Source organism: Gavia stellata, chromosome 3 (genome assembly GCF_030936135.1).
Source record: "Gavia stellata isolate bGavSte3 chromosome 3, bGavSte3.hap2, whole genome shotgun sequence".
In the NCBI taxonomy this organism is placed as follows: domain Eukaryota; kingdom Metazoa; phylum Chordata; class Aves; order Gaviiformes; family Gaviidae; genus Gavia; species Gavia stellata.
Genome location: NC_082596.1, coordinates 1 through 66,966, shown reverse-complemented (window position 1 = coordinate 66,966; position 66,966 = coordinate 1). Strand labels below are relative to the sequence as shown.

Sequence of the window (66,966 nt, the reverse complement as noted above, 5' to 3'; positions counted from 1 at the left end):
AGCAAGGCGGGAAGAGCGGAGCAAAGCCGACTGGTGCTCGTGCACAGAATAATCCCCAATGTAAGTAAGGTTGTGCGGTATTAAAACCTTGAGATGAGAGAGCAGGCAGTCGCTTTCGAGCTGAAGGGATCTCCTGCAAGACGTTGTCGATGCATAGTCCAGAGGAAACGAGTTCATCGTTGGATGTGGATGTTGTTCAGACCTTCGCCCTCCTTACGGCGGGTGAACGCCGTGCAGTCGTCCAGCTGCCTAACTCCAGCGTGGACCTCTCCCGGCTGCCTGCGGGAGGTGGCCTCACAGAGACACGGCGTTGTAGGAAGAGTCTCTCTACATGTACGCTGTCCTTCGCATTGCTGCTGGATCCCGATGAATCCTGAGGTTTTGTCTGTACTCTCCCATCCTTCTGTGCACCTTTCAATGTGCTGCTTCCCCTGGCTGTTCAATGGCCGGTGAACACAAGGAGTCTCCTCCAAACCCGTTAACGCTGGCCCCGAATCCTCCTTCGGATGAGCCACAGACTTGCTCCCAGGCCTGTGCGTGTTGAGTTGGCTCTTCCTCGTAAGCCAGAGGAGGGGCGTGGGGTCGCTCCCACTGCTATTTCCCTTTCGACCTGAGAGCTGCAGTGTGCCCGCACATAAACCCTGCTGTCGTCACGCTGCACGATGCTTTGAATGCCGAGAACCGCCCGTCTTCGTGCCGTGCAGGTCTCAAACTGCGGGCTCTGACTTACCGCGGGGATCGTAAGACTCATCCCGTGCCCTGAGAGCTGGAAAGCCGCCTCCATGGCACTCCCTGAGGGCGAGCGGCTGGCTCAGCACTTACTGCTGACCGGAGAGGTGTGACACGTTTGGTCACTGTTTGCTTTTAACCACCTCAGGCCTCTGCTGATCCACTACATCTCATGTCTTGACATGGTGGTTTTCATTTTAGATGCTCTGTTTGATCTGGTTCCTATCGCTGTGTGCCCCGGGAAAGTGCACCACTTAAATCCGGGGCGTCTCTCTTGGTCTGCGGCACCCCTGCTTGCCTGGCACGGGAAAGCCAGCTGGTCTTTCTTGGCCAAAGCTGTTGCGTGACTCGAGGTGCTTCTTTATGCTGATCTTCTGGCAGTGCTGCAGTCCAGGAGCAAGGCTTTACGGCTGGGAACATAGCTAAGCTTTCCTACCGGCTGTTCGTAGCAAAATAAAAGCTGTCCCCAATTCCAAGGTACGATCCTGCCCACGCTGCTGCAGGGACGTCCTGTTCGGGACAGCGGATTCAAGCCGCTGGCTCCTGACATTGAGCTGCCTTGCTGTGCCAAGGTGATCTGATGAATTTTTTAGCAGAGAACCAAAATAGCTATTAAAGAGCTCTCCTGCAGTTAGACCACCCTCTGTGGAAGCTCTCTGTTCCCGTTCCAGCTCCCATCTAATCCTGTGATCTCTTCTTTAAAAGTGCCTTTATTCTTCCATGCAGCAAATACTTACACAGAACCACCGGGAGCTCTTCCAGGTATTACCGGATTGTCCCAATTATGGGAAACGCAGGTGGTCACCTTTTCTCCTACTTCAGTGTTTATGATTTTCAGCTCCAAGCAGAACTGAGAAAGGGTATTTGGGCAACTTTTCAGAGCGAGCTGCCAACAAGCACGCCGGATCCCGGCACTGCCGTAGTCCCTGCTTTGACAGCGGAAAAAAAATGGCGTTTTCACAAGAAGACAGTTAACGTGGCATAAAACCTTAGCGGGGGTGAGGCATGGGCAGTCCTGACCGTGAGATGGCTGAGATCAATCCTGTGCCACTCGGCGGGACTTGATCTCGCATCACTGCTGCAAAGGAGCGGCTCTCTCTGTGCCCCCGGTCATCCTGCATCGGTGTAACTGCTGCCACATCGCCGTGCCCTTTTTTGCTCAAGAGTGCAGCCTCAGACTCGCAGAAACGATAGGGAGCCCAAAAGTCGTGGTCCAGAACGGGGCACAATCGGGTGTTGCAAGGACAGCGTGCTGTCTGCACGCTCCTCAGCGCGCGTGCTGCGCACGGCTGGCACCTCAGCTTTTAGAAAAGTTTCAGATCGGTGGCTGCCCGTTTTATCCACGTGTCGGTGAGCACAGCGCCGGGCAGAAAGGCTCCCGCTCTCGGGACGGCTTCCTCGCTGGGCAGGAGGCTCGTGCGTTCGGAGGTGGGGATCCAACCTCTCAGAGAGTCTGCAGGGCATCTCCGCGTGTCCCTGCGTAGCACCTGGCATACAGCGAGATGGAATCGTTTTTGGTTATTCTTTAGTGTTCTTTTTAATTTTGAGGGAGCCGAGGGGGCGTATCTGCACCCTGGTCTTGGCTGTGCTGAGCGGTGATCAAGAAGGTGAAGGTAGCGCTGGGGTAAGCCAGGGCACAGTGTGTGCAGTGCAGGCGAGCGTTAAAGGAGAGGCGGTCAAATATTTATCTGAAGGTGAGTAAGAACCAGGGTTTTCTCTAGCTACCGCTCAGCATTACCATCCCTGACTGTCTGAAGTGTCAGGAGATAGCTCCGAAGGAGGAGAGTGAGTGAGATCGCGGATCAGCTCAAAGCTAAGGGCAGCTGTGGGAATTTGAGCAGAATCTCTTACCCTCTGTTCTCCCCGTCCCCCGTGATTTTCTGACTCCTGGGTGCCTCTTCTAATCCGCAGTTTGCTTTGTGTCCTGGACTGACAAACGCTGATAGACAAAGAGGAAAGGGGAGTCAGGCTCACTCACATGCCTCAATTAATTTGCTCCTTGGCAAGACTGATACTAAAATGCAACCATTCCACGTTGCTGTTACCAGCATGGAAATCTTGTGTATCTTAACATCTGTAGGTCTCAGCCGTATGAACTTCAGCTTTCATTTAAGAAACAAAGAATGGAGTTTAGTGGAAGGAGAAAGCCGAAAATCTGGGCTTCTAAAAACCCAAGTGTTGAATGATCCAGAAAAAGAATCCAATGTTTTTACTTTTTAAGTTCCACTATTTCCAAGAAAATGGAATTTTACGGCACAGAAGTCCAATTTTGGGTTTTTTAGTAGTGCTTCAGGTTGGCAACAGTGTATTTCTAGGCATCGTGCTGAGTCCCACATTGCCTTCTTCCCTGGGTGGGTCAGGATTTTGGACTGTTCTGATGTGCCTCCTCCCGCTCCGTCTCCCATACATGGGACGGCGTACGGTACGTGCCTAGCGCTTCACGCCGCAAATGCTGTGATTGTCATTTCAGGCTTCTTCCCCAGCATATAGTGGCTCCAACCTCTATTCCCCGGATTCTTCAGCCAACTCTGGTCCCATTATCTCTGACGTGACCGAGCTAGCCCAGTCCAGCCCTTCAGCATCTCCCAGCGGCAGTCTCGATGAAAGGTATGCTGTTCCTCTCGTAAAATCTGAAGCCATCCGCGTAGGGAGAGCGTGTTTCCCGATGAGCTGAGTAGCCAAACACCATTATAACACCTCTTCTGTTCAGAACCCCCCGTGAGCGACAGCGGGAAGACAGCGCAGCCCTCGGTACGGGGGACGTTCAGGGTGTTCGGCCTCAATCCCACTTGCCTTACCAGGGCTTCGCAGAAAGCTGGACCTGTCCCTCTGGGATAGTCTCGTTCGGGACACTGCCACCTCAGCAGATTTTTGTTTGGTTGGTGTTTGTTCAGCTTTAATCCTGTTTTCCAAACAACACTCACTCCTCTGCCTGCCCCGTCTAGTGTGAACCTGTCTGGGGTGGGTCACAGTTTGGTTTCCGCAAGGAAGCCGTCTTCGTTGGCCCGTCTGCTCCGTCCCGTGAAATTACCCACATCCTGGGAGCGGGCTTAGCTTTGCCCTGCCCTTACAGACTTACTGCACAGAGGAGGAGGTGCAGAAAGCAGCTTCGTTCCCAAGTAACTGCGAATAACAATGACAGCTCTATCCCGAACAGCACGGGTGAAGAGGCTGAGAATCTGTAGCAAATACAGGTCAGCCAGCGCCCGGCAGCAGTCTTTTCAACTCCTTCAGATTTACAGGCCCTAGCAGAGGTGAGAGCTGTCCTCAGACGCCGTAGGTAATACTCAGCCTTGCGCGCCTCTGCCGACGCCATTCTGCAGCAGCGAAGGCCTCTCGCTGCATCCCTCGAGGTGTCCGTTCAGCCCTTATCCCCGGCAGCCCCGCTCCCGCCGAGCACAGCGGCTCTCGGACTTTCCGAGCCTCCCGGGGCAAGAGCAGCCCATCTTTCCTTAGCACCGTGTGGTCTCCCGACTCCTTTTTTCTTCCTCTTTAATAGGTTATTCCTGGCGTTGGCACTTCCCCTGAGGTGCTGAATCACCCACAAATGCCATTTATTGCCTTTAATACCCTCTGCCAGGAACACTCGCTCTTAAATATAGACCATATGTTTGCTTAATGGCCCTTTTCTCTGTCCTTTTGTAGTTGCTGTCCTTTCCAGTAGGACTAACTGTGCCTCTCGCACCCCCAAATCAGCGAGTTTGGGTGGTAAAGGATTTCCGTCTGCAAAATTAGGGCTGACCAAAGGAGCCGTCTTCCCTTCCCATAAAAATAGTACCTCTGAAAATGCCTGGGTGCTTATGTAAAAGGTCGATCCCAGGCTGGGTCCGCACAAGGGAGTCGCTCCGCTGACCTTGTGGGAGCAGTTAAAACACTACAGCCTCTGGTGTGGTAATGATTATGTCACGCATGTCTCAGCAGTGACTTTACAAAGGGTCTGTAGGCTGTGCTACTTCTGTTCTATTTAGACTGTGTCCACATCAAAAGCTGTATTGTTTTAACTGTACTGTTAAGGAAAAATCACACCCTCCTCCCAAAAACCTTACCTATTCAGAGCTGACTGCGTGGCAGGTCCTGGACTGAGCAGCCTCACAAACCTTTAGCCGCAAGAAATACGCTGAGGTTGCAGTAACGGCGCAAGACGCGGATGTGTCAGGGGAGCTGATTAGGATCAGAATCAGAGAAGAAGTGTTTAGGTGGTCGTTCAGCCTCATCTCGGTAGCTGACTCTGGAGGCTTTGCATGTGAAAGGCAACAGCAGTCACGAGGATTTTTTGCCCTGTTGTGTGGAAGCGGATCTTAGAAATCAAGAACGTGTTAGTGTGAGATTTTTACCAGTTCTCTTTCTGTTTCTCTCAGGAGTAGTCCTGTGGTCCGTATCAAAGAAGAACCCCCTAGTCCCACCCGCAGCCCCCAGATAGAGGAGGCCAGCCCAGGGAACCCTCCCGCTGTTGAAACTCCTCTGTCCCCCTCCATGTTCATTGACTCCATCCTGCAGGAGAACGAACCCAGCACTACGACCGCTGCAGCCGGCGACAGCACCACACAGCCTCAGCCCCAGGAAAAGTGCCTCAGCGTTGCCTGCCTCGACAAGTAAGTGCTGTGGCGAGACCAGCCGAGCTCAGGTCTCACCAGCCATCCCACCGCTCTGTACTCTTAAGCTTTCACGGTGCTAGCAGCCAGCGCTTCCAGCCAGCGCTGGAAGCAAACGTGGTCATTCGTCCAAGGAGCTCACCTGTGGCTCTGAGCGCAGCGCTCCCTGCACGTGCCGGGGAAGATATTTTGCTCTCCCATTCCCGTTCTGCTCGGAGCGGCGAGTGTAGCCCGCCACCTGACCCCACGCAGGGAATTAAACCCCCGGTGTGGGGGAGCCAGCGCTCTGCTGCCAGGGGCCACGTGGGATGCCAGAATAAGAATGGGTAAAAATTACTGTGCTGAATAAGGGCTTGTTCAAACCGCCTGCTCCTCCGGCGTAGGGGTGAGTCGCTGTGAGATCAGCTGTGTTTCTTCTCGGGCCCAGCCCATCCTCACGGTATAGAAGCTTCTGCATTGTATTTGCAGTCCAAAGGCAGCTGACAGGCAGACAGCGCAGGCGGCTTCCCCTGTTGCTTGCTAGAAGCTTCAATCCCAGCGGGTTTACCTCTCGGTGAGACTTGGAACCGCTGCGGGCAGCATTTCTCCATGAGCCTGCTCTGACGGTGTGCCCGGTCGCACTGCCCCTGTGCTGTCCTCTGCTTTTGCCTGTCCCCGCTGCCCTCCAAATTCGTAAGGGAGGAAGCTTTGCATTAAACTCTCGTTTGCCCACCTAGTGCTAGTCATGGTGAACATGTTCTGCCACTCAGCCTCTTTACTCGCTAGGACACCGCTCGTGTGAAACTTAGGCTGGACTCGGTGGGCGGCAGGCTGAAAGTTGGCGGGTGGCTTTTTGTGAGGGGTCAGATGTGCAGTCTTACGTCTTTTATCACCACGCAGCGCTCACAGATGCAACTGCAAGTGTTGGGATGAAAAACTAGAAAGTTGTTTGTATCGAACTGCCGAGAACTTCTCCCTTGACCACACTGAGATCTCAGCCGCTCCTCAGATCTCGGCCAGTCCCCGTTCTCCCTGTGTTCTGGGGAAAACAGAGTGTCGGAATTAAGGTCTTCCCTCTGAATGCCAGGACAGACTTTCTGTCCTTAAAGTATAAAAGCAATGCGGAGAAGGGACAATTAGTTTCAGGGTCCTGGCAGGCAGCGGAGAGCTCTTTTAGCCAGAAGGCTGCTGTGGACTCGCGCACCCAAGGTGGTGATAGTGTCACATGCGCACATCAGTGTGAATTCGGTGCTAGCCATCACTTTTCAGAGCTGTAGTGGCATAGCTCGACACGGAGAAGGGACAGAACCCGTGGGAGAAGCCCTCTTCCGTTAACATGACACAGCGAGCAGAGAGATGGCTGAAGGCTGCCCTGCCGCCGCAGCGGCTTCGCTGCCCTCGCGCCTCGGAGACGCGCGGAGTCGGGAGACGCCTGCTCGCTCCTTCCTCTTGGCCTCGGAGGAGATGTTTGTTTGTAGCTTCACCTATTTATAGACCTGTCCAGGGCGCTGCAATCCATCTCGCCGATAGCAGCTGTCCGTAACGGGAGGCAGATTTTATGGTGCAGATCGTCCGAAGCTGAAACTGCCCATTTAAAAGGTAATAAAAATGAAAAAAAAAAGCGCTGCCGAGAGCGCCTCTGAATTACTAAGGACTGTCACAGGCCGTGCAGAAGCAGGCAAAGGACACAGAAAACATTTGCCCCCTGCCCTGTGGAGACCGAGCGCCACGCTTCGCCTTAGAAAGCTTCTTAGGATCATTTAAAAAAAAGGGCTTGTGCTTCCTTTTCTTCTGGTGCTCTTACTCCCACATTTTGCAAGCAGCGCTGTGCTTCTCTCACCTATTTGCCGTTCTTTTAGAGGGCATTCCAGAAGGAAGGAATCTGGCCAGTAAGGATTCCCAGCCATGCAATAGTCCCGTATCCGTCTCTCAGCTCCCGGCCTGTTTGCCACATGAATTTGTACGAGGCGAGCTGTAGCGTGCTGTGGTCGACCCCGCGGGCGCTCAGCGCTAGGCGGAGGGAAACCATTTAACAGAAAACCTGTCCCTGCCCCAGGGAGTTCGAAGGCAAAGCGTAAATAATAAAAGCGACGCCCACCCTCCGCTCTTCTCTGGGTTTGGGCGTAGGAGCTTTGCGCCTCAGCGTCTCCACGTGCGGTGGTGTTCGTTGGGGTTACTGAACTCGTGTATCCTGTTATGTCAGAGGAGTATAAACACAGAGAAGGAGGTCGGTATTCCCAGTGTGCCGAGGCCTCAGCTCCTTTCCCGATGTCACTGGAGCTACCGTGCGTCTGCTTGAGCAGAGCAGCAGAGGAAGGCTCCGGGGAGACCTTACTGCGGTCTTTCGGTACTGAAAGGGGGCTTAGAAGAAAGATGGGGACAGACTTTTCACCAGGGCCTGCAGTGACAGGACAAGGGGCGATGGGTTTAAACTGAAAGGGGGGAGATTGAGGGTACATATAAGGGAGAGATGTTTTACGCTGAGGGTGGTGAGGCACTGGCCCAGGTTGCCCAGAGAGGTGGTGGGTGCCCCATCCCTGGGAACACCCCAGGTCAGGTTGGACGGGGCTCTGAGCAGCCTGGTCCGGTTGGAGATATCCCTGCTCCTGGCAGGGGGTCGGACTGGACCCTTAAAGGTCCCTTCCACCCCAAACCACTCTGTGATTCTATGGTTATAAACCGTCCGGCAGTCGTAGGTGCCCAGTGGGAAGTGGAGTTGGAATTGCACTGCGGTACCCAAGAGGCAGAAAGGATGACTTGCTAATTGAAGTGCTGGCAGTGAGCTGTTGTAAATGGGCACACGCTGCTTGTCACGTCCCCAGGAGTGTGTCAGACCCCGCTCCGGTCTTCTCAGCGCCCCGCGCCCAGGCACGCAGCCTCTCCACGTGCCCCATCCCACGAGCAGAGCTCACCACTCAGTGCTTGCTCCTCGGGCTTTGGGACCGAACAAGCCGCGTGTCCCGGTGCGCTGCGCCAAGGACGTGACACTGCGCAGCGCCCTTTCTCTGAGGCTTCTGTTAAATTCCCAGGAGCTTGCTCATTGTACTGAGGTGCCGGCAATAAGGGAAGTGTTTATTGATGGTAGGTGACTTCACAGTATGACGGGGGTGCCCATTGCCGCTCACTTGAGCCGGGCACTGACAGCCTGCCAAGGAGCCTCAGCAATACCTGGTTTTCATCACATGAAGCGTATTTCAGTTGTTCTTGAATTTATTGGAGAAGAGCAGCCCGTAAGCCTGCAGGTCATGGCATGCAGTGCCTCTTTGTGAGCCACGCGGGCTGTTACTTAATCTACAAGGCATCCTTTGTCCGAGGGAATTTCATTTGAACTGAGAATCACCTTCGTGTGACCAACAGCATTTCAGCAGCAGGTGACAGTACCGAGATTCAGGCAATAAAAGGGAGTGTTTGCATGGAAACGCTTGAGGGTGTTGCCCAAACATTATCCACCATCCACCTGGGGACCCTCGTGAGCCGCTTTACAAGAGCCGAAGCCCACTGCATGCTGAGAAACATCGACACCTACATCAGTAACGTAACGTATATACCCCGTAGAGCAGCAGGCCACTCTCTCTAAGCGAAGCGCTGTGTGCCGGTGTTCTCCCAGAGCTTCGGTGCCCTGTTAGGGGTGACAGCGACTGTGGTCCCCGCGTCAGTGCCGCCCTGCAGAAGTTAACATAAGCAGACCCGCATCGGAAGCAGCTTGTCTTGCTGAGAAACTTCTAACTGAGCTTGGCTGTGCTGTAACGAACCTGTGCTGTCTTCACTTGCTTCTGCAGGACTGTTTGTTTTCGTGTTGGTTTTTTGTTGTTCGTAACAATTCTGCCAGCCTGAAGCTGCTTGCCCGCTTCGAAGGCGCCGCAGAGCCGTGACTGCAGTGCATTCCACGCCGCTTAAAGTGCTGGAGCATGGTCGATTAACTGCTCTCGCCCTTGACCATAACAAGCATTTCATTCCTGAAAGTGCCTGGTTGTGAGTCTTTTGAATCTAGTATCCTCTTCTGTTTGTATTTTTCAGTTTGACTCGCACTTCGCAGATGTCAGAGGTCACTCGTCTTTGCCCCAGTTCTTCCTCTTCCTCACTTCATTGCAGATCACAGCAAGGGTTAGCATTTCCATAGCCGCTGTCCCCAAGCTTTGCAGTTCCGGGCAGGAGAGCAGGGGAACGCTGCACTGAGCAGGGAGCTGTCAGTGCACTGAACTCGGCTCTCCTAACGTTATAAGTAGTATATCGACAAGGAAAAAGCTCGCTCTAAAAATTGGCACTGAGGGGCAGAGTTCTTGGCCAACTCAACACAGCAACGAGAAACGTTGAGTGGCCAGCGGAGGCTGAACCGCTTCTCATCCTTTTAGGTGGTCTTGGCAGGGAAGGGAGGGAAATCTGCTCTGCTGTTGTCCGTGCTGTACCTGGTTTTGATGAATGGAAACTTCAGCCCTGAGAGCTGCTGGTTTGGTATCTCTTGCCAGCACAAAACTCACACACCTCCCTAACAAAGTGTTGCGTTGGAAAGCGGTGGGAGCTCGGGGCTGAGATGGCTTTTCTGATGCGTTTTCCGTTTCTCTGATAATGACAGAACAATGAAACTTCCCACTGCAAACCTGACTGCGCACCAAGACGCTGTTCTAATAAAGCTTTTCCGCAATAAAAAACATCCCAGAGCAGGACAAAAATCCACCTAGGCCAGTATCCTGTCTCCCACGGGAGCCTAGGAAAATCCGCCTGAAGTATTGCCCTTAAATACTTGTAGCCAGCGTACAGAATAATGCAAAAGACAACGCGTGTCTAAATTGGTGCCTCGCCTCCCCCCCCGAGGGTTGTGTCGGGGTGGCCACTGCAGGAGTCCTTGCCGAATGCTCTGGTTGTTGTCTGCAGGCTGGCGGGACCTGGGCCGGCTGTCGGCACCCCGAGCCCGTTTCCCAGGTACAAACGGACGGCAACGTGACGGCCTGGAGAGAGGGCAGGGCCCGGGGGACTGCTTCTTCCCTACGTAAACGTGACAATCGTTGCAAAGCTGCTCTGTCTTCTTGCTCTTAGAAAGCGGAACGTTTGAAAAGGAAAGCAATGCAGGGAAGAAAAAACAGCTCTGCACATCTTCAGTGCTTCAGATTCGGAGGACTGGGGGGTCGCTTGTCGCCTGGACGTGTCTGGTGCCCGGTCAGTTGTTTCTGGGAAGTAGCCAGCAGCCGGTACGCGGTAGGGCGAGGGATCGGAAGGGACGGGCAGCTCTGCTAGGGAGGGGAGCCAGGCTGGTGACGCTGGGAGCTGCTCCCTGCTAAAGCACTGTTTGCCTGACGGAGATCTGAGAACCGTGCGCTGGAGCTCAGGAGCTCCAGCTCCTTCCTGGGAAGGATGTTCTCCTCGCGGCCGTGGATCGCGCTGGCGGCAGCAGTGGTGCCGGGCACTGGCTGGGCTCGCAGGCAGCTGCATTGCCACAACGCACACGCAGGGGCAGCAGCAGGCAGCGCTGGAGGCAGCGCATCGCAGGAGGCTGGCAGGTGGAGTTCTCTCATCAGCGTCCTTATCAAAACGTGCCTTTTCCCCAGTAAAAAGCTGCTGTTCCCGGCTGCCAGCTCAACTGGTTCCCAGCGGAGGGAGAGGCAGGTCGCGTGCTTTCTGCTGCCTCCATCCCTCGCAACGAGGATCGCACGGTTGGGGCTTCCCTGGCAGTGGGTTTGGCACAGCGTGCCCTGGCTCGCTCGCCCAGTGTCCAGGGCCACCGTGGCATCGGTATCAAACCCCTCTTTCTGCTGGGGCAGAGAGGCGTACCCACGGAGAGCGGATCTCTTGAGTAAGAAGGTGCTATTTTTACATAGCCACTTCTCAGACTGTAAAACAGCCCACACAGAGCGAGACCACACCACGCAGGCTGACTTTCATCACTTCATCAGATGGAAACTCAGACGGCGAGGGTCTCGCGAGAGCCCGTGCTCTGCGGGGCCGCCCCGGGAGCCGAGGAAGCGGCGCTGGAGCGAGGCGCGCTGCGTCGCGGGGTTTGTTCTTCTGGCGAGGTGGTTGGCAGCCGGAAGGCAGAGCGAGACCCGGGAAGCTTGCCGCGAAGATGCACTGAGCGTGGGGATGGTCGGTGTGACAGGGGAAGCAGAGCCAGGGCGTGCGCTTAGGACAGGGTTATTCTTTACCTCCAAAATCCTTCCAGTCCCCCTTTCCCTGCACATCCACCTACCTGGGGACCGGCAAAGCTCTTCTCTATCAGCATCACCAGTCCTGTGTCCATCACATTTTCCAGGGATTCTGCCATTAGTTTGCAGGACCTGATGCAGGTGAGGTGGGACACAGCGATTCGGAGTGTCGGAGCTCCCCGTCTCTTCCCCCGGTTGACGCGGCCCGGCGCTGCGGGGGTGGCAGATGCCGCAGCACGTGCTGCTGCTGCTTCCTTCATTCCCAGAAAGCGTGCCCTGCTCTTCCGTGGGCTGCAGGCGTCGGGAAGGCCTTTTGCTGGAGTACCAGCTTTGAAGAGGTGTTGGGCTCTTGTCGTTGGAGATGGTCTCCTTGCCTTCAGAGCCTGGGGGGAACGGGGAGCTCCTGGCCTCCTTCCTCAGCACGCTTGGCTCGGGCTGCTCCTCTGGGGCTGTCGGGCTTTGGGGACACCCGCACAGACCTCACGGAGCCCTCAGCCCCCCGCGTCTCAGTGCCTTGTGCGGACACCTCTGATCTCTCCTGGAGACACTAGTTCCTCTTGCTTCAACCCACAACGCGCTTGGAAAACTAAGGAAAACTGTATTGCTCCAGAGAACCGCGCTCCCTCTTTCCTCCCGGCTCTGTGAGCAGTTTTTGATGGCAAACCTAGCCTGGTGTCGGACATAGCTCAGCACAGCACAGCCTGTGGGGAGAGTTACCTGCCAGCGGTGCTGGGAACCAGACAGCAACTACCGATTTCCAGTTCAACATGGAAAACAGTGGTTCAGGGGCCCCTTCTCTCCTTCTGCAAAGAAACAGGGAGACTTAGAATCATCAAGGTTGGAAAAGATCCTTAAGATCACCGAGTCCAACCGTAAACCCAGCACTGCCGCGTCCGCCACTAAACCACGTCCCTTAGCGCCACGTCTACACGTCTGTTAAATCCCTCCCGGCACGGTGACTTGCTTCGAAGGTCTGGAGTTTGTTAGTAGTCTAATCCCAGTGTCACTTCTGTGTGATCCGGATCATCCCCCTGCTCGGACCCCGTCCCCTCAGGGGTGGAAGGACCAGCTGCTCGCAGGTGGGGTTTCTAACGACGCCTTGGCTGGGACTGGTCCACGCTGCTGGATGTTCCGAACTGAGGGGTTGCTGAAAGTACCTTAAATCCCTCAGAGCATTTCAGGTGCTGTGCAGTGAGGCCTTCGGAAGCCGTGTAAAAGCACAAACTTGGATAAGTAACGTATTTGCAGTACGTTCGCGGATCTTCGTTCTCAGAGTTACGGATCTCTGCAGCTCCCGCTTGCATTCGCGGGAGAGGCGAGGCAGGAATGTGCTCATGGGCTGTGTCTGCAGCCAGCTTTCCTGCGGCCCCAAGCACGGTATTCCCAGAATGAGGATATTTGTTGTTCTGGCAGGATGCTCGTTTCTGCTGCTAGGCTTTCTGAGCTGCAATGTGACCTTGCGGCCTCTTTTCGTTTTCTGCAGCAACGACAAAATAGGCTGGATTTTGTAATCGTCGTGGCGCTGCTGTAGGACGAGAGAATGTAAAAGCTCTGGAGTGGCAAGCCGGGGAGGTTCATGCGAGGTGCGCTGGCCCGTGGGCAGCTGAGCCGGCTGGGGACCTGGGGCTGCCCGTGCCGTGGCTGAGCCCGTACCCCCGCACGGGCTCGGGGCTGGTCCGTCTCCCGAAGGGATCATCGCAGAAATGCTCCTCTGCGGGATGCTGGTGGCAGCGGTAGCTGGGGGGACAAACGCCACAGCAGGTACAGACCCTCCGAGAAAAGAAGTAGCTTCCCGGCGTTTTTCTAATTCACGTGAGACTGAAAACGGCGGCTTCGCTCTTCGCCTTCTGCTTGCGCACGTCTGCCTGTGCCTCTCTGACATCTTCCTCCTCCAGTTCTGGGTCTCCCTGTGCGGGACCTACACCGCCGGTCCCTCGGGAGCACCTTCGGTAGCCAAAAAGAGCCTTTGTAGGACAGAGAACACGGTGGCTCGAACACGAGGCCACGCCAGCACTGCTGACTGTGCAATAAGCTGAACCTGCTACTGCTAACGTTGCCAAATTCGGGGGCTTTTCATGGGTCAGCCCCCGGGCTACTAACAAGCGTGAGTGGTTTTCCACAAATGCCCTTCAGAGACCCTTGTAGGTTTTTGGTAGCACCGCGAGGTTTATGTCATCCGCTTTTCTTCTGTTATTCTGAAGCATCGTGAGCATAAACACCACGAGCACCGCGGAACTAGAGAATAAGAGGGTGTGGGTGTTCCCCACCTCACCGTCACCTCCGCGGCCCTTGCTGTCCTTCTGTGATCCCGACACCATTCTCTGGAGCTGGGTCTCGCAGCCCTCGGTCTAAGTCAGTGAAAAGCAATCTTTGCCAGGATTGCTCGCGCTCTGCCACCCGCTTGGCTCTGCAGCGTTATCCCAGAGGAGGGATCGAGCCGTGTTCTCGGAGCTGGCCTGGTTTCTCTCACGGCCTGGCTTGTGGGGCTGGCACCTCAGTGCCGTCCATCCCAGCACAGCGTCCGCTTTCCAGGTGGCCGCGGAGGGAGCCTGGCTTTGCCAGGATACCAGCTCTCAGGGGCAAAGTTGGCTGAGATGAATTACACTGTTAGTCCTCATCCTGGACTTGCTGTTTGCCAGCGAGGGAGCTGTGATTTACGTGGGAGCTTGGTGCTTCTCCCCCCGTGTCCCGCCGCGTGGATGTACGCTCTCTGGTGCTGCCCGGAGCCGTGCAGGGACGTGCGCAGGTCGGGATGCAGTGGGAAGGTTTGTTTCCCCAGGTACACGGAAGCAGCTTTAGTTCTCTCCGTTGTTACTAGAAACTCCGTCTCCCGATGAACAAATACTGTTTTCCCCGTTGCCAGTCCAGACGCGAAGGTTTTTTTCTGTCCCGCAGCGGTCCCTCTGAAACTGTTCCCCCAAAGCAAGTTGCTGCAGGGAAGAAGGTTTGTTATCCTTCCGTTGTCATGTATCCGCAACCGGGATGTGACAAGCAGAGGCCGTCCTTGCGTTTGGACTGAAAAAGGGTCCAAAGCTACTTACTGTAACGGCGCAGCTGCGCCGAGATCCCTGCCAGCCCACGGCGGCTGGTGGTTACCGAGACCCTAACCACAGAACCTAAACGGCTTGCAGAAATCCTGGGGTTCGTAAGAAATTCGGTGTGTCTCATTCGTCTGGGTTGTGCTCACCCTCAGACCTTTTGGGAGGAAGAGGCGTAGCGGCGTCTCCGGGCTCAGGCCAGAGGACTAGGTGGAGAGAGAGGGGGAGAGCATCGCCGCGGTGCTGCACCAGAACACCTGAGCTCGCCGGCAGCCGGCGCTGGCATCGGTGCCGAGCCAGGAATCCAGCCCCGCTCTCCTGCTCGGGTTGTAGGAGGGCTGGAGTCCTTGGGTGGATAAGGTCCCCTTAGCAGCCCGGAACCTGGGAGAGGCTTCTCCGCACTGATCGCCTGCGCTCCTCTTCCTTTTCCGCAGGAATGAACTCAATGACCACCTGGACACCATCGATTCCAACCTGGATAACCTTCAGACGATGCTGACCACACACGGCTTCAGCGTGGACACAAGCGCGCTGTTAGACGTGAGTACCTCCTCCCTCCTGCCTCTCCCTGCAGGAGCGGGGCCCCAGCTGCGCCGCGCCGTACCATGTGCCCGTGGCTTGCGGTGGCAGATGGACCACGGTAGCTTCAACCATGAATTTCCACAGCGCGCCTGGGTTTGCTTTCTTTCCCTACACTAATCATTCTTTCCTTTGGCAGCTGTTTAGCCCTTCAATGACGGTTACAGACATGAACCTTCCCGACCTGGACAGCAGCCTCGCCAGTGTGAGTAGCTGTTAAAAACCCCTCCATGCGCACACAGCTGCCAGAATGAAGTGTGTCCTGCTGTTCCGCAGCAGCCTCTCCGCGTGATTAAAGGAAGGCTCTGACAGGCTCTGAAGAGTCTCCAGGCCAGCCCCAGCCCGAAGGGAGGGGATGTGGGAGAGAGGAGGAACGCGGAGCCCTGCGCCGGCCTCGGGAGCCGCCGGGGGGAAATAATTCAATTAGCACTGCGGCTTTCTCTGAGCAGCTCATACGGAGAGCAGGGCTACTTCATCATTCATACCCGGTTAATTAGGTGCTGAGACTTCCATCTCTCATGTGAGCTCTGCCCCCTGAACGTGGAAGTGCACTGAAGCCTGGAGAGCTGCATGTGGTTTCCATAAACCCTCCTCTTGACTCTCTTAAATTGTCAGGAGGTTTTCTCAAGGCAAACTCCATCATGTGCCCTGTTATTTATTTTATTTACTTGCGGATCGTCAGCGCTGAACGCCGTGCAAGGCACTAACACAGACTCCTTGCAAGAGCCAGCGTTGCCTGATAAAATGATTTTTTCATTACATAATGATGCTGATAAAATGATTTTTTCATTAGCTAATGATGATTAGTCAAACCCAGCATTTCGTGGCTGCACTGAGAAGGCGCTTGGAGCAGCAGGGTGGAAGTTACGGTCGAAACCGGGGAGTCCCGGACCCTCAGAGTAGCCGGTAGCTCGATGGCTGGAGTGCTCCCGGGCTGGGGCAGAGCCAAGTCCTTCTCCCTGCCCTGGCTCAGAGCAGCGTCCGGAGCCCCGGTGTTGTGCCAGCTCCGTGCACGCTCCAGCTCCGGGGCTGCAGCGCTGGCCTTGCTCTGCCCTGGGACGTGTGTCAGGATTTGCACAAAATGGAACAACTCTGTGAGAAAAACGGAGAGGGAGACCGAGATCGACAACAGCTTGGATGCTGCCGTGGGTGGAGGAGAGGGAGTCTGGTCCAGATCAGACCAAGCAGGGTCTCCTCGTCCGGTGGACAGAGCGAGCAAGAGACCCTCGGCTAGTGTCTAACCCCTTCTCCCCCCCACTTCTTTTTGTTTCTTCATCTGAAAAAGCACAAAGGGATCTTGTGTTTTTTTCCCCGGTGCAGAACAGGAAACATCTTGAAAGTTTTTGCAAAACAGGAAAGCCCAAATTCAGTCTCCTTGCAGGGGACCTCGTGGGGCCACAGGTGACGCAACGTATGCTCCTGGGATGGCTGAGGAGAAGGTGTTGATGCCGGCGTTACGGAGCGGGGAGAGCACGGGCAGCACCGTGCCCCTCTCCAGAGTACACCCTTAGAGACCTTGTGGCTTTTCCCTAAGCAAAACAATGCCCACCAGCTCTTTTGGGGTACACCCTACCCTGCCCTAGAGTGGGGGTACACCTTACCCCGCCTGGGCTGGGGGGTAAAATACGGAACAGGACTTTGCAGTTAGTAATTCTGCAGCATCTCTGGTGCGTGTCTCGCTGGACGTTTCTCTACCTTTCTGCTTCTCCCTGCTGCCCAGCGGCGCGGCGCAGGCACCCCATGGCTCGCCGAGTTCTTGGGATGTTTGCAGGGAAAAAGGGCTGCAGAGGGAAGTGCAAAGGTGCAGAGTCCTGTTTTACACGCGTGCAGGCAAATACCTCCCCCGTAAGGTGTTTAACCGAGTTTCCTACTGACTCGAGGCCTCTGCTGCAGCGGCTGGGGCCGGGGCTGGCTGGGCAGGGGGAGCAGGACGAGGGATTAGCGGGATTTGGGAGAAGAACGTGAACAGCGGAGGCTCGGTAATTCAGGAGTGGATTACTTCACGTCGTTGAGCTGAGAGTTGCACCGCGGAAAATCTGCAAGCAGGGTTTGCTAAAGGAGACTTAACGGGTGTCCTTCGGAATTCACAGCTTAGCTCTTCAGCTCAGGCAGCGTTTGGTTCAGGGTCACTCCCCTATTATTTGTCTCTTCTCTGTAACGTTGGGGGAGTGTTGTGTTGGGCTTTGTCTTCACCCCGCCTTCACACCACAGAAATCCCGGGGCTGGCTGTGGGGTGAGCTGCGGGGTTCCTAAACTGTGGCCAGGCGGCCTGTGAAGACCGGCGTGCTCCCGAGAGCTCTGCTTTCGCTCGGTGCCACTTGCGGAGCGGTAGCCGAAAACGCTGGGTACGCACTTAAATACTTGCTAAGGTGACTCTTCCACGGCAGCAGTTGCTGTAATAAGCAGCCACGGGATTATTAGCTGCAAATCCAGAGAGGGAAAGTGATCCCGTGGGAGAGTCTCTGCTCAAGCGTTATCCTCCCAGTGGCACCGGTGGAGAATCCTGCTCTCGGCTCAGCGCTCTGGGATTAGCAGGCTCAGCGCCGTCTTCCCCGGACGACGTGAGCTCGGAGGGCTGGCAGGGCTTCCCTCCTGGCTGCAGCGAGCGGAGCTTCTCGGGTGGGCAGAGCGGTTTCTCCCGCTTCCAAAGTTTTCCTCCCTTTAACACTCACTTCTCAGCCTTTCCAGCCCAGTCGTGCCTGTGGGACGGGCGCGTGAACGGGATCGTGTCCTCAGCCGCAGCCCGGCTCGCTCTGGCAGCTTGCCGGGACCTGCAGCTCTCAGGTGCTTTCCTTGCAATAAGACTTGCAATAAATAGATAAAATGGCTCATTCCAAACCTGTCCTGAAGGCTTTCCCCGGGATTTTAGATCCCGAGACGCGGAAAAGCTTCACGCTGTGATCAAAGCGAGCATTGCGGAGCGGGACCTTTGCATGTAGGAGAGAGGATCGGTGAAACGGGCTTTGCCCCGGGGCTCGTGCGCTGCCTGAACCGGCCACGTTTGCGACCTGGGAGCTGGAGCGCGCCGCACAGGCTGCGTCTGGGTCCGTGCGGGCTCGCTGACAACCCTGCAAACCTCTGAGGGCGTCTCTCTCTGCCTCAGTGCGGCTTCGAGACTGTAAATCACGGCTTGCTTTGCACGGCGCGTGTGTTGGGTCAGGCCCGAGGCGGGCACAGAGAGGACCCACGCACGTCTGACCCGTGCAGCGCTCGATCCGCTTACCGATCCAACCTTTCTCCCTGCAGATTCAGGATCTCCTTTCATCCCAGGAACAGCAGAAACCGACTGAGACAGAGGCCAGCGCAGCAGACACAGGTACCAGGCGGCCGACTCGGCCTTTAGTGACTCCGCAGCGCGAGAGCTGAGGCTGCGGCAAAATCATTTCTCCTCCCAAAAAGCGTATTTGGCTGAGAGAGATGAGGCTGTTGAGCCTGGAAAAGGGGAATTACGGGGGGGGGACCTTAGTTATGTGTACAGATCCCTGATGGGAGGGAATGAAGCCGAGGGAGCCAGGCTCTCCAGGGACAGGGCAAGAGGCCATTGAAACACACGAAATTCCATCGGAACGCACAAAAACCGCTTTTTTTACCCTGAGGGTGGTCAAGCTCTGGCACAGGCTGCCCGGAGCGGCTGGGGAGCCTCCGCCCTGGGAGGTGCTCAGACGCGGTCCTGGGCAGCCGGCTCCAGCTGAGCCCGCTCGAGCCGGGGCTCGGACCAGACGCGCTCGAGGTCCCTGCCGGCCCCAGCCCTCGCGGGATTTCTGTCCGCGTGGAATCGCGTGGGCTGTCACGGTGCTGCTCTTCCTTCGTGGCAGCAGCCCCAGCACCCAGCCGCGGCTCTGCAGCTCACAGCCTGGTCAGGGCGCTCGCCCTGTGCTGTCAGCGTGTCCACGGAGGCACGGCAAAGCCCCCGGCCCGAGTCCCGGTGTCTCATCGCTTGCGTGGCGAGTAGCGAGGAAGCAGGCGACCTTGGCGGTTTCACGAGCGAAACCTTGTCGCTCTCGTTCCTCTGCCGGGCGTTGGGTTAGCTGTCCCCCCCGCCCTGCTCCCGAAAGACGCGACCCTCCTGCAAACTCTCTCTCTGCAGGGAAGCAGCTGGTGCACTACACGGCTCAGCCCCTCTTCCTGGTGGACTCGAGCGCTGTCGACATGGGGAGCGGAGACCTGCCGATACTCTTCGAGCTGGGGGAAGGGCCGTATTTCACGGCCGGAGACGAGTACTCAGAAGATCCCACCATCTCCCTCTTGTCCGGGACTGAGCAGTCCAAACCCAAGGACCCTGCGATATCCTAAGGCCCCGGGCAGGGTGAAAGGAAGAGGAAGAATGCGCACTAAAGGGAAATCCAGCCGTCAGCCTCCTCGCTTTGCACAGACATTGAAAGCTCTAAACACCCTCTGGTTCATGTTTGCTTCCCCCGGCACTGTGAGGATTTCATTTGTGTGTGTGCTTAATGAGGTGTTTTGAAATCTGCTTTAGATTCTAGCCACCCAGCGCTCCTCCAGTTTGGCGGCCGTCGGGGGGGCCGAGCCGTGCCGGAGCCCCCCTCCGTCGCGTGGTCGTCGCCCGTCCTGCCGCGGAGGCTTGGACGGGCACCGCCGCGGCTCCGGTGAGCGGGCAGGAGAGCCCGGCCGGCCGCAGAACAGCCGGCCGCTACGTGACGCTTGCATTTCGTTCCGCGCCCCTGCCCAGGGCGGCAGCCGGGCCCCCGCGAGACACCGGCGGGGGCACGGCCGTGGGGCGCTCCTCCCGGCCGGGAAGCGGGGCGCTCGCCGGGTGTGCGGAGGGGGTAGCTTTTCTGAGGAAGGGAGTTCCCCCTCCACCCCTGTCCCCTTCCCTCCTCGCCCCCGGAGAGGCGGATGCGATGGTTTTTAAAAGAGAAATAAAAGTTTGCCGATCTGGCGCCGGTGGGTTGGATCCCGTTGTGGTCTCTGCCTTGCGGTCTGATCCCCGAGGGTCTCGGCGTGCGCGCGTGCCCCGGGGCGCCCCGAAGCCCGGCTTTATCTTCTCTTTTTATTTCCTCTCGCTCTGTGTGTTTCTTATGTGTTCCTTTGGTTTTGTTTTCCTTTTGCTTAGCAGTAAAGATTTGTACATTTACACTTCAGATTGTTAATAGTAAAAACTGTATTTTGAATTTTTACATGAGAGAAGAAGAACCCACTTCTATCTATATATATATAAATATCTCTCTATATATACATACAAATATATATAAAACAAATGGTCTGTCACCTGGTGGCTTTTCTATGGTTGAAAGCTTTATTTTTGTCATCCTTTCGGGAAGCGGATGGGATAAAGGCCCAGGAAATGCCCTTCGTGCCCTGCGCTGTGGGGCGAGGATGCCGGTGCCGGTGCCTGCTCCGGTGTCGGCTGTGCGGGAGCCGGAGGTGTCACCACGCTTCTCCGGTGGCAGCCAACACCGTGTGTGTGTTTGATTCCTGTGCTGTGGCTCCCTTCCCTAAATCCCGGGCTGGGCTCCGGGGCTGAGTTTTCCAGGATGTTTCAGAGGAGACGGCAGCGGGGACCGCGCTGACGCGCCGGAGGCGCGGTGGACGCTGTGTACACCTTTAGGGGTGCTTTTTTTGTAAGAACAATAAAAAAATCTTCGTTGTTACGTTCAGAGCGTTCGAACCTCCCTCCGTCCCGCTCTCCTCCGCTCTGGGGCGGTCGCACGTGCTGCTTGCTCACCCCGAAGGCACGGAGGCCTCTCGGCGTTGGGGTTCAACCGCAGCCGGGACTGACGCAGGTTGGATGACGGGAGAAGCTGGTGCCTGCCGCAGCGCCGCCTCTGCCGCGTGAGCTCCGTCTTCCAGGGCAGCATCGACAGCGTCCCGGAGCTGGTCTAGCTGAGATCCGTCGTGGGTTGCTGCCCTTCCCGAGGAGACAAGAGGTTGCGCTGGGCCAACCGGTCACCGTGACCTTGTCCGAAACGCGGTGCCGCGCCTCTGGAGCTCCCCGCCGGGACGGGGGTCAGGCACGCTGGAGCCCCACGAGTGTCGCGCACACCCTGAAACGCACCGTCAGGGACCCGGTGCGGGTGGTGCAGAGCCCCAAGCGCGGCTCGTAGGCGAAGTCCCCGCTGTCCCTCACTCGGCGGTGAGGCACCAAAATGGATTTGGGGCCAGGCTGTCGCTCTGACCCCTCTGCTTCGGGGTCTGAGCCAGGGAGGGGAACACGGTGATGTGGCCTGGGGCCGGCGTGTCTTGATGCACCATCGCGGCGGCTTTGGTCAGGTTTTGGTCAGGTTACGTTCGTGCCGTTGGGCATCTCCTGTCCACATGAACGTGCTGCCTGCCCGGGGCTGTCGCGGTGACCTGCTCTGCCGTTACCTTTTGAGCTGCGGGGCAGGGATGTCCCTGCACGGCAGTGTCCAGCCCGTGGCACGGGGAACATTCGGCACCGGACCCCCTCCCCGCTCGGAGGTGCGTCCCCTGCAAATGGCGGTGGCCTGTCCTGCGCTCAGGCCCACCGCCACCTCTCCGGGGGCAGAGGGGACACCTCCCGCTCCCACAGCCGCCGTGCCAGCCCCCCTTTCCCCCGGACACCCGTCTCCCTCCTTCCCTCCCCACCCTTTATGCCTGATGTTTGCCCTCACTCCTCCTCTCCCTCAGCGCCCAAAATCGCTCCGCTCCCGACTTTCTCCAAGTTCTGCCTTTGGGTTTGGCGTGTCGGTGATTTCCCCAAGGCTGTCCACCCCCCACGACCGAAGTCGTCACCCCCGTGGACGTCTGCTCTGCCAATGCTGGGTTCGTCTTCCGGAGCAAGAGCTGTGCCAGGAGGTGGGAGATGCTACAGCGCGGGGAGGATGTCGCATTGGAGACGAGACGCGCGAGTGCGTTTCCCCAAACTCGTGTGATTTGCGGGTCGCGATGACCAGAACACGACGTCCTTTAATAACGCAGGCACTGGGTTATTAAACTAACGTAGCAGTGTCGGGTTAATGGTTGGATTTGGTGATCTTAAAGGTCTTTTCCAACCTAAATGATTCTGTGATTCCATAATTAAGCAATTAAAAATGGGCTGGGTGACGATGCCCATGCGGAGGCGTGCCCTGCGGGGACGGGGGCTCAGCCCGCGCTACGCAGCATTTCCACGTGCGGTCACACCGATGGACGGACCAGGGGATGGGGACGCGGAGGGAGCCGCGGTGATGGCAGCTGTGCGGTCAGTGGGGTGCCAGGGACGGGGAGCCGGACGGTCCCGCGGGATGAAGGACGGTCTGGGTGCAGGACGGAGCATGAGGCAGGGCCATCCGCGCAAGCCGCTCTGCACGGGCACGTGGCGAGGACGATGGAGCGTCGTGCCCTGCCTTCAGGGTCAATGAGGCAGCTGGAAACGATCCCTTTGCTTGAGAAGGTGTAGGAGCCAACAAAATCACCGCACGCTGCGGGTAATGCGTCCCAGCGAGGGACTGCCCGGTCTGCGCGGGGGCATCGCAAGGGAGGCAGCGCTCACGCCTGCGCCGGGAGGTCGGGGCAGGAACGGTGTCGGGGCTGGAAGCTACAGACAGACAAGTACAACCTGGGAAACCAGGTTTCCAGCGCCGCGGTGTTTGACCCCTGGAGTGATGGATCCACCCTCCCCTGACACCCTCGGCCCAGGCCGGCTGCCTTTCTGGCAGGAGCTTTGGCTTGACGTGGGTTACCGCCCTCGGACGCACTCGCTGCCTATGGGTGCCCAGGGTGCCGGCTCCGTGCTCCCCGTTCTCACCAGACCGGGCATTTTCCGGGTGTCCTGAGTGTCGCTTCAGTGGGACCGGCTCAGGGTGCCCATTGTGGAGCTCCCGGAGCGGCTGCAATGGTGGGGGGACGTGGTGGGGAGTGGGGAGCAGGGGGTGGTCTGTGGACACGACTCAGCAGGACGCGTGGATGGCTGCAGCGCGCGATGCCGTGCACAACGCTTGGCAGTTTGGGGGGTTTCCCCATCTTGTACCTCGGTCAGGGTCCTTCTGTGCAGCCCGGTGGGTGCCCGCGGCCGGGGGGTTTCGTGCACGCTGGAGCCGGCAGTCGGCTGGAGCGGGAGGTGGTGGAGGTGCTGGACTGGCACCCGCCTGGGCAGGATGTGCTCCGGGCTGGGTGCCGGGTGCTGCCGGGGGCAGAGGGCAGTGCCAAGGGGCAGGAAGCCTTTGGGCAGGTCCCAGCGGTGCCCCCGCATTTAGGGGGCAACATCTGGGGTAAAGCTCTTCCCTCCCAGAGCCCTGCTCGCCCTGGGATGGGGAGTCATGGTGATGCCGCCGCGGCTGCATGGTGCGGGGGGTGGCTGGGGGCAGTGGCCCCGCCGCAGCCCCGGGGCTGGGGGTCCCCCGAGTGCTGCAGGAGCCCCTCGCTCCGGGCGAGCCGTAATGATCCAACTAATCGTGTGTGACGCGGGCGGCCAGCTCGCATGATCTCATCCCGGCTAATGAGGTAAATGTCTGGCGGGGCTGAGCACCGCCACTGGAAACTTCCCCCCTAATTCATCACCCGCCGCCGAAGACGCCTGCGTCCCCTTCGCGCCCGCTCCAGCCAGTGGTAACCGGAGCCGCCGAGCACCGCACCGGCAGCGCCGCGGGGACAGAGCCGCTGATGAGGTGCGGGGGGACGGGGCCCCTCGCGCTGCCGCTGTGGGGTCGCCCCGATGAACCGCGCATGGCCCCAGGGCGACGGCGGGGAGAGGGTCCCATAGAGGGGCTGCAACGTGGAAATGGGGCTGGGGGGTACCTGCGGTGGAGGGGCCCCACTGGGCTGCTCAGTAGCACCCCCCCGGGACCCCCGCATGGACTTACAGCCCTGCGGATTGCGGGGTCCCCCAGGTGATTCCCATCGCCGTGGGTAGGATGGCAGCGTTTTCCCGGGGCCGGGAGCGGACCCCAATGGGGAACCCCCAGTTTAGCTCGGAGGAAGTCCAGGAGCTTCTGGGGGGTCCCTTTGCACAGGGGTGGCCCCTCACTAACCTCCATCCCGCCATCCCCAATGTTGGGGGTCATCCCCCCCACCAGGTCCCAACTTGCGAATGCTGGAAAATGGTTGTAGAAAATCCCGGCGGATGGAGCCGAGGCTGGGCTGAGCCCGGCATGGGCGCGGAGGCACGGTGGGGGCTGCATCAGCCAGGTAGTGACCGAGGTGGCATTAAAAAATCATTAAAAAGCTTTTTTGGCCTTTATGTCGCAGGTAACGGAGACACATCTCCTCCGGGGAAGGGCTCCGGAAGGACCGGGAAGGGACCCGGGCAGCGGGGACACGAGACCAGGGAGGGACCTGCCAAGAGCCGGGCTGAGCTCAGCCTCGGCGAGAGCGAAGAGCTGTGTCCCCGGTGTGGGGCGAGGGGACAGGCACGGGCAGTGCGCCGTGGGGCAGCCCCAAGCGCCGCCCTGCCCGCAGCCACCACCGAGGACGAGGTGTGCGGGAAAGGCAAACACACGGCGCTAATTCCTGGTACACTTCATCACCTCCCAGCAAACGGCAGCCTGGGGCCCCGCGCCGGAGGTGGGACCGAGGTGTTTAATAGCCCTCCGTATATTTTTCTTTTTTTTCCCCCCAAATTGCCTCCTAATCGTGTTTTTTGAACCCATGTTAACTTTGGGCATCCGGAGCGGGCGCAGGACAGGGCCGGGCAGCCTCCGGCGCTGCTGCCGGCGGGGAACGGGCATCCGCACTGGAGGGGCCGGGGATTAGCGCCGGGGCAGTGGGGCGGGGGACTCGCGGGGATGGGGTTTGACGCCTTCATTAAAGATGTTGGCAGAAGAGCCCGTTAACGAGCGCCGCTGTTGGCCGCGGCTCCCCGGGTGCGATGCAGCGCTGGCGGCTCGGCACGCAGGGGGCCGGGGTTGGGGGTGTTTGCGCTGGGGAGGTGCTGGGGAGGGGACGGTGGCACTGCCGGGAGCAGGGCTGGCTTCTGGGGACCACGATGGCGAAGTCACAGTGCCATCACCTGAGGGCTGGGGACGGGGACAGAGCCAGCCCCGGTCCCCCAGCGCCGCAGGACGGACTCAGCCAGGTCAAATCACGGGGAGCCCTGCGGTAGCGGAGCCGGTGGCAGCTGGGGCCTCGCCGGGGTTCTGCACCCAGCACCCCACCTCTCCGCTCCCCAAGGTCCCCGGCCAGCCCACGCCGAGCAGCTCTGCTCCGTGCCGGGGGGGGACGGTACCTCCGTCGGCACCCCCACGGCGCTGCCCAGGCGAGGGGCTGCAGCCGCACTGCTCCCACCCCGGGCTGGGCGGTGGGTCCGGCGGCCGTGAGGTGCCAGCACCCCGCTCCACCACACCACGCGGCTGCTGCAGGGACCTTTATTGGGGGGGACACGGAGGGGCGCAGGCGGCCGGGGGCTGCTCTGCTCACAGCCCCCACCACAGGGGCACATGGAGGGGTCCGGCCGCCCCCATGGCCCTGCCCCACTGCGGACCCCGCTCCCCGGGCATCCCGCAGCCCCCGGCCCCCCAGCAAACCCCCAGCGGCGTGGGGGTCTGAGGGGCGCCGTGCACCACGCCAGGGTGCAGGCTGGGCCGTGGGGCTGCGGTGGGGTTGCGGGGGCCACGGCGAGGACTGGCGGGGCGCGGAGAGAGCCGGGGCAGGGAGGACATGGGGAGGCAGCAGGAAAGCTCGGGAGAGGACGGCATCCCGGGAGGCATCTCCGGCGAAGCTCGGCCGTCTCAGATCCCTGGGGAGGGAGAGGCTGCGTCAGCCCCCGCGCACCCGGCGCTTGCCCCATGCGCCCCGTCCCCGCAGCCGGCCCCGGCAGCGCTCCCACCGTCCCACCACGTGCCACCCCCAGCCCCACCATCACCTTGGGACGCCAGGGCCTCCTCCGAGTCCACGTCGCGGTCCACTCCTGCGGGCAAGCGGAGATGCCGGGGCTGGGGGCAGGCACCGGCACGGCCCCCACCCATCCATGATACGGCCCCCTGGATAACGGGGCACCCCCAACTAACGGGGCACCCCTGGGACTGCAAGAAACTGCAGGGGACCAGGACAATCTACCCCCCCGGGAGGCTCGGGATGGCCCCGCACCCCCAGCTCTGGGCCCTGGGCTGGGTGCCGGGCAGGGTGCAGGGAGCCCGGGGGGGACGCTCAGCCGGTCAGGGGGGGACGCGGCACCGGGGCCTCACCCTCCTCCGACTCGTTGGACTGGGCCGGGACATCCACGACGGGACCTGCAGGAGGGCAGAGAGAACGGGGTCGGCACCCGACGGCACAGGAGCGGGGACCCCCGGGCTGCCCGCGGGGCAGAGCGCCGGCACCCACCGCCGCGGGCCTCGCCGGCGAGGGCATCCATGCTGAAGGAGCCGCTGTTGAGGGCATCGAGGCTGGAGGAGTCGCTGCTGAGGGACTCCCGCGTCGAGTCGTCGGCGGGCGACCGCTCCGCGCCCTCGAAGCTGACGGAGGTCAGACCTGCGGGAGAGGTGAGCAGGGCCGGGCTGCGTGTGCCGGGCAGGGGCGCGGGTGCGAGGGGGCCCTGCGCGCGGTGCAGCGCACCCCAGGGAGGGTTCATGCCCGCCGGGCAGGGGTCTGTGCGTGCATTGCGTGGTCCCTGGGCAAGGGGCAAGGGTCTGTGCACACCGGGCAGGGGTCTGTGCACACCGGGCAGGGGTCCGTGCCCATGTTGGAGGGTCCCTGCGTGCAGGGCGGGGGTCCATGCCTGCTGGGCAGGGTCAATGCCCACATGGCACAGCCCCGAGCCAGCGCCCGGCCGTGCCGTCTCACACCGACCCCAGCCCTACCTTTGCCCAGGCGCTGTGCCGAGGTGGTGAGATCACCTGGAAGAGGAGAGGGGGTGTCAGGAGGAGCCGGGGGGCAGAGACCCCGGGATCGCGCCCCCCAGCCATGCCCCAGCCGGGGGTCCGGCCACCCCTCGCCCTCCGTGGGCCCCAGACGCTCGCCGAGGGCTGCCTCCCCGTCTGGCTCCCACGTCCCCGGGCCGACGCTCACTCTCTCCGGAGGCCTCCAGCTTGGCGGGGCTGACGGGCTCTGGAAGAGACGGACAGGGGGACGTGAGCCCCGTGGCACCCACACTCTGGGTCCCACTGCCAGCCCCCCTCCAGGCCTTGGCTGGGGGGGAAACTGAGGCACAGAGCAGGCAGGTCCCAGCTCCCGGCCGGGCGATGCTGGGGGGGCTGTGTGGGGCAGGGCCCCCCCGCTGGGGCAGCCCTGGTCCCCCTACCTGGCGTCTGTCCTTCTGCAGAAAGGGCCACGTCCAGGGTGCTCGCGGGCTCTGTGGGGACACGGGGGGGCAGACACGGGCCGGGGAGCACGTCCCTGACACCACTGCCCCGGGGGATCGGGGACCGGGCCAGGGGTCCCCAGGAGTCCCCCAGCGTGAATGCAGCCTGACCCCCCCTCCCTTCAGCCAGATGGGGATCCCCCACGCTGCCGAGGGGGCTGCACCCGCCTGGACCCCCCCCAGGCACCCGGGGTGCCCCCAGCCCTCTCCCCACAGCCCCCACAGCCCCCTTACCATCGGCCATCACAGCGGCCACGACCAGGACGACCACGGCCAGCGCCGGGGCCCTGCAGAGGAGACGCAGCGTTTGGGGGACCCCTGAACCCCTGAGCACCCCTCACTGCTCCCAGTCCCCCTCCAGGGGCCCCGCAGACCCCCCAGCACCCGCACCAGCCCCTTCCTGGGGACCCCTACCTGGGTCCCCGTCCCCGCGCTGGCGTCACCCCAGCTCCGGGCAGGGCGTGGGGCTGCGGTCCCCGTCCCCGTGCTGGCGTCACCCCAGCTCCGGACAGGGCAGGCTGAGGGGACCCCAACACGAGGTGCCCGGAGGAGGTGGCCCCTCTTACGGAGCACCCCGTGCCGCAGCCCCCGGCCTCGGTGGCCCCCGTGTCCTGGCCTTGTCCCTGCCTGTGACGGAGCCGGGCTGGGGGTGCGGAGGGTGCCGGGGACCCCACAACCAGCCGGGGAGCGTCGGGGCAGCCCAGCAGTGGGGTACGGGGTAGTGGGGACCGCCGCGGGTCGGGTGCACCCCGCAGATGCCCCCCAGAGCTGCGCTGGGACCCCCCAAAGGTTCCAGGAGACGCCGCCCCAGAAGTGCCGGGAGGTGCCCCCCAGGACCCCCCCCCCGGGTCGTGCCCCCCCGGGACCCCCCAGCACCGCCCGGGAGATGCGCACCCGCGAGTGGGCAGCGTGGGGGGTCCCCGTTTCCCCTCGGCCCCCGTGCCCGGGGTGGGGGGGTCCCCGCCGTCCCCGGGGCTCACCTGCGGGGCACGGCCATGGCTGCGGCTGCGGGGGGACGCGGCGCTGCGGGAACGGGTCCGGCGCCGCCCGGGGCCGTTATAGCCGCATGGGGCTGGGGAGGAGCCAGGTGGCACCGGGCCAACCAATCCGCCGCACCGGCACCGGCACTGCGGCTCCGCCGGGCACCGGCACCGGGACCCGCACCGGGACCCGCACCGGGACCCGCACCGGCACTGCGACCCCGCACCGGGACCCGCACTGGGATCCGCACCGGCACTGCGATCCCGCACCGGGACCCGCACTGGGATCCGCACCGGCACTGCGATCCCGCACCGGGACCCGCACCGGGACCCGCACTGGGATCCGCACCGGGACCCGCACCGGCACTGCGACCCCCGCACCGGGACCCGCACCGGGACCCGGCCCCTGCCGCGCTGGGAGCCGGCGCAGCCGCGGGGACCCCCAAACCCGGACCCCCAGCAGCAATTTGGGGACCCCCAGAGCCATGGCCGGGACCCCCCAGCAGCACTTTTGGGACCCCCGAGCCATGGCCGGGACCCCCCAGCACTATTTTGGGGACCCCTGAGCCATGGCCGGGACCCCCAGCAGCAATTTGGGGACCCCTGAGCCACGACTGAGACCCCCCAGCACCGTTTTGGGGACCCCTTAGCCATGGCCGGGACCCCCAGCACCATTTCGGGGACCCCTGGGCTCAGAGCCATGGCCGGGAACTTGAACCCCCCTTCAGGGACCCCCAAGCCCAGCACCACGGCCGGGACCCCCAGCAGCACTTTGGGGACCCCCGAGCCATGGCTGGGACCCCCAGCACCGTTTTGGGGACCCCTGAGCCACGACCGAGACCCCCAGCACTATTTTGGGCACCTCAGAGCCATGGCCAGGACCCCCAGCACCATTTCGGGGACCCCAGAGCCATGGCCGGGACCCCCAGCAGCACTTTTGGGACCCCCGAGCCATGGCCGGGACCCCCAGCAGCACTTTGGGGACCCCTGAGCCATGGCTGGGACCCCCAGCAGCACTTTGGGGGACCCCCAAGCCATGGCCGGGGCCCCCAGGCACTATTTTGGGGACCCCTGAGCCATGGCTGGGACCCCCAGCACCATTTCGGGGACCCCTGAGCCACGGCTGGGACCCCCAGCAGCACTTTGGGGAGCCCCAAGCCATGGCCAGGACCCCCCCAGCACTATTTTGGGGACCCCTGAGCCATGGCTGGGACCTCCAGCACCATTCTGGGGACCCCTGATGGCCGAGACCCCCCAGCACTCTTTCGGGGACCCCCAGACCCAGCACCACAGCTGGTCCCACAGCACAGCTCTGGGAACCCCCAGATCCAGAGCCCCAGCTGTGACCCCTGCGGGGACCCCCGAGCCATGGCCGGGACCCCCAGCACCATTCTGGGGACCCCTGAGCCACGACCGAGACCCCCAGCACTATTTTGGGCACCTCAGAGCCATGGCCGGGACCCCCAGCACTATTTTGGGGACCCCCGAGCCATGGTCGGGACCCCCAGCAGCACTTTGGGGACCCCTGAGCCATGGCTGGGATGCACCGGCATCATTCCGGGGACCCCTGGGCTCAGAGCCATGGCCGGGAAGTTGAACCCCCCTTCAGGGACCCCCAAGCCCAGCACCACGGCCGGGACCCCCAGCACCTCTGCGGGGACCCCAGAGCCAAAGCCATGACCAGGACCCCCAGCACCACTTTGGGGACCCCCAACACCACTTTGGGGACCCCCAGGCCCAGCATCACAGCTGGGACCCCCCAGCACCCCTTTGGGGACCCCCAACACCACTTTGGGGACACCCAGCCCCAAACCCATGCCTGGGTACCATGGCACAGCTCTGAGGACCCCCAAATCTGGAGCCCCAGCTGGGACCCCCCCAGCACCACTTTGGGGGACCCCCAGGCCCAGCATCACAGCTGGGACCCCCAGCACCCGCAACAGGGACCCCCATGCCCGGCGCCATGGGGACCACCAGCACCCCAACACGGGGCAGCAGGACCAGCACCCCTGCATGGACTGCCAGGGCCAGGGGTGCTGGGTGCTGGGTGCTGGGCAGGGTGGGGGTACCGGGCACGGTGGGGGTGCTGGGAATGGTGGGGGGTGTTGTGCACCTTGGGGTGCTGGGCACCCTGTGCTGGGGTGCTGGCCATGGGTGTGGGGGTGCTGGGCACCTTGGGGTGCTGGGCACCCTGTGCTGGGGTGCTGGCCATGGGTGTGGGGGTGCTGGGCACCTTGGGGTGCTGGGCACCCTGTGCTGGGGTGCTGGTCATGGCGGGGGTGCTGAGCACCTTGGGGTGCTGGGCACCCTGTGCTGGGGGTGCCGGGCATGCTGGGGGTGCTGTGCACCTTGTGTTGGGGTGCTGGGCACCCCGTGCTGGGGGTGCTGTGCATGGTTGGGTGCTGAGCACCTTGGGGTGCTGGGAATGGTGGGGGTGTTGTGCACCTTGGGGTGCTGGGCACCCTGTGCTGGGGTGCTGGGCATGGGTGTGGGGGTGCTGTGCACCTTGGGGTGCTGGGCACCCTGTGCTGGGGTGCCGGGCATGGTGGGGGTGCTGTGCACCTTGTGTTGGGGTGCTGGGAATGGTGGGAGTGCTGGGCACCTTGGGGTGCTGGGCACCGCATGCTGGGGGTGCTGGTCATGGCTGTGGGCGTGCTGGGCACCTTGTGTTAGGGTGCTGGGCACCCCGTGCTAGGGGTGCTGTGCATGGTTGGGTGCTGAGCACCTTGGGGTGCTGGGCACCCTGTGCTGGGGTGCTGGGCATGGTGGGGGTGCTGGGCACCCTGTGCTGGGGGTGCTGTGCATGGTTGGGTGCTGAGCACCTTGGGGTGCTGGGCACCCTGTGCTGGGGTGCTGAGCATGGTGGGGGTGCTGGGCACCTTGGGGTGCTGGGCACCCCGTGCTGGGGGTGCGGGGCATGCTGTGGGTGCTGTGCACCTTGTGTTGGGGTGCTGGGCACCCCGTGCTGGGGGTGCTGTGCATGGTTGGGTGCTGAGCACCTTGGGGTGCTGGGCACCCCGTGCTGGGGGTGCGGGGCATGCTGTGGGTGCTGAGCACCCCTGGCCCCCCCTCGCAGCAGCCCCGGGGTCCCCCCAGCTGCCCCGGCCTCGCTTCCCCGGGGCCGCCCTGGGGGCCCCCCCCCCCCGCCGGGCTCCCCCAGGCAGGCAGCACCCCCTTCCCGGGGCGCCCCGACCCGCACAGCCGTGGCTGGGTGGGGAGGGGGCCGGGGGGTCCCGTCCCGGGGGGTCCCGTCCCTGCCCCGCACCCCCGGCAGCCCAACAAGGGGCCCTTTGTGGCCGGAGCGGCTCAATGCCGCTTTGTTCCCCGGATTAAGGGGCTGCGGGACGGGGGGCCCGCGCCCGGCTCCGGTTGCAGGGGCTGCGTGTGGGGCCGGGGGGCTCCCACCGGGACTGGGGGGTCCCGGCCCATTCCCCGTCCCACCGGGGTGCCGGTTGGCAGCGCCGGAGCAGCCGCGGGAGCTGGGGTGCTGCCAACCATCAAGCCACGCGGTCCCGCCGACCCCAGCCCCTTTATTGGGGCACCCTGGTACGGCAGAGCCCCAGCTGCCGCCGGCACAATGGGCCTTTATCCCGGCTTTGTGCCACCGCCGGGCGCCGGAACAATCTAGCCGCGTGGCCACGTCCTGCCCATCCGGCATCGCCCGTCCCTGGCACCGGCCCCACGTCCCCCCAGGATGAGCTGCCCTGGCCGGGGGTTTCTGCCGCACCCCCAAACCCGGCACCAGTGCCCTCGCCCCGGTGCGGGGCCCCGGTGAACTGGCACAGCCCCGGTGAGCCGGTACGGTGATGGTGAGCTGGTACAGCCCTGGTGAGCCAGTATGGTCCCAGTGAGCTGGTATGGTCCTGGTGAGCTGGCACAGTCCTGGCAAGCCGGCACCGTCCCTGTGAGCCGGTAAAACCCCGGGGAGCCAAAATGGTCCCAATGAGCCAGTCCACGCCCAGTGAGCTGGCACGGCCCCAGTGAGCCGGTACGGTCCTGGTGAGCTGGTACCATCCCAGTAAACCAGTATGACCCCAGCGAGCCATTAAACCCAGTAACCCAGCACAGCCCTGGTGAGCCGGCATGGCCCCGGTGAGCTGGCGTGGACCTGGTGAGCCGGCAGAGCCCCGGTGAGCTGGCACAGACCTGGTGAGCCGGCAGAGCCCTGGTGAGCTGATGCAGTCCCGGTGAGCTGGCACAGACCTGGTGAGCTGGCAGAGCCCCGGTGAGCCGGCACAGTCCCGGTGATCCAGCACAGCCCTGGTAAGCCAGCAGAGCCCTGGTGAGCTGGCACAGCCCTGGTGAGCCAGCACAGTCCCGGTGATCTGGCACAGCCCTGGTGAGCCGGCAGAGCCCTGGTGAGCTGGCACAGCCCCGGTGAGCCCGCAGAGCCCCAATGAGCTGGCACAGCCCCGGTGAGCCAGCACAGTCCCGGTGAGCTGGTACAACCCTGGTGAGCCACCACAGCCCCGGTGATCTGGCACAGTCCCGGTGATCCGGCACAGCCCTGGTAAGCCAGCACAGCCCCGGTGATCCGGCACAGTCCCGGTGAGCTGATGCAGTCCCGGTGAGCTGGTACAACCCTGGTGAGCCACCACAGCCCTGGTGAGCTGGCACAGCCCCGGTGATCCAGCACAGTCCCGGTGATCCAGCACAGCCCTGGTAAGCCAGCAGAGCCCCAGTGAGCCAGCACAGCCCCGGTGATCCGGCACAGTCCCGGTGACCCGGCAGAGCCCACCCGCCCGGATGCCCAGAACCATTCCCCCCAGCCCGCCGTGGGCGATGGGCTCCCGGGGCACCCATGGCTGGGCCCGGCTGCATGGGTGCCACCAGACCCAGGCCACGGCAGGTGCCGGGGTGCCGGCAGAGCGGGTCCCCGGTACCACCGGGTGGGGGGACACGGCTGCCCCGGCCCCCGGGGCGGACAAGGGCCCTTTGCCCGGGGCTCAATGCACCTTTGTTCGCCCGCGCTGCGCCTCGGGGATCAAAGCAGCCGGATCCTGACCCGGGGGGGGGACACGTCCAGACCCCCCCGGGGCAGCCAGCGGTGGCAGCCCCCCCCCCGGCACAGCGGGGCCGTGCCGGTGACACCCCGGTCCCCTGGCTGGGTCCCCTCTTTGGGGTGTGCTCTGCCTCCCCCCGGGGTCTCCTGTCCCCCCCTTTGGGTCCAACAGCCGGGGGGGGGTCTCGGTGCTGGGGGGGTCCCCACTGGGGGGGATTCCAGTGGGGACGTGGGGACAGGGATGGGGACAGGGGTGGTGACATGGGGACATGGGGACAGGGATGGGGACAGGGGTGGAGACATGGTGACAGGGATGGGGACAGGGGCGGGGATGGGGACGTGGGGACAGGGATGGGGACAGGGGTGGGGGTGGTGACATGGGGATGGGGACAAGAATGGGGATGGGGACATGGGGACGGGGATGGGGACATGGGGACAGGGATGGGGATGGGGACATGGGGACAAGAATGGAGATGGTGACATGGGGACAGGGATGGGTATGGTGACATGGGGACAGGGATGGGGACAAGAATGGGGATGGGGACATGGGGACAGGGACAGGGATGGGGACAAGAATGGGGATGGGGACATGGGGACAGGGATGGGAACAGGGACAGGGATGGGGACATGGGGACAGGGATGGGGATGGTGACATGGGGACAGGGATGGGGACAGGGGTGGTGACATGGGGACAGGGATGGGGATGGTGACATGGGGACAGGGATGGGGACAGGGGTGGTGACATGGGGACAGGGATGGGGATGGTGACATGGGGACAGGGATGGGGACAGGGATGGGGATGGTGACATGGGGACAGGGATGGGGACGGGGTGGGGGTGGTGACATGGGGATGGGGACAAGAATGGGGATGGTGACATGGGGACAGGGATGGGGAAGGGGAGGTGGGGTTGAGGATGGGGACCACTGGGAGCACTGGTCTTAGGCTGCACTGGGAGTGCTGGAAGCTGATGTCCCAGACAGTATTAGGAGTACTGGGAGCGCTGGGAGCACTGGTCCTGGGACAGGCCATACCAGTGGCACTGGGAGCACTGGTCCCAGACCCAAGCATACTGGAAGTACTGGTTGCATTTTTCCCAGACCCGGGAGTACTGGGAACACTGGGAACACCGGGAGTACTGGGAGCACTGGTCCCAGACCTGGGAGCACTGGGAACACTGGTGGCACTGGTCCCAGCCGCAGGAGCACTGGTGGCACTGGGAGCACTGGTCCCGGACCTGGGAGCACTGGTGGCAGTGGTGGCACTGGGAGTACTGGGAGCACTTTTCCCAGACCTGGGAGTACTGGGAGCACTGGGAGTACTGTGAGCACTGGTGGCACTGGTGGCACTGGTCCCAGCCCTGGGAGCACTGGCGGTACTGGGAGCACTGGGAGCACTGGCGGCACTGGTGGCACTGGGAACACTGGTCCCAGCCCTGGGAGCACTGGCGGCACTGGGAGCACTGGGAGCACTGGCGGCACTGGTGGCACTGGGAGCACTGGTGGCACTGGGAGTACTGGGAGCACTGGGAGCACTGGCGGCACTGGGAGCACTGGCGGCACTGGTGGCACTGGGAGCACTGGTGGCACTGGGAGTACTGGGAGCACTGGGAGTACTGGGAGCACTGGGAGCACTGGCGGCACTGGGAGCACTGGCGGCACTGGTGGCACTGGGAGCACCGGGAGCACTGGTGACACTGGGAGCACTGGGAGCACTGGCGGCACTGGGAGCACTGGCGGCACTGGTGGCACTGGGAGCACTGGAGGGACTGGGAGCACTGGCGGCACTGGGAGCACTGGGAGCACCGGCGGCACTGGGAGCACTGGTGGCACTGGGAGCACTGGCGGCACTGGTGGCACTGGGAGCACTGGCAGCACTGGGAGCACTGGCGGCACTGGGAGCACTGGTGGCACTGGTGGCACTGGGAACACTGGTCCCAGCCCTGGGAGCACTGGCGGTACTGGGAGCACTGGGAGCACTGGCGGCACTGGTGGCACTGGGAACACTGGTCCCAGCCCTGGGAGCACTGGCGGCACTGGGAGCACTGGGAGCACTGGCGGCACTGGTGGCACTGGGAGCACTGGTGGCACTGGGAGTACTGGGAGCACTGGGAGCACTGGCGGCACTGGGAGCACTGGCGGCACTGGTGGCACTGGGAGCACTGGTGGCACTGGGAGTACTGGGAGCACTGGGAGTACTGGGAGCACTGGGAGCACTGGCGGCACTGGGAGCACTGGCGGCACTGGTGGCACTGGGAGCACCGGGAGCACTGGTGGCACTGGGAGCACTGGGAGCACCGGCGGCACTGGGAGCACTGGTGGCACTGGGAGCACTGGCGGCACTGGTGGCACTGGGAGCACTGGTGGCACTGGGAGCACCGGGAGCACTGGGAGTACTGGGAGCACTGGTGGCACTGGCGGCACTGGGAGCACTGGCGGCACTGGTGGCACTGGGAGCACCGGGAGCACTGGTGGCACTGGGAGCACTGGGAGCACCGGCGGCACTGGGAGCACTGGTGGCACTGGGAGCACTGGCGGCACTGGTGGCACTGGGAGCACTGGCAGCACTGGGAGCACTGGCGGCACTGGTGGCACTGGTGGCACTGGTGGCACTGGTGACACCGGGAGCCCCGACAGCCCCGACGGCCCCGCCCCCGGGCCGGGGTCCCCCGCGCAGGCGCAGTGGCGGCGGCGGCGCGGCGCGGTCGCCGGGCGGGAGGCGGCGCTCTGGCCGGGTCCCGGCGGCGGGGCGGTGGCGCCCCCCGTCGGCGCGGCGGGGCCGGGCCCGTCCGACGGCGCCGCCGCCGCCAGGAGCCGCCGCCATCTTGTCACCCCCAGCGGAGGGGAGGCAGCGCCCCTCCCCACAGCGCCGGGCCGCGGCGCTCGGCCAGGTAGGCCCCGACCCCCGCCCCGGCCCCGGCCCCGGCCCCGGCCCCGGCCCGACCGGTGAGGGGACAGCGGGGCGCCGCGGGGGAGGGAGGGGGGACTGCGCCGGGGCGGGCGGGGGGGGGGGGGGACGGGGACGGGGAGGGGGGAGGGGAGGGCTGAGGGGGGGTGGGGGAGGGGTGCGAGCGAGGGGGAGGGGAGGGGAGGGAGGGGGGAGGGGAGCGCGTGTGTGAGAGGGGGGAGGGGGGCAGGGAGGGGAGGGGGGAGGGGGGGAGGGGCGGGGAGGGTGAAGGCCCGGGGGGGGGGGGCGGGGGGATGGGAGCGACCGTGAGGGGGTGTGGGGGGGGATGTGAGTGAGGGGGGTGTGAATGTGAGTGGGGGGTGAGTGTGATGGGGGGTGTGAGTATGGGGGGTGTGAGTGGGGGGGGTGAGAGTATGTGGGGGGGTGAGTGGGGGGTGTGAGTGTGAGTATGGGGGGGGTGAGTATGGGGGGGGTGAGTGGGGGGTGTGAGTGGGGGTGTGTGAGTATGGGGGGTGTGAGTGGGGGGGGTGAGTATGGGGGGTGTGAGTATGTGGGGGGGTGAGTGGGGGGTGTGAGTGTGAGTATGGGGGGGGTGAGTATGGGGGGGGTGAGTATGTGGGGGATGAGTGGGAGGTGTGAGTGTGAGTATGGGGGGTGTGAGTATGTGGGGGGGTGAGTGGGGGGTGTGAGTGTGAGTGGGGGTGTGTGAGTATGGGGGGTGTGAGTGGGGGGGTGAGTATGGGGGGTGTGAGTATGTGGGGGGGTGAGTGGGGGGTGTGAGTGTGAGTATGGGGGGTGTGAGTATGTGGGGGGGTGAGTGGGGGGTGTGAGTGTGAGTATGGGGGGTGTGAGTACGTGGGGGGGTGAGTGAGGGGGTGTGAGTATGGGGGGTGTGAGTGGGGGGGTGTGAGTATGGGGGGTGTGAGTATGTGGGGATGAGTGGGAGGTGTGAGTGTGAGTATGGGGGGTGTGAGTATGGGGGGTGTGAGAATGGGGGGGGTGAGTGGGGGGTGTGAGTGTGAGTGGGGGGGTGTGAGTATGGGGGGTGTGAGTATGGGGGGTGTGAGTATGTGGGGGGGTGAGTGGGGGGTGTGAGTGTGAGTATGGGGGGGTGAGTATGGGGGGGTGAGTATGGGGGGGTGAGTGGGGGGTGTGAGTGTGAGTATGGGGGGTGTGAGTATGGGGGGTGTGAGTGGGGGGTGTGAGTATCGGGGGTGCGAGTGGGGGATGTGAGTGGGGGGGTGTGAGTGTGAGTATGGGGGTCTGAGTATGTGGGGGGGTGAGTGGGTATGAGTGTGAGTGTGGGGCTGTGAGTGTGTGTGAGTGGGGGGTGTGAGTATGTGTGTGGGGTGTGAGTGAGTGTGAGTGTGGGGCTGTGAGTGTCCGTGGGGGGGTGTGAGTGTGAGTGGGGGTGTGAGCGTGGGGCCGTGAGAGCCGGTGTGAGTGTGAGTGGGTGAGGCTGTGGATGGGGGGGGGTGAGCGGGGGGGGGGTGAGTGTGGTGGTGAGTGGGAGTGGGGAGTGAGTGTCCGTGGGGTGGGGGAGGGTGGGGGGGTGAGTGGGTGTGAGGGTGAGTGGGGGGGGGGGTGAGTGGGGGGTGTGAGCGTGGGGATGAGTGTGATGGGGGGGGGGTGTGGGGTGCGGGTGTGCAGGGTGGGGGGTGTGAGTGTGATGGGGGGTGAGTGCTTGTTCATGGGGGGGGGGGGGCGAGTGTGGGTGCCTGTGGGGGTGTGAGGGTGATTGTGGGTTGTGTGGGGTGTGTGGGTGCCTGTGGGGTGTGTGAAGGTGACCATGGGTGGGTGTGGGTGCCTGTGGGGTGCATGAGGGTGAGCGTGGTTGGATGTGGGGGTGTGTGGGGTGTGTGAGGGTGAACATGGGGGTGTGTGGGTGCCTGTGGGGTGCGTGAGGGTGACTATGGGTGGGTGTGGGGTGTGTGAGGGTGATCATGGGCGTGTGTGGGGAAGTGTGGGCTGTGTGAGGGAGAACACGGGGGGGGGGGGTGGGTGCCTGTGGGGTGTGGGTGCCTGTGGGGTGTGTGAGGGTGACCATGGGTGGGTGTGGGCGCCTGTGGGGCGTGTGAGGGTGACCATGGGTGGGTGTGGGTGCCTGTGGGGCGTGTGAGGATGATCATGGGTGTGTGGGGTGTGTGAGGGTGAACACGGGGGTGTGTGGGTGCCTGTGGGGCGTGTGAAGGTGATCATGGGCGTGTGTGGGGTGCGTGAGGGAGAACACAGGGGTGTGTGGGTGCGTGAGGGTGAGCGTGGGGCAGGGCAGTGGGTGCCAGAGGCAGGAGGGGCAGCGGGGTGCGGGGGGGGAAGGATCGTGGGCGCTAGGGGTGCAGGAAGGGGGTGTCGGGGGACAGGCGCATCAGCGGGACACCCGGGGGTGGGTGCTGAGGGCTGGGGGAGCTGGGTGTCTGTGGGGCAGGGGGTGTTGGGGGGAGGCGGCAGCGTGGGGAGGGGGGCTCGCAGGGGGGGCACCCCATGGGCAGCGCTCCGAGGGGTTCCAGTGTGCCCAGCCGTGGGGGGGGTGTGGGTCTGGGTCTGCCCAGGCGTGTGCAGGGGTGTGAGTGTGCCAGGGCCGGGTCACAGGGGGGCCTGCCCCACTGCTCGGGCCCGGGGTCCCTGCGACCTTCAAGGTTGTGGGGTCGCGCTCCTGAGGGGTGCACCTGGGTGAGGTGTGGGGCAGGGAGGCGCCCCGTGTTCTGGGGGGGGTGTGGGCCGTGTCCCCTGGGGCTGTAGGCGTGAGGTGTGGGGCAGGGAGGTGCCCCATGGGGTTGCAGGACCAGGTGTGGGGCAGGGCAGCAGCGCCGTGGGGCGGGCGGACAGGGCAGGAGCCAACACCGTGTTTTATTTGTTCCCAGATTCTCGTGTTTTACTTTAACAATTCTGCTCTCCGGCGGGGGGGGCGGGGGCAGCACCTCGCTTTTGGGGACCACTCGGGCCCTTCCCGGCGCAGTCGGTCGCTGACCCGTTAGCAAAACGCAGCCGTAATTCCCGGGGAGCGCAGGGGGGAGCTGCGGTTTCTGCCGAAGCTCTCCCCGCTCACCTGCGACGAGGGCGGGAAAGAGTGGGAAGACTCTAACGAACTTTGCTTAAGGCCTTCGTTAACCGTATAGACGAAAAGCCCGTTTCTGTCCACGCTCCGCGAGTTTTTTTCTTCTACTAATTAATCCCTCCTTCTCCAGCCGTGTCGGGGTCCGGTCCCCAGCCCGGGAGCCGCATAACGTCGAAGCCCCTGAATTCTCTGGCTGGCGCCTGCCGTACCGGGATCCCAAACCCTTCGGTACACACCGATGATGAATTTTTAAAGCGTCTCCCTTAGGAAACGCCGGTCTTGGTTTGCGGTGAGCTGTGAAACCGGGTGCCGTCCCGCAGGGAGGGATCCCTCTCTGCCGCAGAGGGGGAAGAGCGAAGCCTTTGAACCGCCGTGGCAGGAAGTGCAGCGAAGCCGGCGCGAGGGAGACTGCGGCACGCCAGCGCGGTGTTTTCGGTGGCTCTCGGGTCACGCCGTGTGCTGGAAGGTGCCCTGACAGGTGCCGCGCCGTGGGTCTGTGGTCTCACCGGCGTTCCCGGCTGGCCGCGGGAGATGCTGATGGGGCAGAAGGTGCCGTCGTCACGGCTTTTAGCCGATTCCTCCTCTGAAATCTCCCTGCTTATTCCGGCCACCTTGAAACTTGCTGTGTGATGCAGAGACGACTAAATTTAGGATATCGACCCCTTCCTGCCTCCCCTCCTCCCCCAAGCCCGGCGCTGACCGCGCTCGCTCTCCCTCCCAGCCTTTCCCCCAGCAGCACCCGCTGCCCGCGGCTCTTTGGAGGAGTCCTTCGGAAACAGGGTGATGCCGAAACGCTGCCGACAACTCGGACGGCTCCCGCTCTTCGGGGACGGGAGGGTTTGTGTTGCAACAGCGCCTCGCGGCCGTTGCCAAACCTCGCTCTGCGGAGTGAGACCTCATCGCTGTCTACAACTCCCTGAAAGGAGTAGCGAGGTGGGGGTCGGTCTCTTCTCCCAAGTGACAAGCGGTAGGACGAGAGGAAACGGCCTCAAGTTGTGCCAGAGGAGGTTCAGGCTGGATATTAGGAAAAACTTCACCGAAAGGGTTGTCAAGCGCTGGAACGGGCTGCCCAGGGAGGTGGTGGAGTCACCGTCCCGGGAGGGATTTAACAGAGGTGGCGCGTGGGGACGTGGTTTAGCGGTGGAGTTGGCCGTGTTGGGTTAACGGTTGGGCTTGGTGATCTTAACGGTCTTTTCCAACCTCAATGATTCGACGATTCTATAGCCGCCGTGTATGTCTTCCCTTCAGAGCAGCCCCAAGGTTGCGAAAGTGAGGGGCGCGGGAGTGTTTTGGTGCTGCAGCCTGCCTTCTGCCACACGGTTAGGCATCGCCGGCCCCGAGCTGCGGCTTCGTGCGGGGCTGGAGATGACGGCGAGCCTCGCTGGGTCTCGCCTAGCCCGCCCTCGCCGCGGCTGTGTGCCTTAGCTGGTGGCGAGCCCCAGCTGCCGCTCTTTTTGGGAGCGTCTCCGGCTGCGGCCGCTTCCTGAGGGAGCTCTCCGGTCTGTGGGGAAGGTCTCCTCCTCCCCCAGCTTCCCTCGTCATTTTGGGGAGGACGCGGGAGGGTCCCGGCGCCGGCCGGGCAGGGGCGCAGCAGCGGGCTTTCCCCATCCTCCCCTCCGCGAGCAGCCTGCCTTCCAGCCGAGTGGAGAATCCAGGCGTTGAGGTTGGATGTGGAGCTGCTTCCAGCCTGGCTGTGGTTCCCAGGCTGCTTCTGTCCTCTTGTTTTCGACCGCGGCCGCTTCCCTCGTCATTTCAGGCCAGTGAGCTGCTCCGGTTTCTTATCCAGAGCTGGAAAGGCGGATATTAAGCTCCTGCTCTCCGTGTCTGCGTGCTCGGCTTGCCTTTCTCTGCTGCCTTCTCCAAAGTCCTGTTGACTGCGAGTTTCTTTAGTGCCGTGAAGGCTTGGAGCTTTTCCCAGAGCCCCAAAGGCGCTGTCCTGGCCGAAGAGAGCCGGCGGTCTGACCAGCGGGAAAAGCCCGGCAAATAGGGATTTGGAGAGACCCTGCCTGGCAGGGGAGACGAGCTCAGGGAGGGTTTTAGGGCAGCGCTCTCGGCGAGGGCCGTGCCGGTTCCCCCGACCACGGATGGACGGTCGGCCAGGGCCAGCTGGAGGGCGGTGGTGTGCCGTGGGACAGGGCAGGCGGCATTTCCCAACCGGGAGAGAGGTTGGAGCGTGTTCCCAAGGCCGTGCCCGCCTGTCCCCGGCTTCCTGCTGACTGCTCCTCCTGCCTGAAAGGTCACCGGTTTGCCCCAGCTCGTGTCGGGGAGCCGGCGTGGGATCCGAGCTTCTCCCGGCCCTGGAGGGGCTGTCCGGAGGGACGGGGTTGTGGCGTCACCCTCCCGGGCACGAGGGAGAGCTGCTGCATTTCGGGCTGCTCCGCTTCCCCTTTGCAGAGCGTGTGTGGAAGGGGTTTGGGGGGAGACGAGTCGGTGTCCCACCAACCGGGGACCACAGGGAGTTCGGAGCAGGCAGAGGGGACCGGTGCCGTCCCGGTGCGGAGTAGCCGGAGGCCCCAGGACTCCAGCCACCGCATCCCGGGGCCGCTTCTGGCTTCCTGGGGAGGATGATGGTGGCCTTGGCCTCGTCTGGGGGTACGGGCTTCTCGCCGGGGGCTGCGAAGCCGTGCTGGGGCTCCTCTTGGGAGCGAGCGTCGTGGGTGGGATGCTGGTGGCCCGTGGGACCGCCACGGGCAGCGCGGGGTTTCCTCCGCCCGGGTCTGTTTCTGAGCCGCGTCACTGGATGCGGTGTTGCGGCGGCACGGGGGGGACGTGGTGACCCTCAGCCCCCTTTTCCTGAGGGATTCAGAGGGGCGGCCGTGTCTGTGCTGAGGGGCAGGGGTCTGCCCAGGCAGGGGTGCTGCCCGCTCTGCCCGCCTTTCGTCAGAGGGCAGTTTAACCAACGTCGGGAGGCGCGCCGGCTCCTTCCATCTCAACGCCTCTCCGATCGCGCTCCGTACGTTCCGTTCGCGCTGCCTCGGGAAGGAGGGATGGCGCTGAGCGCTACCAAAAAAGATGAAGGACGTCGCTCTTTTAAAGAGAGACCAAACGCTGCGCCCCACTTACCTTTGTTCTTTTAGTTTAAAAATCCTCAACAGATTGCTGCCTGAGGAGGGGAGCGGGCGGCAAACTCGTGCTGCGGAAGCACGGGGAGCCGGCGAGCTGCTGCCGGTGGTTTTGAGTTAAAAAGCGGTAAGCGCGGGAAGCCCGAGAAGCCCCTGACGGTGGTTGACGTCTCCGAGACCCGGCATGCACGGAGCTGAAAGCTGCCTGAGAGCGCGTCGCTTCCATTAAAGCCTTCAGAGGGGAAAAAACCCTCTGAAATTAGCACAGAACAGAGAGGTTGGCTTTTTTCCCCGAGCTCTTCAGGTTAAAAATATTTGAAAAGTGGGGCAGGATGACAGGATTCCTGGCTTATTTCGCCAGCCTCACGTGTGAAAGCCTCAGGTGCCGGAGAACGTGCCGCGAGGAGCGAGCCTGCTTTGGCCGGAGGGGAGATCCACGGTGCCGGCACGTAAGCGACGTCGCAGTGGATCGGAGCAGGGAAGCGCTCCCCGTGGAGCCTCCTCCTGCCCTGGGACGGTGGGATGACCGCAGCCCGCCGAGCCGAGGCTCGTTAGCTGCCCGTGTGATTGCTCCCCATGCGTCGCGGGTGGGTTTCCCCTGCGTGGAGCAGAGGGTCGTGCCGAGCCTGCGGCGGTGTGGCCGTGTCCTCGGCCGCTGCCTCGTGCCCCGGGGAAGGTTCCTGCTATTTTTTCTCCCTCTCTAATCTCTCTGCGGTCGTTCTCTTCTCCCCGTCAGCACTTTTCACCCCTATCCACAATGCCAGCAATGCCGCAGCGGAAACGTCTCCTCTCTGCCGGAGTTGGCCTTGCAGGCGGGCCTGATCCTGCCCGCTGTCGGCCTTGGGAGTGCCGCCTCCCCTCGCGCTGGCTTCTCCGTGCTGGCTCATCTCCCTCGCCGCGCTGCGGGAGGATAAATGGGAACGCCGCGTCCGCCGGCTGACGCTGCCTGCGTGCCCTGGCGCGTTCTCTTTGAAGTCGGTGGCCTTGGCTCTTCCTTCTCCCTGGTCCCCTGCTCTCCTGGTTTCTTCGGAGCACGTGCTCTTCCTGCCGAGCCTTTCCTGGGGCGTTTGCTGGATGCGGGGAGCACCCCGCCGCGCGCAGAACGGCAGGATATTCTTTCTACCTCCGAACGACTTTCTTTTTGCCCTTTGCTGAGCAGAACGTCTTCGCTGCGCTGCCAGGATCGGCGCGCACGCCGTTTCCCTGAGCAGTTGCAGATGGGACCTGGTGGGAGGTTTTTTTTTCTATTTTCCGTTTCTGAGTGGTTTTTACTCCTCCCCACCCTCCCCAAACCCTGCTCCGGGCCGCAGGGTCCTGCCTGGGCTGGTGGAACCCATTCACCTGCCAGAAAACTCCTTTCTTCCCTGGGTTCGTGAGCTCCGCTCCCTCCCCTCTCGGGTCGGGCAGTGGAGGACAGCAGCCTCTGCGGCAGCGGAGGGGCCGGATCCTGTTCGTCCGAGCCCCAGCTCTGCTCGAAGGCAGCCTCCTGGCGCGGTACCAGCCGGCCAGCATCTACCTTTCAAGATGCTTATTAACCCTCGCGTAGGATATTAAAAATGCACAAGGGCCGTCTAAATGCTCGGTGCTCCTTGCTGGCCGGAGCTCCTATTAATTTGTAGACTCACCGACCGTGCTGTGCCGTGGCTTGCAGATGGCTTTGCTACGGCAGGAGCAGAGCCCGGGCTGCTGTGTCGGAATATTTTCTATTTTGGGTAAAAGACCGACTGTAAAGCTGGTTTCCCGCTGCCGAGGGAGGCAAGAGCATCCCTCCTGAGCCCACGGTCCCGACTGCCGGGTGTCTGCCAGCTCAGCACCGCGTCTTGCCCTCCTTTGGAGGGGAGCCGGCGTTTTGGCACCTGCCCGTGTTTCCCGGATGGTGTTGTTCAGCTGAAACGTTTCTTCCATGGCTGCGCATCCCCTTTCCCTGAGTGCTGCCCGGAGGAGGGAGAGCAGCTGGGCTGGCTCGCAGCGGGATTCGTGGCCCTCTCCTCCGCGGCCCAGCCGGCTGACGCGGCACATTTCGCCGCGCGGTTGCGCCTGGAGGGCTCTGGCTCGTACCGGAGGGACTGCCAGCGAGGGGAGAGCGTGCGGTCTCACCGGGGCCGGTGGGCTCCTGGAGAGCTGCTGGTGTAGTGGGTCGGGGTCTCGCTGCCGGGTCCGTGTGGCTCGCGTCGTCCCGGGTTGTCAGGGGACGGAAGAGCTCTGTCCCCCGTGTCCTTGGGGAGGTGACAGGGTTTGGCACGGAGCTCCCTGGCCTTTGCCAGGGCCGGCTCTAACCTCTGCTCGGGCTCGGCGCCGAGAGCTGCCTCCGTCCCCGCCGGGCGCCCAGGCAGAGGTCCGGTGGAAGGAGTTGAGCCGATGCCGTTGCTGCGCGGAGATGAGGTGAACGTGGGGCGATTCCCTGCGGCGCGTTGAGAGCCCGGCTGGCCATCTCCGGGGAGGAGCGCTGGAGCTGCGCAGTCAGCCGTGAGCTCGACCCCCGTACCTCCGTGGGCTGCTCCTTTGGGAAAGCAGGCGCTGTGTTTTGGGTCTGTGCAGCCTTCCGGCGGGCAGAGCTCCCTTCCCCGTCCCGGACGGGCCTGCTTTCTCCGTGCTTGTCCCCCCCGGCTCCGTGGAGTTTGGCCCCGTCTTGGCAGTGCCATCGTTTTCTGTTGGCCTCTCTGTTGTACCATTTTCCTCCCGTTGGGGAAGCAGGCTCAGGCCACGGCCAGCAGCTTCGGGGAGGAGCTGGTGGTGCTCGCTCCTGACTGCTGCGGGGCCGTTCGGAGCTGGAGAGCAGAGGGAGGTTTCTACCCTTGGCTTCATCGGCCTCCAGCGCGGGCAGAGCGGTTTGGGGGGGAGAGGACCGGGCTGGGAAGGGGCGCGAAGGAGGAGAGCCCAAATATCGGCTCTGCGGACCCCAGCGCCTGCTTCCCAGCAGAGACCTGCCGCCGGGCCAGGGGCTCGGGCTGCGGCGCTGCCGGCGGATCCCCGCGGTGCTGAGCCGCGCCGGAGGGCCCGTCAGAAGCTGCCTCCTGCCCGCCCTCGCTTTCTGCAGCCCCCCGCTCCGCTGGGGTTCTCTCGGCAGCCCCCACACGCGCCCCCTCTTTTCCCTCTTTCTCTCACAAGTGTGCCTTGGTCTCATCCCAATTCATGTGTGTTTGTATTTTTAGGGTGATTGAGGCACTGCGCCTCTGGCCGTGGAAGCATGTCGGGGCCAGTGCCGAGTCGGGCCAGGGTCTATGCAGACGTGAACACTCAGAGACCCCGCGAGTACTGGGACTACGAGTCGCACGTCGTGGAATGGGGGTACGCCTGGGAGATAGGAGGGGGAGCTACGCAGGGCCCGTGCGCGAGCGCTGCCGCCGCTCTCCTCCGCGGCGCGGGGACGAACGCCCTTCCGGAGGCCGGAGGGCAGGTCGCGGAGCCTCCGTTCCGGCCGCGCGGTGTGAGGGGTGGCACCCAGCGGAGCGGGGACCGGCGTTTTGGTTTTCGGCGTTGCCGTCCGGCGCCCGCCCAGGGGACTGCGCTGCCTGGGGCGGGCAGCGGTGGGAAGCGGGGGCCTGATTTCCCGGGGAGCCCTGGGCTCGAGCCTGCGGCTCCGCCGCAGCTTTGCAAGTGGAGCTACTTCTGTTTAAGTGTTTAAAATAGACCCGGGTGCCTGGCTTTAAGCACAGAAGTAAGCGCTTAATTAAAGAAGCGTGATGAGGGTTTGGTTTTTCCTGCTGGGAAGGATGGCTACGACGAAAGACAGCAGCCTCCGCGCCGCTGTCCCCAGAGCGCTGGTGGGAATAACGGGGAACAGCGGTGGGAAGCTTGGGAACCGGTCCTGGAGCGAAGAGGGGTTTGAAAGGACGACGGTGAAAGTCTCGTGACTTATTTTTTTTGGAGTTCCCCTGAGGACTGGAGTCTCTGAGAACTTGAAATGAAGACGACCAGTTGATTGTTTTATACGGCAGCTGGCTCGGCGATGGGCTGGGCAAAGGGCCGGCTTTGACTTCTCAGGTATTAACGTAGCGCTCGTCAGCCAGAAACGCTCCCCTGCTCGAGAGCACCTTCCTTCCCGAGCCTTCCCGGCGCTTCGGGCTGAAGGAGTGCTGCCTGCCAGGGACAGAGGCTGCTCTTTGTTCGCTAGTTGTGGTAAAACCTACCAAATAAGTCTTTTATCTGAGGCACCGAGGAGGCCGTTCCGTGCTGCGGCTGGCAGCTGTCTGTGGGGCTGCTGCCGGGGCCGGATGAGGAGCCCTCCCCGGTGCTCTCCCTCCTCTCCGTCCAGACCCCGGCTAGCCGCAACGCGCGCCGGTCGCCGGTACCGGTGACCTAGAAATGAAAAGCTTTTTATCCACGTCCAAATCCCCTGCGCCAGGCAGAGCCCTGGGGAGCCTTCAGTCTCTCCGGGACGGTAATTCCGTGTCTTCTGCGAGCGTCCTGGGTTGGTTTTTTTTCCCCCAAACTATCCTTGCAGTTAACGTTTCCCCTGACGTTGACCCCGAGCCTTCCCGTCTGGCTCCTAGTGAAGGCGAATTAATCCTCCCCATCTGTAACGCGTGGTTCGCCACGCTCCCTCTATTCGCGTGTGCCGAGCGTAACCTTAGGTTAAGGAGCGAAGCAGCCTGGCGCGGTCGGGTTGTGCCGCAGCTCCGCTGCCCGGCTGAACTCCCCTTCTTTTCCTCGAGGTGCTGACAAGTCATCTCCTGTATTGTCTCTGGTAATTATCAATTTGTGAAGTCAAGCTTTCCAGCCTGTAATTCCCTTTCTTTCCTCAATTTGTTTATCCGTATCAAACCCCCGGGGGCCCCGTGCCTTCCCTCCTTGGCGTAGCAGAAATAATTGCCGATACTTCTGCTCTTGCCTTCGGTCCCCTCAGGTGACTTTGGTTAGACCGTAGTGGATTGAAATACGTGGAGGTTTTACGGGTGAGAGCTGCTCTATTTCCTTCTGATTTCTTGTATGGAATATTTATTTTTACAAATCCTGGGGGGTGCGAGATCCTTGAGACCTCAGCGTAAAGGAGGGGTCCTAGGGGAATTTTTATGCCAGGTATTTTGTCGGTCTCTGCCCACGGCTGGTGGGCTCTGGAGTTTCAGGTGAGCTAGCCCTTGCAGCCCTCCGCCTCCCCTTCGTAACTGAGAAGCGGGAAAGGTGGAAAGGCATTGTCTCCGCACGACCCGTAGCGGAGCTGAGAGGAGAGCTAGGGCTGGGAGGGAGCGTGCCCGCGCTGGCAGTTGGCAGAGACATTTTCGGCGTGCCGGAAGGGTTTGCCCGCAGGGCTGCGGGGCGTGCAGGCGGAGGGGGGCTCTCCCCGAGCTCCCCGTAACGCCTCTGAGGTCTGGTGTCCATCTTTTCCACATGGAAACCGCCGAGCCGGCGCTCTGCTGGCAGCACTGCGCCGCTGCGGTGCTCTCCGGTCGTTCGCCGGTTGGTTTGCACGCTCCTCTGCGGCGGTAGCCGCTTCTCTCCGGCCCTAAGCACCGTGGTAAACCGCTAGCTCCCCGTTTACCGTAGGCTGACCCCCAGATCCTGACCTTCCCTTGGGAGAAGTCTTGTCTCTAAAGCGAGCAGTGCTCTTGTTTCCAGCCGGGCGCAATCTCTTCATCTCTTATTTCTCTGTTTCTCGAACAGCAACCAAGATGACTATCAGCTTGTGCGGAAACTCGGCCGCGGCAAATACAGTGAAGTCTTTGAAGCCATCAACATCACCAACAATGAGAAAGTGGTTGTGAAAATCCTCAAGGTGGGTGTGTTGGCTCACCGGTCTGTTCCTCTGCCCATCTTCTGCGTCTTCCCCTCCTTCACCTTTTCCTGCCCTCTCCGTTTGAAGCACTCCGCTGATATTCGGGTGATCTCATCTTAGCTCAGGAAAACATCGGTCCCCGAGGCAAAAGTTTCAGCTAGCTTGTCTCCTTCCCAAGCAAAGCGGAGTTACGGGGACACGGAGGGGCTTGGCTGCTGGAGCTCTGTCACTGAATTACGCTTTTCCGGGGTAATTCTTTCCAAGCAAACCCGAGGTGGGAGCGGGGAGGCGGGGGATCGCGTACGTGCGGTGGGGGCGGAAGGAAAGCCCTGCGCCCAACCTCGCATGGATGTTCCACCCGTGTCCCCTTTCCCCGCTCTGTCACCCGCTGGTGTCACCCCTGTGAAGTCGCCGCGGGTGGTGATCTCCTCCTGACCGGCGGCTGCGCCTCAGCGGCGCTCCGGGATTTACGGATGCTTTAGGGAATAGGCTTTCTGCGGGCCTGTTTTGGCTCGCGATCTCCCCGGTTCAGCACAAGTACTTGGCTTGTTCTGATCCAAGTTCATAAATTCCCCGTGCTGGATTCATGGAGCGCAGCTCCCTGCCCCAGCGAGGGCACAGGAGCCCGGAGATCTCTCCCGGGATGAGCTGAGCAGCGTCTCGCAACGGAAGGTCGTTGCAGCACGTGACGTCTCAGCCTGTACGTTGGAGCCAATTCCTGCCCTGGGGATGAGCACGGTACCCGCCTGTCCGGGCGCAGAGGGCTTCCCCAGAGCGAACGGAGTCCTGACGGATGGGCGGCCGGCAGTCCTGCTTCTCCAGTCTCATCGCTCGTTAGGCTCATGAGCCGTGCTTAGGCTCGTCAGCTTGTGGCGGCAAGCTAATTCCTGTGGTGTTACCGAGCCGTGTGTAATTATAGTCTGTAGGATGCGTGAGTTATAAAGTATGGGGACGGTCTTAAGAATATTGCCTGTGCAGGAGAAATGGTGAAGGTGGAAGGAGTATAGCAATTAAGGAACACGACAGAAATACACATTAAGAAAAGCTCGGGGCAGGTGACGAGCGAGAACGTGAGAAACGTCCTCGTTAATATATTTGCCCCGTATGCCGCCCAGCCTGTGACGGAGAGGCAGAAAGCCAGCTCGAAAGGCAGAAAGAGCATCGTGTCTTCAGAGGCAGGAGAGGCACTCAGCTCAGCTTCTCTGCGCACATCCAGAGCTGTCTCGACGTTCGCTCTGCAAGCGTGGGGGCTTTTCCCGGGCAGCTCGGGCTGGGCGCTGGTTGGGAGGCAGCACTGAGGAGTTAGGGAGACACGGAGGGGCTCGGCTGCTGGCGCTGTTTCACTGGATTATGCTTTTCTTGGGTAGCTGTTTCCAACGTTTCAGCCAAAGGTTTAACCTGGGACTTGAAGAAACTAAGCTTGCTCTTTAAAACCTTTTCCTGTAGTAAAATAATCTCCCAGCCGACTCCCAAAGGCAGGAAAGTCCTCCCTTCCTTTGGAAGCGGAGAGCCGTTAGACGGACGAGCTCACAGGATGCCATTCTCCGGGGCGGTTTGGCTGATTCAGGCACGGAATCGCGCTCCCTCCGTTCTTCCACAGGGCTGGCGTGGGGCCGGGTGACGCTGGGTAGCCCGTCAGGGGAGAGGCACCGTCCCCGGGAGGCAGAACCTCAGGGTCAGACGCGGGCTGCGCAGACCGAGAGAAGGTGCCTGCTCGTCGCGGTTTCTTTTGCACGACTTGAAGAACCTCATTCTCCTCCGCGGGTTCCCCTTCTGCGTGTACAGCCCGTCGTGCCGGAGAGGTCTGCCTGCGGGTAACCGGCTCTCGTTTTCTGTTTTATCAGCCTGTGAAAAAGAAGAAGATCAAGCGTGAGATTAAGATCCTGGAGAATCTCCGAGGAGGCCCCAACATCATCAGCCTGCTAGACATAGTGAAAGACCCAGTGGTAAGGAAGGGGAAGGGGCAGCTCTGACGCCCGCAGCCGGCGAGGTGCGAGGGAGACCTTCGGAGTCCTTCCCGCCCCGGGAGTTAAGAGTCTCTCTGAGCTCGGAGTGACTCCTTGGCCCACTTGGCATCCGTCTGGCAGCTGAAATCAGCCCGGGGAGACCTCTGCCCCTGTTCCCCGCTCGAGCACTGCTGAGACAGTAGACGAGAGGGTAGAAATGGAAGGAGATACTTCTGGCTGATCCAGCAGCGGCAGGTGGAGGAGGGCTGTGCCTACAACGCCGTCTGCTCTCGGTCCCGAAAAAGTGGCTGGGAGCAAGGGATGCCTTCTCCCCGGTGGGTTGTTTGGCTTTCAAGGGTCTTGCGCAGCGTCAGGCTGCTTTCTGTTTGCCTGTCAAACCGATGGGGCGGAGGGAGGCTTTCCTCCGCCTCGGTGCTCTGCCGTGAGATCGTTCACTCCTCCCAAAAAACACGAGGGGACAGAACGATGTTTCTTTTGTGGCGCTTCCCGGTCTCCCGGCTCTTGCCCGGGGGCGGCTTTTACTTCTGTTATCCCCGCGGAGCCGCGGTATCCCGCTGTTCCCGCTGGTTTCTAATCCGGCCAGGATTCCGGTTCGGGTCAGGGGGGCAGGCAGCGCGCAGCAGGACCCGGAGGGTCTTGGGAAACCCGCTTTTGGCAGCGGAGGTGCGAGTTTTACATGGGCAGACTGATAAAAGCCGTGGTGTTTATGTAGCGCGGCTGAATTTCTCCAAGGCCCGTGCTTTCGTACCGCCTGCCGTTCCGATTAAAAAGCTGCATTAGGATGAATTAGCAGGGCGGTTTTGAGCCGGTTTTAATCCTCTGACGGGCCGTGAGAGGCAGCTGTTTGTGGGGAGATAGCAGCGAGCGGAGGCCCTGGGGACCGGCTCTCGCTCCGCTGCTCCGTTTCCAGACGGGGTCTGCAACGCTGGTGACGTTTGGGGTGACGGATCACGTCGCAGGGAAGGAGAGCGGGCGGGTTCCACGGCCGGCGAGCGGGGCCGTGCTCTCGGGAGCTGGGGCGCAGGCTCTCGCGTCGGGGCGGGCAGCTGTTTCGGGGAGCAGCGGGCCGGAGGGGTTGCTGAGGGTGATGGCCTCTGTGCAGGTGCTGACCTGGTCTGGGTGTATTCGGGAGGGGCTGTGCTGACAGAGAGGGGGGGTTTCTCCCTGCGCACAGATCTTGGGAGTCCTGCCCGGCGGTCCAGCGTCCGGCTGCGAGGAGGAGGAGGAGATCAAAGAGAAAGGGGAAGGGGTGGGGAGAGCCCAACGAAAACAAGCCCTAGAAAAACAAGCCAGAAAACGTGGCGCGAGACCTGCGGCAGCAGCTCGCTCGGCTCCTGGGGGGGCTGCGCGCCTCCTCCACCGACGGTGTCTCCGAAAACGCCGCTCGGCTGCGGCAGTTTGGGCCGTCCCGGCCGGGGTGCGGTGGCCGGGGCTGTGCAGCTCCCGCGCTGCCCCCTTCTCCCTTCTGCCGGGGTTTGTGTGAACCCTTTGCGAGATCGGGTCGCTGCCAGCTGAGGCGAGACGTGGGAGCCCCTTTTGGGCTCTAGTGATGCTGGCAGGCACCACTCTGATAAACCGCACCTCGAGAGCTCCCTTGCTTCCCGCCTCGCCCTGACCCACTTTACTGGGTCCCGTTCAGCACCCAGAGGTGGGTGCATCGATCTGATCGCTGGAACGGGTGCGTACAAAGCGCGGCGGTGCGAAAACATAGCTCCTTCCGCGCTGGATGCTGCTAAACGCTGGGCAGCCCTCCTGAGAGCAGCTCGTGCCGCCGTGTGTGTTGCAGGACAGGCAGGACCCGGGGTGGCGAGGGCAGGAGGGCAGGAGCTCCCGCTGGGTGCCGCAGGGCCCTGGGCTGGGCGCAGGGCAGCTGCCCGCCTGCCTGCGCCCTTCTGCGCTCTCCCGCCTTGAGGAAGACTAAACTTCTCTCTTTTCTTTCTGTCTCCCGCACTGCCCTCGCTGTCCTGCAGTCTCGGACGCCTGCCCTGGTCTTTGAGCATGTCAACAACACAGACTTCAAGGTGAGCGACCGCCGCCTGTTGCAGACACCTCCGGAATCCGATGATGGTGTGGAGTATCTGGGAGAGCTCTTCCAGGCTCTGCTGCAGAGCAGGCGTCACGGCCTGGCTACCAGAGGGATTCCCGACCCGCTCTGACGCCGTCTCGTGCTGGGGAGGGAACGGCCCTCTGTTTCAGAGGCACACGGTGTCACAGAAATGCCTGGCGTCGCTGTCTCGGAGGGGCCAGGGGATTTGGGGCTGCGGCCAGCTGCTCTTTTCTACCTTTTACGCTGAAGGGCAGAGCCACGGGGACAGCGCTGCTGTTGGGGATTGTCCCCAAGTCTCTCCTCTCGGCCACGCTGCTCCAGCGGTTGGTTGGCCATCGCGGGCTTGTATTCGCAATCCGGTGTTGGCCAATTTGCCGGCTGAAAGCTTGGATTAGTTGAGCCTCGTGTCCCTGGAGCCTGGGCTGGGTGGAAGGAGGTGAGGAGGGTTATCGACACGGGCTGTAGGAGTTAGTAAACCAGCAGCTGCTTTGCCTGTGGCAGCTCAGTTCTGTTTTCAGTGAGTAATTAACACGCTGTAAGCCCTGATGTGACCCTTTTCCCACCCGGTTCTTGTCCCGGAGGCTTTGGGCTGTCTCGGGGAATTGCTCCCTGCTCGAGTTTCGCAAGGGCGCTGAGGCGTGCTCTCTCATCCTCATCCCCTGTCCTCAGGATGGGAGACTGAATCCCTCCAGGTGCCGGGTCTCAGAGCTCCCCGGTCCCCTCCTGGGTGGAAGCAGGGAGAGCACACGCGCGCTCCGAAGGTCGGTTAGCCAGACCGTGAGTCTGGCCGTTCCGTGTAGTCTGCTGGCCGTTCCTGGGTGGGGAAATTCGGGGTACAAAGCTGCCCGGGCACTGCCTGACCAGTTCAACTTCTGGGTTCAAGTCGTGGCTCCGCAAGCGTCCGCCCGGATGGCGGGTGCCTTCACGAGGGGCCCGGGTGCTGCACCTGGGAGCGTTTCATAAACACACTGTGTTTTGTTAACCTGCTTCTTGTCTTCCTTCTTCCAGCAATTGTACCAGACGCTCTCCGATTTTGACATACGGTTCTACATGTACGAAATCCTAAAGGTAAGCTCCCGGGGACGGCTGGGAAATCCAGTCCCTGAGAAAATCCTCACTCCAGCAGAGACCTGCTGCTAAATCTCCCCTGGGGTGTCGGCGTGTAGAAGTGGGAGGTAAAGAGTGGAGTCCGTTTGGCAACTAAACCCTGCTGGAACGTTGCCCGGCCGTCCACGTGGGACGGCTTCTTGGGCCACCGCGCGAGGGGCGGCTCAGAGGCAGGTGGCTGTGGAGCGTGCTAGTGAGCGGCTCGGAGTGCAAGGTCGCCGCGTCCTTGAGAAGCAGAAGCCATCTTATTTACCTTCCCCCGTATCCCCTTGCAAGAATTCTGCTTCCGCTGGGACCTGCTGCTGGAAGTGGCTTTGCTTGCAAGCTGCCGTTGGGGCCGGGGCCGTGCCGGAGCCCGCTCGGGTGGTCAGCCGGGGAGCCGAGGGCGCTGAAACTCTCTCCCAAAGCATTCCTTGCCTGTCCCAGCCGTCCCCGCCGTCAGAGAGTGGCCGGGATCGACTGCAGTGTCCCGTCTGCCGGGCTTCAGTCGGAGCAGGCGCTGCAGGGAGAGGGCAGCCTTTGTAGGAGGTCTCCTTCGGTGCGATGCCTCCTCCGGTGGGGCTGGCACGGGGCTGGAGAGGGAGGTGGGGTTTGCCCCCTCGCTGCCCCTCGGTCACGCTCCAGCTCTTGGGTTTGGGCTGGGCTTCGAGGGGTCGTGCCAGGGCCGGCGCAGGGGTCTGCGGCGCGGCAGACTGGTCAGACCCACGCTGCGGCGTGTTAGGGGTCCCCTCCCAGGAGAGGGGTCCACGCTAGAGGCGACTGCCCAGGACCTGCAACAGGGCCGAGGTCTGGAGATCCCCGGGGAACGCGTCCGTGCTTTTAGGACGGGCGTCACTGACGCAGGGGCTGACCTCAGTGCTGCCCGAGGCAGCCGGCTGGCTCCGTCCCAGCACAGCCTCTGGGTCTGTCCTTCACCGCCGGCCCTGCCGCCCCTGGCTGCGGGCTCTCTGCCCGATCCGGCTGCCTTGTCACGCGGAGGGAGGCTTTCTGACGGCAGTGTCCGTTCTGTCTGCAGGCGCTGGACTACTGTCACAGTATGGGGGTGATGCATCGAGACGTCAAGCCACACAACGTCATGATTGACCACGAGCACAGAAAGGTACGGTGAGGCCCCGCTGGCCCCGGATCCACCTCCCTGGGGGAAGGGGAATGCTGTGGGGCAGCGCTGGGCTGGTTCTCTCTGCCTGGGTCTTGCCTCTCGGAGGGGAGAGGGTCAGCCGTGCTCTGCTAGCTCCCGCTCTCGCTGTCACAGGGCTGAGCGGAAGCTGTGAGTGCTTAGAATCATAGAATCATTGAATCACTGAGGTTGGAAAAGACCCTTAAGATCACCGAGTCCAACCGTAAACCCAGCACTGCCGCGTCTGCCACTAAACCGCGTCCGCCACTAAACCACGTCCCCACGTGCCACCTCTACACGTCTGTTAAATCCCTCCCGGGACGGTGACTCCACCACCTCCCTGGGCAGCCCGTTCCAGCGCTTGACAACCCTTTTGGTGAAGAAATTTTTCCTAATATCCAGCCTGAACCTCCCCTGGCGCAACTTGAGGCCGTTTCCTCTCGTCCTGTCGGTAGTCACTTGGGAGAAGAGACCGACCCCCACCTCGCTACTCCTTTCAGGGAGTTGCAGAGAGCGATGAGGTCTCCCCTCAGCCTCCTCTTCTCCAGACTGAACAACCCCAGCTCCCTCAGCCGCTCCTCGAAAGTTCTCTAGACCCTTCTCCTTGTGCTCCAGACCCCTCACCAGCTCCGTCGCCCTTTTCTGGACACGCTCCAGCACCTCAATGTCCTTGTAGCGAGACCGCTCAGCTCCCGGCTAAGAGCCTTCGTGCCAGCACGAGAACCAGCAGTTTGCTTTTACCCGCTTCCTCCTGCTCCTGTTCCTGCAGGCCAGCACGGACTTATCCCACGTTTAGCTGCTGCGTTTTTGACAGCAGAACTTCCCTGGCACGCCTAACACCGCGTGGTCCTGCCCGTCTCCGGCAGCACCAGCGCTCCCGAGCCCGTATTCAGGCTGGCGAGCGTTGCCTTTAAGTCCCGGTGGGCCCTCGTTAGATCTGGGCCCCAGCAGACACCAGCGCGGGGAGGGGGCTGGATTTGCAGCTGTTTGTTTGGAAATACAGGTGACCATAAAACCCGCACCTGCGTCCAGTAAATTCCCTTTATTTGCCACCTGTTTGTGGCTTGTAAATGTAACTTTAGATTTCTTCCAGCACCTCTGTGTAGCAGCCGGCCAGCTGGGACCTCAAATAAAAAGGACTTCAAAAGGCGCCTGCTCGGACAGCGGGAGCCTGGGCGTCTCCCCGTGGCGCGGGCAAAGCCTCTCGCAGCCGGTGAACGCCCCCGTTATCAGAGCGGAGAGGGGCCGGACCCCCCGCCCCGTGCTCTTTGGGCACCGTGCCCTTTGAAACCTTCCCCGTCGTCACAGCCCGGTAGCGCCCTGCGTCGGACCGGCTGCATTTTGTTGTAACCGCCGTGCTCGCAGACGTCTGGGCCGAGCCAGTCTTCCCTTCTCCCCAGATTAATACTAAAACCACTGGAGAAGCTCTTTGTGGGCGGTGGATGTCCTATATCTCGATTTTAATAAGACTTCTGGCATAAGCCAACCAGGGAAACGTGGCTTAGATGCGTTTTCGGTACGGTAGATGTAAAGCTGCTGGAAAGGCCTAATTAGAGAGTAATTATCAATGGTTTGCTGTCGGAGTGGCAGGCAGCGCTGCGCAGGTTCCGCGGGGATTGTCCTCGGCCTGGTGTTAGTAATAACGACCTGGCTGACGGACCAGAGACCGTGGGTCGTCTGCAGGTTTAACGAGCGAGGCCGGGGAGGGCTGCAAGTCCCCTGGAGTTCGGGGCGATCCTGACGAATTTGAGAAGAGATCTGAACAAGGGGGTGAAATTCCTGAGGGCCAAATGCAAAACCCGAGTCTCCGAAGCGGGAGCAGTCGTCGGGGCCGGCGCAGGACGGGCACCGCAGGCCCCCGCGCCGGCTGAGGGGGCTTGGGGGAGCACCGGCGGTGCCGTGAGGAGGGAGGATGCCGCGCTGGACCGCGTGAGCCGTGGTGTCGCCCCCGAGATGCTCCTGGCACCTCTCCCCCTTGGCTCTGGTGCGGCCGCCGCTGTGGCACGGGGCTTCTGCGGCGGAGAGCCGCGTGTCGAAGAGGAGCAGCCGTGGGAAGCTGCGAGAAGAGGCGGGTTAATGGTTGCAAACGCGGGAGGGGCTGCTGGAGAGGCGAGGCGTTGCGGGCCCGGGGTCTGCGGCGTTGCCGGTCCCCGTGCCGATGTGCTCTCTCCCCTTCTCCTCCAGCTGCGCTTGATCGACTGGGGGCTGGCGGAGTTCTACCACCCCGGCCAGGAGTACAACGTGCGGGTGGCCTCGCGGTACTTCAAGGGACCGGAGCTCTTGGTAGATTACCAGGTACGTCCCGGCAGGGCCCGGCCCCTCATGCCGACAGCGGAGCCTGGGTGCGGAGGCGCAGGCTGGCGTCCTGCGGCTGCGGCGTCCTGCTGCCGTGCAGCCCGGGGCTCTCCCGTGCCCAGGCACGTGCCCGGTGGGTTACAACCTGCGGCTGCACGTGAGCAGGACAAGGGACGGCCCAGGTACAACTCCGGCTGGCTGGAAAGGCTCTTGAGCGATGGGTGTAACCTGCCCGGGCTGAACCTGCGCCAGGGGGTGAAATAGTTGGGGAAAGTGGGAATGAAAGAGAGTATCTCCCATCCTCCAAACAGCCCTCGAGGTGGCTGCTCTTGGCTGGTCGGCGTCTAGCTTTTCTGCCCGTGGCCGACGAGACCACGTGCGGTTCAGGGTCTGAAGCCGAAAGCCTGTCTTGGAGACGGTGCTGGGCAAAGCAGAGCCCGGAGCTGCCGGCTGTGGCAGCAGAAACCCTCCCTCTGCTCTCTGCCGTCCTCTGGGAGGGGGCTCAGCGTGTATTCCCCCTCCTGGGCCGTCCCAGTGGCCTGGTGGCTCCCGGAGCTTCGCTGACCTCCCCTCTCCCTCTCTCTCTCCTCGGCTTTTCCAGATGTACGACTACAGCTTAGACATGTGGAGTTTAGGCTGCATGCTGGCCAGCATGATCTTCCGGAAAGAGCCCTTCTTCCACGGTCACGACAACTACGACCAAGTGAGCTCCGGGGCAGCACGCTGCCCGCTCCCCCCATCACCCCCTCCTCCCGCAGACCCTCCCGGGGAACGGCGCTGGGAAGCAAACGGGCGGCACACGAGCGCCGGCATCGGAGGCTGCCGTGCTGGTTCAGTGCCGCCTCCACGTGCTGCCCCGGCTTCTCCGTCCCCTCCCCACGCCGGGGTCTGGGTGCTCCCTGCTTCTCCGATCCCTCTGCCTTCTGTCGGAGGGAGGAGTGGGTGAGCTGGCAGCTAAATCTGGGGGTGGCTGGGCTCTGGTGGTACGGGGAGGTGCTGAGAGGGGCCGTCTGCCTGACCCACGCGCTGCCGGAGGGGCCGTAGCCGAGGTGGGAGCTCAGGAGCTGCAGCGCGCTCCGTTTTGGTTACGATGCTGCTGCTGCCACGCCGGGGTTCGTGGGACGCGGCTTCGGAGCTGGCTGGCGAGAGCGGAGACGCGTTTCCCGCTCGTATCGCTCCCGTAAGCTCAGCCAGCGAACGCAGGCGTGCCCGGCGGGCCCCTAACCCCACCGCGGCCCGGAGACGGGCCTGCAGGAACCTGCCTTTGTGGGATCCGGGCTCCTCGCTGCATCCGCCCTCGGGGCGAGGAGGGGAAATCGGGCGTCTGGATCCACTCCAGCTCTGGAATGCCGGCCCTGGAGCGCCTCTGGCATCTGTTCACCCTTCCCTGCCACGAGCAGGAGCACACCGAACGCCTCTGCGCTGCTTCCAGCGGCCCCAGGGAAGGGCTGCGAGGCCTTGCCTTCGCTTTCCGCCCTGCAGAGTGCCAAGAGCGCGTCCTTCCCCAGCCACGGAGCTCCGCTGAGCTGTGTCCTCGCTGGGGGAGCGAGGGACACCTCGGGGGGGGCCCTGGGACCTGCAGGGTGGGGCTGGGCTGGGGGGAGCCCCCGTCTCTGCCGTCACCCTCAGTGTTGCCGCTTCTCCACCCTTCTGCCAGCTCGTGCGCATCGCCAAAGTGCTGGGGACAGAGGACCTGTACGACTACATCGACAAGTACAACATCGAGCTCGATCCCCGCTTCAACGACATCCTCGGCAGGTGGGTGCGCGGCCGGCGGGGGTCAGGCGGGTGGCGGTGCCCTCCCTCCCCAAATCCTCCCTCCCCACAGCCTGGCCTCGCTCCTCCCGGAGCTGGCGACTGGCCCGGCGCTGGCTGTGCTGGCCGCGGTGTCCCACCTCTGGGCGCAGAGCCGGAGAGGGCAGCGTGGGAGGTGAGCGCGAGGTGCCGGCGGCAGGGCGCGAGGCTGATGCAGCTCTCCCTCCTCCTCCTCCTCTCAGACACTCGCGGAAGCGGTGGGAGCGCTTCGTGCACAGCGAGAACCAGCACCTCGTGAGCACCGAGGCGCTCGATTTCTTGGACAAGCTGCTGCGCTACGACCACCAGACACGACTCACTGCCCGGGACGCCATGGAGCACCCCTACTTCTGTACGTCTGCCCGCACCGCTGCCTGCCCCAGCTCCTGGGCGCTGCCGCCGTCCCCTCCCTGACGTACCCTCTGCCCAGAACCCCTCTCCTCACTGCCACCGTTCACCGCCCCGACGGTTCTGCTCCTTCCGCAGTGCCCGTGGCGCAGCTCCCTCCTTGCTGGCTGCCTCCCTCTGCCCATCCAGCCCCCCGCGGGGCTGCCGCCCCATCTCGGGGGTACCGGGGAGGGGGGCGGCGAGGCCCCAGCGCTCCCCTCGGCGTGCGGGGACCCCTCACTGACACCTCTTGCCTTCCCCTCTGCCCCACAGATCCCATAGCGAAAGACCCGGCAAGGATCGGCACCGCAGCTGGACTCTCGGCCAGTAACACGCCCGTCAGCTCCTCCAGTATGTTGGCAGGTGAGTGCTCGAGCCCGTGGGGCTCCGCGACCCCCCCCAGCGCCGAGCGCCGACAGCTCTGAGCGCTCCTGACAACCCCCCTCGCTCTCTCCGGCGCAGGTATTACCTCGATGTCCGCCTCCCAGCCCATCGGCAGCCTGGCTGCCTCGCCCGTCATCTCCTCTCCCAACGCTTTGGGCTCGCCGGTTCCCGCTGCCGCCGGCGTCCAGCCCTGAACTCACCTCTCGACCGCCGGCTTCCCGCAGCGCCGAGGCCGGTGCCGCGCCTGCCTTCCGCCCTCCTGCCTGCCCCTCAAGAGCCACGGGCGCCAGCCGGCCGCCGGCAGCCCCTGCCCAGAGGCAGAAATGGGGTGTGGGGGGGGCTGCTCTGGAGTTTTATTTTTATTTCTGTTGAGTATGGAGAAAAAAGAGCAAAAATGTAGGGTCCTTTTTTTTTTTTTCTTTTTTTTTTTTTCTGTGCAGTAACAATATCACACTCTCTGGCGATGGACCAAGGCTGATCTCTGTTGTGTCTGTGTCGGGGTACGGCGTTAGCTGCATTCTTCTCATGAGGATCATGGTTAGTGATGCAACTACAGTGTAGAAATCTAAAATGAATAATAAAATTTATTTTCTATGTCCCTAACAGGACAGCAGGAGCAGCAGCTTCTTCCCGGGCGGGGCGGGCAGGGGTGGAGGGCGCGGGTGTGAGCGCCGGCAACGGACACGAGCCGGCAACGTGCGCTCGCAGCCCACAACGCCAAGCGTCTCCTGGGCCGCATCCAGAGCAGCGTGGCCAGCAGGTCGAGGGAGGGGGTTCTGCCCCTCTGCTCCGCTCTGGCGAGACCCCCCGGAGCACTGCGTCCAGCTCTGGGGTCCCCAGCGCAAGGCAGACACGGAGCGGGGCCGGAGGAGGGACACGAGAATGGTGGGAGGGCTGGAACAGCTCTGCTGCGGAGAAGGGCTGAGGGAGTTGGGGTTGTTCAGCCTGGAGAAGAGACGGCTCCGGGGAGACCTTACTGCGGCCTTTCGGTACTGAAAGGGGGCTTGGAAGAAAGACGGGGACAGACTTTTCACCAGGGCCTGCAGTGACAGGACAAGGGGCGATGGGTTTAAACTGAAAGGGGGGAGATTGAGGCTACATATAAGGGAGAGATGTTTTACGCTGAGGGTGGTGAGGCACTGGCCCAGGTTGCCCAGAGAGGTGGTGGGTGCCCCATCCCTGGGAACACCCCAGGTCAGGTTGGACGGGGCTCTGAGCAGCCTGGTCCGGTTGGAGATGTCCCTGCTCCTGGCAGGGGGTGGGACTGGATGGCCTTTAAAGGTCCCTTCCACCCCAAACCCATCTCTGTCTCTACGACAGGTGAGGACAGGAGCTCCCCGTGGGGTGAATTTCAGGCCCCACGGTGCTCGAGCCCATTTGTGCACGGAGAAGGTCCAGTCCATCCCAGCTGCTCCCCCCCCTTCCCAGACACGGAACAGGGCTGGGGCCAGGCTTGGAAAAAAAAAAGACACTTTAATCACTCGGTATTTGACAGAAACAATCTGGAAGGGTTAAAAAGTGGCTGAGTGAGACCAGAGCGAGGCTGGGGGGTCCCGGCCGCCCCCCTCCAAGGAGAGGGCAGGGCCGCGGGCACTGCAGGCAGCTGCCTGCACAGGCAGCCGCCCAGGGACGGAGCAGGCAGGGCCCAGGGCTCGCGGCCAGCACAGCCACGGCGGCCCTGAGCTCGGGGCAGGGATTGTGCCGGGGCCACCCAGAGCCTCCGCCGGCGGCCGCAGGGCTGCGGTGAGACCCCCCCCCTTGTCCCCGGGGGAGCGCGAGAGGGACGGATGGGACAGTCACAGTCCAGGGACGGTCCTTTAAAGTGCCTTAACGCAGAGGGCCGCTTAAAGCTGGGGGCTGAGGGGCAGCCAGGGCCGGAGGCCGGTTCCCGACAGCGCCGGGGCAGCCGGAGGCCGGGGAAGGCTCCGCTCCTGCCTCCCTCCTGCCCTGGCCAGGGAGTCCCCAGGGCAGAGCCGGGGCCGTCCCCCCCCCCAGCCCACCCCGGGGTGGGGGCTATTGCATTGATCCGACATTCAATTCACAAGGAGAGAAACGCCTGCCGGCTAATTCCCGACACACACCAGAAGGCGAAGGCAGCTGCCGGTGGCGGCACCTCGGCGCTGGCACCGGCACAGGCCCAGGTTCCGTGCGCCCGCTGGGCCGGGGGGGGGTCACCAGGAGGGACGGGGCCCCCCCGCCTCACTGGTTGCCTTCATAGTTGAGGACGTAGTAGTCGTGCACGTACATCAGGACGGCGATGGGCTGCCCAATGATCAGGGATATCCAGACGGCCGCGTTCCCGTAGTTACCCCTGAGGAACTTGGAGACGAACCAGGCCAGCGGGACCTGGAAGGGATGGGGCAGCGTCAGCCCCACGGCTGCCGGCAAAGGCCCCGGACCTCAGGGGCTGCGGGACCCTCCTGCAGCTCCAGCCCCCCTCATCCCGAGGCCGCTGCCCACCCCTCTCCCGGGGGACCCACAGGTGCTGCCGCCGGCGCGGGGAGCCGCGCAGCTCCGCGTACCTGAGCCGCCATCCCCATGAACGCCCAGAGCCGGAACATCTTCAGGGGGACGCTCACCAAGTACTGCGGGAAGACGGCGTCAGCTCCAGCCCCGGGGTGGGAGCTCCCGGAGCTCCAGGCAGGGAGCTGGGGGGGGGCAGGGGGGTGCCAGGCGGTCCCCCCCCCGGAGCCGGGAGGGAGCACTGACCTCGTGGAAGAAGGCAGACCCCAGGAAAACGGCTGTCTGGGCCGTCCACTTGTTGACCCCCCGCCTCAGCATGGGCTTGTAGAAGTGCCTGAGAAGCAGCCCCCCAAGTTAGCCCAGAGCCCCGGGAGCATCGCAGCCCCCGCCCAGAGCAGGGGGGGGACAAGGGGACAACCCCCTCCTGCCACCCCCACGCACCTGAGACACCACTTGTGCACAGGGATGTTCCAGTTCTGCCAGAAATAGGTCACCGACTCCGAGTTCCTGAGGAGAGAAGGCAGCGAGACGCAGCCTGAGGGAGCTGCCGCGTCCCCACAGCGCAGGGACACCCCCCCCCAAAACACCCCAACGCCTGAGCACGGCTCAACGTCCCCCCACGGGGACAGGAGGGGACATGGGGACACCGCCGCCGCCGCTCACCACCAGTCCCTGTAAAACTCCCGGTCCCCAAACTGCATCACTTCGGCCACCGCGTTCAGGCAGGAGTGGAAGAACCAGTAGAAGAAGATGAGCCAGATGAAGTGGTTGGGGACCTGGGGGGGAGGCGGAGGCCGTGGGGGGGGGGGCACTGGCTGCCCCCCACCCCCGGGGGGGGCATCAGGGGGACCTGGGGGGCAGCGGGAATACTCACGGCCAGTTTCAGGAGCCGCTCGATGATCCGGGAATAATCCATGTCCTGGAAGGCATCGGCTGCCATCACCCCTGTCCCACCAGCCCCCGTGCCAGCCCGGGAAGAGGGCAGGAGGCAGGGAGCAGAGCCGGCGGGGGACGCCGGAGCTCGGCCGGATCCCGGAGCTGGCTCGGGGCTCAGGCAGCCTCTGCCCCACTGAGGCCATGCGGGGAGTGGGGCCGGAGCCTCCGCCTGCCCCATCGCCAGTCCCTGGGGCACCCCCAGCTGCCGGGGCCCCCCCCCCATCACTCACCCGGAACGGCTTCATGGAGTTCTGGATCGTGGGCACCATCCACTGGAACAGAAAAGGCGGTTGGAACCGGCACCAGCCCCTTCCCGGGGAGGGGGGAGCGCCCTGCGTGCCCCTCCTGCCCCGTGGCGGCGGAGTGAAGCCCCCCCCGCGCCCCCCCCGCCCCGTACCTGCTGGATCAGCCCCACCAGCAGCTGGGTGAAGAAGAGCTGGAAGACAGAGGCAGCGACGGAGCCGTCAGTGGGGGCCCCCGGCCCCCCATCTCAGGGAACCCCCCCCAAATCATCCCTCCCACCTCCGGGGACCCTCATCCCCCACCCCAAACATCCCTCCCACCTCAGGGACACCCCCCCCACTTCAGGGACCCCCCCCAATCCTGCTGCCTTCGCTGTGAAGGCAGAGGGCAGGACTGCGGCCACGAGGCCCCCACCACCCTTGAGCCCAAACCGCCCCCCCCGGCAGGACCCCAACCCCAGCAGGACCCCCCAGACCCCCCCCCAGGACCCCCCCCCAATCTCTCACCATCTCGAAGAGGCGCCGGAGCAGGAAGCGTTTGCGGACGCGGGGGGAGCGGGGGAAGTTCAGCTCATAGCACAGGGTGGGCGCGAAGAGAAAGTAATAGAGATCTGCGGGGGGGGGGGGGGGGGGGCATGTGGGGGTGGGCGCCTGCAGACGCGGGGACCCCCACCGGGGTCTGGGGACCCCCCCTGAGTGGGTCGGGGACCCCCCACGTTCTGCGGGGGGGCACTTACTTCTGTAGGTGAGGTTGGCCGGGTAGGTGACCTCGCTCTTGCCCACGTCCCCGTTGGCTTTCTTGGCACCGGCCGCTGGGAGAGGGGAAGGAGCCGTGAGCCCCCCCACGCCGGGATGAGCCCCCCCCCCCCCGTGTCCTGTGTGTCCCCCCCCGGTGCCGTACCTGCGGCCGAGCCGTCCCCGGGGGCCGGGGGGGCCGTTTTCCCCTCCCTCCTCTCCCGACACCACTTATTGACGTCCCTGAAGGAGAAGAGCTTGAGGAAGATGATGGTGTAGATGATCAGGGTGAAGATGGCCCCCACTGCGGGGAGAGGGGAGGCGGTGAGAGAGGGAGGGGCAGGGCCCGATCCTGCCCCCCCCACCCCATTCCCATCTGTGTGTCCCCCCCTCACCTGGGGTGATGGAGGTGACGGCGAGCACCACGCCGGCGGGGAAGCAGAGCACGGCCAGGAGGTTGAGGGCGTGCAGGGCGGTCCCCGCCCCCTCCGAAAGGGAGCCCTGCGGGAGGGAGGGAGGGGGGGGTGAGGCGTGGGGGGGGCCACACGCACCCCCAGGCGCGGGGAGGGCGCACCCGGCCCCCCCCCGGGAGCTCACCGCTGCCAGCCGTCTCTCCAGGGCCAGGGCCGCCACCGTGAAGACGTTGGCCACTGCGAAGAGGAGGAGGAAGAGGAGGAGGAAGGCGTTAGAGGTGGCAGGACTGTGCCCCCACCGCCCCGACTCGGGGTGACGCCATCGCCAGCCCCCCCCCGAGCCCCCCCCCCAAGCCGGGGGGGGCACTCACCGATGACCAGGCAGAGGGAGGGCCAACTGTAGGGGTCTTTGAGGAAGAGGGAGACCACCTGGATGGGATCCACCAGGATACCGTACCTGCGCCGATGAGGGGGGGGGTCCTGAGCAACCGCCGCCGGCCCCCCCCCGGACACCGGGACCCCACTACGGGGCGGTGGTCCCAGACACACCCCCATTTCCCCGTGGGGAGGGTCCCTGCTCCCCCCAAGCTCCCAACGGACCCGGGGATCGACGACCCCCCCCTCCCCGCCCCCCCCAGCCCTGTGCCGGGGCTGCTCCGGAGGCCGTGGGGGGGGGACGAGGTGGGGGACGGGGTCTGTGTCCCCCCCCCGGGACCCCCCCACTCACTTGATGAGGTTTTCCAGGAAAAGCCGAGCGTTGCTCAAGACCTGGAAGAGGAAGGAGGAGCTGGGTGAGTCGGAGGGGGGGGCACAGCCCCCCCCCTCCCCGGGGACCCCCCCCCGGGGGTTGGTGACAGCTCAGGGACGCTCTTGCGTCACCGGTGCCACGAGTCTGTGCAAGGGTTGCGGCACACGGGGCGCGGTGAGTCACGCGCCAACGCCGGCCCACGTACGGCTGCCCCGGTCATCGGCCAACGCAACCGCGGGGCTGCGCCGGGGACTTCACGCCTCTACCGGGAAGCACCGAAGCCGGTGACGGCACCGGCACCGCGGACGCCTCGGTGGGCGTCGCGGTGATCGGCGGCACGAGCTGATGGGCACGCGGGCCGCGGCCGAGTCCCTTTCTGCTCACTTTCACCCGCTAATTGCGTTAAAGCCACACCGGGGGATCCGCCGTCGCCTCACCGCGCCGGATCTGGTGGCAGAGCCGCGACAGCTGCCGGAGGGGGGGTCCGTCCCGGCACGGGGGGCCCCCCACAGCCCCCCACTCACCAGCATGACCACACACCAGTTGAGGATGCCCCGGTAGTTGCTGTAGCCGCTGGCCGAGCTCAGCAGAGACTCCTGCACCTTGTGACACCTGGGGACAAATTTGGGGGGGGGACAGACGCGGCAGCGGGTCAGCGGCGTGGGGGGGACACCCCCCCCCCAGCCAGAGCCACCCCAGGGTCACCGGCAGCGGGTGGGGACACGTTTTTGGGGACACGGGGGAAGGACGTGGCTCTTGGGGGGGTGGGGGGGGGCAGAGGGCCCCCCCAGGGTGTGGGGACACCTCTTTGGCCCCCCAGGAGGGGACGGGGGTGTCCCAGCGGGGTGAGGCGGCGCCGGGGCGCGGCACAGCCCAGGGGTGCGGGCAGGGCGGGTGCCGGGTCCAGAGTCCCGGGGTGCTGTGCCCCCCCCACACCCCAGATAAGATATGGGGGGGACGGGGGGGGGGTCAGGGACTGATCCTGCCCCCGCCGCACCCCAATGGGGGGGGGGGGGGGTCGGTGCGGCCGCCCCGGGGGGTGCGGGTTCTATTTGGGGTGACCGCAGAGTCACCCACGAGCCCCACACCCCGGGGGGGGGGTGGGACCCCTCCTGCCCCCCCCCCCCCCCCAGTGTTGGGGGGGCTCCTGGGGGTTTAAGTCACCTGCGTTGGGGTCCCCGGGGGATGGGACCCCCCCCGGGTGGGGGACGGGTCCCCAACTGGGGGAAGGGGATGGGGGGACCCCCCCAAGAGTGGGGGAGTGGGGGACCCCCCCAGTGGCAGCCACTGCTGCTCGGGGGGGGGGGGGTGTTCCCAGCCCAGCACCCAGCTTGGGGGGCCCCCCCCGCCCCAAAACCCGGGGGGACCCCTCCTCCGCCCCCACCCCCCACCCGCCGAGGGGGGGCTGGAGGGGCCGATGGGTGCTCGGGGACCCTCAGGGTGCGGGACCCCCCCCGGGGGTGTCCGCAGAGGGTGACCCCCCCCACCGAGGCTGCGACTGGGGGCAGGATCGGGCCCGCGGGGGGGGGGGGACGGTCCCGGGGGAGCCCCGGGGAAAGGGGGGGGGTCAGGAGCCCCCCCCGCTGCGGGGACAGGGACACCGGGGGGGGGGACACGGGGGGGGGGGGGAGCCCCGCGGTGTCGCAAGAGGAACCGGGAGCGGCGGGGCCGGGGATGGGGCGGGGGGGTGGACACGACAGACATCGCCCCCGGGACCGGGACACGGCGCGGGGGGGGGGACACGACACAGGGGGGTCCCGGGGACACCCCGCCGCGGCCCTGCCCGGGGAGGGGGCACCGGGGACCGGCGGGGGGGGGACGACCGGGGGCCACCGGGACTAAAGGGCAGCGGGGCGGGGGGGGGGGGTGTCAGGCCGGGGTCACCCCGGGGGGGTCCCCGTGCAGGAGCGGTCCCGTCGGCGGGGCCCGGGGGGGGGGTCGGGCCCACGGTGGCGGCGGCGGGGCCCGGAGCGGGCCCGTTACCTGAAATCTTCACCGGGATCGCCGCCGCTGTCGCCCTGCGCGGGGCCGGGGGTCTGCCGCGCCGCCCCGCGCCGCCGCCGGGGCCCCCCCGGTGCCGGTGCCGGTGCCGGTGCCGCCGCGCCGCGGTCGCCCATGCTGGGCCCGGCCCTGGCAGCGCCGCCGGCCCGCGCCGCCTCCCGGCCACCGTACCGCGCCCCCCGCCCGCCACGGCCTTTGTAACCTTGGCAACGGCCCCGCCCACCCGCCGCCGCGCCCCGCCCGACCAATGGGAGGGGCGGGGAGCGGCGGGACTCCAACTCCCAGCGGCCCCCTCGGCGACACCGCCCCCCTTCCTCCTCCGCCTCCTTTGCCGTGATGGGCGGCGGAGAGAACCAATGGTGAGGA

At 63.6% G+C, this 66,966-nt stretch overlaps 3 protein-coding genes across 5 annotated transcripts in view; 2 read left to right on the top strand and 1 right to left on the bottom strand.

Moving 5' to 3' along the window:
* Positions 1–19,608, top strand: part of HSF1 (heat shock transcription factor 1) — a 71,763-nt gene extending 52,155 nt beyond the window's left edge. Inside the window, exons 8-14 of one of the 2 annotated variants that reach the window (XM_059815471.1) lie at positions 3,200–3,336; positions 5,088–5,154; positions 5,230–5,321; positions 14,910–15,015; positions 15,194–15,259; positions 18,301–18,370; positions 19,142–19,608. In XM_059815471.1, coding sequence (XP_059671454.1) covers positions 3,200–3,336; positions 5,088–5,154; positions 5,230–5,321; positions 14,910–15,015; positions 15,194–15,259; positions 18,301–18,370; positions 19,142–19,347 — 744 coding nt within the window. In that variant the 3' untranslated portion in view covers positions 19,348–19,608. Of the gene's footprint in view, positions 1–3,199; positions 3,337–5,087; positions 5,322–9,317; positions 9,405–14,909; positions 15,016–15,193; positions 15,260–18,300; positions 18,371–19,141 lie in introns of both variants that reach the window. The other variant, XM_059815472.1, reaches the window with a different exon arrangement.
* A 25,817-nt stretch (positions 19,609–45,425) lies between these two features.
* LOC132322057 (casein kinase II subunit alpha-like) lies at positions 45,426–59,299 on the top strand. Of its 2 annotated transcripts, XM_059836159.1 has the most exons (12): positions 45,426–45,539; positions 47,853–47,964; positions 49,809–49,910; positions 51,902–51,952; positions 52,987–53,046; positions 54,101–54,184; positions 56,387–56,497; positions 57,099–57,200; positions 58,155–58,255; positions 58,495–58,643; positions 58,952–59,041; positions 59,141–59,299. In XM_059836159.1, the coding sequence occupies exons 1-12, from the start codon at positions 45,439–45,441 to the stop codon at positions 59,254–59,256; spliced, it is 1,179 nt and encodes a 392-aa protein (XP_059692142.1). In that variant the 5' UTR covers positions 45,426–45,438; the 3' UTR covers positions 59,257–59,299. The 2 variants fall into 2 exon arrangements, with proteins under 2 accessions (XP_059692142.1, XP_059692143.1); XM_059836160.1 differs by lacking the exons at positions 45,426–45,539; positions 47,853–47,964; positions 49,809–49,910; positions 51,902–51,952 and having other exon boundaries at positions 52,986–53,046.
* A 1,906-nt stretch (positions 59,300–61,205) lies between these two features.
* Positions 61,206–65,211, bottom strand: DGAT1 (diacylglycerol O-acyltransferase 1; the record flags this gene model as incomplete). Its single annotated transcript, XM_059836242.1, has 16 exons — positions 61,206–61,408; positions 61,585–61,647; positions 61,772–61,859; positions 61,967–62,032; positions 62,189–62,301; positions 62,400–62,444; positions 62,692–62,733; positions 62,859–62,897; positions 63,211–63,314; positions 63,441–63,515; positions 63,605–63,742; positions 63,834–63,939; positions 64,036–64,088; positions 64,223–64,308; positions 64,579–64,619; positions 65,124–65,211. Coding segments are annotated over 16 exons (1,294 nt in total), but the record flags the coding sequence as incomplete, so codon positions are not given.
* Between the last annotated feature and the right edge of the window lie 1,755 nt (positions 65,212–66,966).

Bases quoted from the DNA above. Each gene is read 5' to 3' on its own strand.
- LOC132322057 (XM_059836159.1), top strand. From the start codon at position 45,439: ATGTCGGGGCCAGTGCCGAGTCGGGCCAGGGTCTATGCAGACGTGAAC. The intron at 47,965-49,808 runs GTGGGTGTGTTG...CTGTTTTATCAG, and splicing joins TGGTTGTGAAAATCCTCAAG to CCTGTGAAAAAGAAGAAGAT. The intron at 56,498-57,098 runs GTACGTCCCGGC...CGGCTTTTCCAG, and splicing joins AGCTCTTGGTAGATTACCAG to ATGTACGACTACAGCTTAGA.